This window comes from Procambarus clarkii, chromosome 15 (assembly GCF_040958095.1).
Source record: "Procambarus clarkii isolate CNS0578487 chromosome 15, FALCON_Pclarkii_2.0, whole genome shotgun sequence".
Classification (NCBI taxonomy): domain Eukaryota; kingdom Metazoa; phylum Arthropoda; class Malacostraca; order Decapoda; family Cambaridae; genus Procambarus; species Procambarus clarkii.
In genome coordinates, this window is record NC_091164.1 from 51,125,940 (window position 1) to 51,198,028 (window position 72,089).

The following is a 72,089-nucleotide window of genomic DNA, read 5'->3' on the forward strand; positions in this document are numbered from 1 at the left end:
TGCTGTTCTCCTACCGGGTTTCTCCCACCTTTGCTCTTAGCAAAGGTACTTCCCCCTTCCGTTTGCTGGAAGATTCTTAGATTTGTTAGCCCCCTTCATTGCTACAGTATAATTATTCGGATGCTCTTTATTCATCCAGGATTGTTAATTAAGGTTTCTCTTAATTCCTGCTGCCGGGCTCCCTCCCCCGTTTTTCGTCTCCGTATTGATTCAGCTAGGGTTTCCCTCTCGTCTGTGCTCTTGCCTGTCACGATAACACTGCACGCCGCTTCTGCCCACCCTTACTGCCTTATATCTTTCAGCCCGGGGGAGGTGAGCTACGCGACAAAAAATCGACGCACGCTCCGACTGGACCAGGTATCGCTTACATGGTCAGGAATCAACACTCTTCGGATCCTACAAGCACAGATCCTACAAGCGCTCCTGTCACCAGGCGAGATTTCTCCAGGATCCTACGCGCTGCCCTCTCGGCGCTAGGCTTGACTTCAGATGACTACGCTCCGCACCAGCTGTCTCGGGACGGGCTCGCCACATCAGAAATAATGGCAAACGGCAGGCGGAAGAGTAGTGCTCACATCCTACGTCAGACGGGACGTTGTTGCTCTGCTACATTGAGTGCCTCACGCGGCCAGCTGGCACTCGCCCTTCGGGGGGGGGGGTCCGGCCGCTGGCCTGCGGTGGGGGTGCAGCGCCGGTCCCCAAGTGTCCCGCTGTCCGCAGCTAATACTTTGCCCAGTCTAGGTGCTAGTAAGCCCTACTTGTAGTCACACCCCCTTCTCCTTATCCATTAGGTCTTTTACGGCCTCTTGGCCGGGTACATTACGTGTTATGTGGTCTCTCACTTATTAGTTATTCTTTGTGTCCTGCCTGTTATATCCTAGTGTTATATAATTACTACACATTTGCACTCGGCCTTAATTCTAGTCCAGTTAACCTTTAGGTTTCTGCAGAATTAGTTTCCATGTCACTATAGGCTAAGGTCTCATACTTACTACGGGTGTACCTTTTAAGTTAAATCTAGTCCTTGGAATTGTTACTGTTAATTCTTACTTTATATATTTACTTTATATATTTACTTTATATATTTTAATATAAACGTTATATATTTACTTAATTTATATTTGAAACTTTATATATTTACATGTTCAATATTAAGTTTTATATAATATCAACTTTGTTAACTCTATAATATAAACCGTGTTTAATATAAACTTTATATAATTACTTACTTTATGTGAACTTTATATATTTACATGTTCTGCAGAATTTAATCTTCAATAAACTTTAACGTCCCATACTGCCAGTATCTTTCTCCCCCTGGTCAGAAATATCTGATCTTAGAAAGAATGCCCACAGTTTTTGAAACTTTTTTTGATATGTTTAGAATGTGTCCCTGGAAATTCAGCTTGTGGTCAATGAGAATGCCAAGGAATTTGCCATCTAATTTGTTACAAATTTGGGTATTGTTTATTTTGAGATTTATTTGATTAGAGGATTTATTGCCAAACAGAATATAGAAAGTTTTGCCAATGTTAAGGGTGAGTTTGTTGGCAGTTAGCCACAGATGGACTTTATTTAGCTCAGTATTTACTGTGGCATTTAGAGCAAGGGGATCAGGACTGGAGTAAATGAAGGTTGTGTCGTCAGCAAATAGAATTGGTTTGAGGTGTTGGGAGGCATTTGGAAGGTCATTAAAGTAGATCAGAAAGAGGAGAGGGCCAAGTATGCTGCCCTGGGGAACACCAATGTTGATGGGTAGGGTGGGAGAAATTGTATTATTCACAGAAACACATTGGAGCCTGTCAGTAAGGTAGGATTTGAGGTATTGTAGGGAGTGTCCTCTGACACCATAATTATGTAATTTAAGAAGAAGGTTTTGGTGGTTGACAGTATCGAAAGCTTTTCGCAGGTCCACAAATAACCCAACAGGGAACTCATTTTTATCAAGAGCTGTATGAATCGAGTTAAGCATACTAATAAGTGCATCGTTAGTGCTTTTTTTGGGCCTGAAGCCATATTGGCAAGGGCTAAGTATATTGAGTTTGGCTAGATATGAGTAAAGCTGCTTATAGATTAGTTTTTCAAAAATTTTTGACAAGTTGGGCAGGATTGATATAGGTCTTTAGTTAACATCTGTGAGATCACCACATTTGTGGACAGGCGTTACTCTCGCTTTTTTTAGAATATCTGGAAAGGTTTGGAGTTCAAGTGACTTGTTGAAGAGCAAAGCAATAGCAGGGGCTATTGTATTTGCAGAATGTATTTCAATCCCAAGTCGTAAAGGAACTGAACTGGCAAATTCACTATGTTTGTCAGTGAAACTCCTTTTTAGAAAATCCCTGGACCATGGAAAAGTTGAAGGTGTTTATAAATCTTGTTTATCTGTATCTTTTGCTACCCAGTCTCCCAATCTTTATGTACCCATTCTGAACATCTTTACCATTGTGATCATTGCTGTCTTATATGTGCTGTCAATCTGCTGTATGGTGTCTATTAATCTTGTTTAAATTACTAATCAAGCTGTCAATGTAATCAATCAGAGCTTTATTATAACAATGTGCTTTAATATACTTACTTATCTCTCTCATCTCATTTTTCTCTTGTATTGTATCTTTATCATTTATCAATTCTGATTGAAATTACCTACTTAAAATTATCTGCTAGATTAAGGACCTGCCCGAAACGCTGCGCGTACTAGTGGCTTTACAAGAATGTAAATACTGTACTATCCAATGTATTCTCACAAACCCAATGTACCTTCTTGTATATATATAAATAAATAAATAAATAAGGTGATAATGAGACCTTACTAAGTGATCTAAATGAACTTCAAAAATGGTCAGATGACTGACAAATGCATTTTAATGTCGATAAATGCTAGCCCTTACATGTGGGTCACAACAATCCACTTCAGAACTACCAAATTGACAGCACTACCTCACAACAGATAGATGAAGGAAAGGGCGTTTGAGTCAGAATGCATCATTTCGCCTTCTCGCCATGCCCTGTGGCTGGGGGGATTGGTGCCCTGAAGCTACATCAACACCCTATACCCCCCCGAAGTGGCAAGGGGAGTTAGTGGACAATAATATTGCTCAACAAGTGGAAGAGGTAATTAAAAAAAATCATACCAGAGCTTCATCTCTCGTATCAGGAATGGATGAGGGCCACTAGGGTAACAACACTGCAGACCAGGCATGACAGGGCAGATCTCATAGAAACCCATAAAATACTAAATTTGTTGGATGTCAATCCGGACAGTTTTTTCAAAAGGTCAGACGTAACACGAACGAGGAGCAACGGGTTCAAGCTCAAGAAACCACAATGTAGGACAGAAAACCAAAGATGCTTTCACCCATAGGGTTGTAAACCCGTGGAATCGCCTACCCGCACATGGCATAACTCTGCTTGATATTAAAATGCTGTAGCGAGTAATCCTTATACTCGCTCCATTATCTCATTATCTTAATATCATAACTAATTAGCACTAATTACAGAAGCTACAATCCTTTCCCCAATTACAGGTAATACTCTTCTCAGCTTGTTGGAGGGAGCTGAGGTGTAATCACCATATAAGCAAGCGATATGAGGAATGGAGGACAGTACAATTCCCCATTCAACAATGTAGCACTCGGCGTGTACAGTTCTAATCGACCAAAGACGCTACAGCTTCGACACAGAGCAGACAGCAGACTACGACCGCATCGAGCCGCCACGCTCTCGCTCCCCGAGTTCAGACACTCACAATTTGCCATTAGCCATTATCTTAATTATTGTACATGTGCTTGGGGTTCTACTACCCAAAATCATGCATGTCCCCTAATTATGCCATACAAATCTGCTATTAGAACTTTTACCTGAATAAACATTTAATATTCTTTATGTAAAGTAGTACTGTTAATTTAGTACTTGTGACGTAGATTGTTATGGCCCATATACAAGATCTTGCATTTAATTATAATTTACATTATAATTTGATGATGTGGTTTGTAATATTTTCATCTATGTTATTGGTATATATGACAAAACCTCATGTAAATCAGGTAGGTAGGTAGGTGTGTGGCAGTCCGTCTAATTACCCAAAGCTTCTTAGTACAGTATACGTAAGTAATGAAACACTACGATATATTTACTCACTATATTGTTGGTGCTGAATGTAGAACATCATGAAAAAAAAACTTATTTTTACTCTAAACTAACATAATTTTATAGCAAAATTGGAATCATCTAATTACCCAAAGCCACAACATTCTCTCTTTAGCGCATTTATTATGCACCCTATACCCATCTTGTGAGCCGAAGTGGAAAGAGATACGTACAGAGGCTTATTTATTGTCATGTTCCTGCATGCCAATGTGAGAAGGAATCCACAACATTTTATTTACCCTCTTGCTAAGTATTCTTATATATCTATGTCTAGCTTCCAAGACAAGCACGTTATTACATGATTGCAAACTGTTTATTGCTCGTAGTGAAGAAAGGGAGTCAGAAATAATTAAGCTGTCTACTTCAGTGTTGTCAATAATTTCGAGTGCTACCAGGCTTAGAATGTAGACTTCCTGTCGGCCGCTGGCCTGCGGTGGGGGTGCAGCGCCGGTCCCCAAGTGTCCCGCTGTCCGCAGCTAATACTTTGCCCAGTCTAGGTGCTAGTAAGCCCTACTTGTAGTCACACCCCCTTCTCCTTATCCATTAGGTCTTTTACGGCCTCTTGGCCGGGTACATTACGTGTTATGTGGTCTCTCACTTATTAGTTATTCTTTGTGTCCTGCCTGTTATATCCTAGTGTTATATAATTACTACACATTTGCACTCGGCCTTAATTCTAGTACCAGTTAACCTTTAGGTTTCTGCAGAATTAGTTTCCATGTCACTATAGGCTAAGGTCTCATACTTACTACGGGTGTACCTTAAGTTAAATCTAGTCCTCGGACTTGGAATTGTTACTGTTAATTCTTACTTTATATATTTACTTTATATATTTTGATATAAACGTTATATTTATTTTATATATTTACATGTTCAATATTAAGTTTAATATAATATCAACTTTGTTATAAGTCTATAATATAAACCGTGTTTAATATAGACTTTATATAATTACTTACTTTATATTTGAACTTTATATATTTACATGTTCTGCAGAATTTAATCCTCAATAAACTTTAACGCCCCATACTGCCAGTATCTTTCTCCCCCTGGTCAGAAAATGGTCACTGCTTCACAAGCGGGGATTTTTCTGGCGGGGGAGAAAGAAACAATTGCGCAGCGCGTCCGGCGGCGTTGCGCGGGCAGTTTGGGGCCGTATAAATACGGGCGCACAATTGGGCTCTGCCTCACTCCGCCCGCCCTCGCCGCTGCCATCGCAAAACCCCACCCTCCCCCCCTTTGCAAGCGGCTGCTTTTGTACCCCCGTCATGCTTTGCACAGTTGTCCCGATTGTCTCCCCACTGCATGTGGGAAGGGGGGTGCAGCGCCGGTCCCCAAGTGTCCCGCTGTCCGCAGCTAATACTTTGCCCAGTCTAGGTGCTAGTAAGCCCTACTTGTAGTCACACCCCCTTCTCCTTATCCATTAGGTATTTTACGGCCTCTTGGCCGGGTACATTACGTGTTATGTGGTCTCTCACTTATTAGTTATTCTTTGTGTCCTGCCTGTTATATCCTAGTGTTATATAATTACTACACATTTGCACTCGGCCTTAATTCTAGTACCAGTTAACCTTTAGGTTTCTGCAGAATTAGTTTCCATGTCACTATAGGCTAAGGTCTCATACTTACTACGGGTGTACCTTAAGTTAAATCTAGTCCTCGGACTTGGAATTGTTACTGTTAATTCTTACTTTATATATTTTGATATAAACGTTATATTTACTTTATATATTTACATGTTCAATATTAAGTTTAATATAATATCAACTTTGTTATAAGTCTATAATATAAACCGTGTTTAATATAGACTTTATATAATTACTTACTTTATATTTGAACTTTATATATTTACATGTTCTGCAGAATTTAATCCTCAATAAACTTTAACGCCCCATACTGCCAGTATCTTTCTCCCCCTGGTCAGAAATGTAGACTTCCTGTGTTGAACTGCGAGTTAAGTTTCGTATAATTTCGTTATAAAATATGATTATTTCAGAGTAAAAATGTGTATTTCCATGTTATACATTCAGTACAAACATTATAGTGAGTAAATATATCATATTTCTTCATTACGTAATGCTAGGAAGAATCATCTCAAATGAAGTAGTTTCCTGAACCTACTGGGCCGTCATATCTACACTTGAAACTTTGTACGGAGTCTGCCTCCACAACATCACTTCCTGATGCATTTCATTTGTCAACTACTGATACTAAAAAAGTTTTCTGTATCTCATTTGGGCACTCATTTTTCATGCTTACCTTTTTTTTTTGTGTGTGTGTTTTTTGAAGGAAAGCAAAGAAATTGCACATAACTACAACTACAATTTATTTAATAAGCATTTCTAAACTAAACAAAACTTTGAGGGTAATTAATAAAAATAAAAACTAATTTGAAAACAAATCTTTCTTGAGCAACATAGGGATGCAAAATTAACATGACGATGATTTGGGCAAAGAACATTTGCCAACCCAGGGGTAGAGAATACTTGTTATTTTCTCTTTGCTTTGCTACTTAAAGCTACTCAAATCAAAGGGAAGAGTGTTTCTTCCATTGTCAGTCTGTGACTCAATACTGACTACACTGTTGTCACTGTCGGTCTCGGAATCCTCGGAATCTTGACTGTCTGTTTGAAATTTGTTGTACTCTACTTCCCTGTCTTCAGAAAACAGGTTAGTTGCCTCAATTAGTTTAATTTGATATAATTTTTTCATATTTAGCAAGAGGGCTGTAAGTCCACTGGTTACATGCTGGAATGATGACTTCTTTATTGAGTATTTACCCGGTTCCTGTAAAACAAACACATCATTATTTCAGGTATTTTTTAAATTAAATGTTTGTTTTCCTAACAAGTGTTTCATTTAAACTTTAACCAGTAAAAGTGATAATGAAAATATATTACAATTTGTGTCTACAAAGTGCTTTTACTAATTTTACTTAGCTTAGACACAAACAACAATGATTAAGCTACCTGTTAAAATAATTACCAAGTAGCTATAATGCAATAACATTTATTTCAGTGGAGTAATTAAGTTAATATTGTCTTCATTGTAGACCGCTATCAGTTCCCTCAACTTTTTCTTGTCTGCTTCAATCTTTGCACGGTATCGTGATCTCATTTTGCTAGAAACTGAAAGAAACACTTTGTTACTAGTAAATAAGATTATAGTTGATAAATTTGTTTTGTATATACTTAGTAGTGAATACCTACACAAAAGTAGCAGAACACACTACATAAATATTTGCTAACCACTTTTTTTTTAACAAGCTTAGGTATACACAGCAATGTGCTGCTATCCTATTATGTATGAAAGACCACAGTGTAGATCAAAAACCTCACAGGACAGCCAGTCATACATGGAATCTGGAGAGAATATGAAATGTAAGGCTGATCTATTAGCCTCCACTAACAAAATCGGGGTACAGCACAAGAATATCTTCCAATATTCCTGAGTGTATGAAGTAATAACAAAACTCAAAGTACATCATACCATTTGTTCTGAAGTCATTGATAACAGGGCAATCACATATATAGTGATAGACAGTATGTCCTAGCTTTTGTTCACATAGTTTACAACTGGAATGATTTCCATTGGCAGATTCATTACCTGCAGGCACCTGCCATAGATATTGATATCTCAACTTAATTTTGACAATTACCTATAATTACATAGGACAACACCTAAGTGAGATGGTATCCATACAAATCTACCTGAGAAATAAATGACATTAGATGTGTTTAGATAAAAAAAAGTCATTGTTTTCTTGAAGTATTTTACAAACACTAAAAGATTTCTGTTTGTTTTATCAGTCCCTAACTTATACATAAGCTTTAACATACCTGCTACACTGGATATGTGGGATTTCTTGGTTCTAATTGAGTCACATACTAACTCTATCCCCTTTTGAACATCATTTTGAGAAACTGATCTGTTGAGAATAGAGGATACTGTTTACTATAATGTTTACTAAATTCAAACATGTAAAGTCCCTGATTAATTAACAAAAAATTTAACTTAAATTTTTAGCCAATGGTCACAATGGCATTTTATGATGGCTGACAATTACTGTACAAGAACTAAACAATTAAAATAATAAAGAAATGTTTTGGCAATTTTATGATTTATGGTACTGCATTGATTTTACAGTACAATAACCTTGTTAAAATATATAAGAGTATTTCAAAACAGTGTTTCTTACTATATATTTTACAAGCAAACCTTTTATTTAAACTCTGGGCTAAGTTGGTTAACTCTGCAATCCAGATGAGAAGTTGTTTTTCATCAAGAGATAAGTCAGCTAACTCCTTTCCTATTAACTCTGCAGCTTCTTTTGCCTATCAACAGGAGGAAAAACTGCTCTGTTAGTATAATAAATGTTGCAATTTTTATTTAATATTTGATATTACAAAAAAAAACAATCCTTACGAGCCTAACTGCTGATGAAGGCTGTTTAATGGCAGTAAATGTTATTTTTATTTTTGAACTATCTATAATTTACTTGCTATATTAATCAAATCCAATTCATATACACAAAGTTGTAGGGTGACACCAGGTGTTGCTAGTTACTGAAGTCATCTTCATTACACATAATAAATATCACTAACAAGTTTTAATAGATTATACCTTCCTCATTGTAACAATGCACTATAAACTAACCGGCTTTCAACATGTTTTTGGTGGTACTGTTGTACCGCGACATATAGCTGAAAATTTGCTCGGTTTCTTCACCTGTGGTCAAACCACTTCCGTGCTGCCAGCGTCCTCCATACAAGACCTATAATTAAGATGTAACACACTGTAAAATAATTACAAGGAAAGAATATTAGTCGATTGCTCAAAAATTTAATTATGACTAAATACTTTATTCTGATTAATAGCTTTTTAACCCTAAAATAACTTTACAGTTATACCCGTTATTTTGACAAATGATAATTATTTACCTGGCAATACCATGCATGTGCTTTTGCATGCAAAACACCTAGGAACGGCTTTGTCTCCAGTAGGGTGAATTTCTTATTTTTTTCTTGAATTTTCAGGGCCCATGGCCAGTACTGACATATGATGTCCTGGCAGATGTACTTGGCACTTTTGAAGTAATTTATATGGAGATAAGTGTGCATAGCCAAAAACCTCACCACGAGTCATATTGCACATTTTGAGAATTACACCATGCCGGCATGATGCAAGGCTTATGCCAGTCTGGTCCAGGGATTTGTGTGTATACGGTTCGTTTCCACAACGAGACACCACAATTTTGGCTGTTCTGCAAATCAAATATAAATGATATATATTATATATATATATATATATATCATATATATTATATATTTATATCATATATATATATATATATATATATATATATATATATATATATATATATATATATATATATATATATATTTATATATATATATATATATATATATATATATATATATATATATATATATATATATATATATATATATATATATATATATATATATATATATATATTATATAAATACAGTATATATAAAATATATAATAAATAATGAAAAGAACCTAACCTGATGGGTTATATAAAAGTGATATAGACCAACAGAAATATAGCATCTTAATCAATATGGCTTCAGACCCCAAAAATCACCATTTATATGGTGCATGTAGCTCTTGACAAACGTTGAGTACTCTATGTTTTACTGGTTGACTTGCCTGTGGGTTAAAAAAACCTAACTACTTGTTATAATATATATTAACTCTGTAAACTGTAAGACATCATGACTGTCTTTTCCCAATGGTGTAGTGGGTTAAGACACTCGCCTGGCGTTTCGCGAGCGCTTTGTCCTGGGTTTGTATCCTGGCCTTGGAAGATTTACTGGGCATTAACCCTTAACTATGGCCCCCTCCCCCTGTTTACCCAACAGTAAAATGGGTACCTGGTTGTTAATGGATTTGATGGGGTCATATTCTGGGGAACATAGGATTAACGACTTGCTTGAAACACTATGCGTGCTAGTGGCTGTACAAGAATGTAAAAAGTCTTGTATATATAAATAAAAATATAAAATCTATGTACAGTTTACAAAGTCTGTATACATAATATTTACCTTTGTTTTTAAGCTCTCTATATGGTTAAGGTGATTAGTCACATCATTGTCAGCAGCAAAGACACTCTGAATAATATGATTCCCTCAATCCTCTGAAAGAAACAAAATGACAGTATTTACATTGATTTGTTTTCAATTTTGATGATTGTGTAAATATATATTACTTAATGTTGTAATACATGAATAACGCTATTATGTATTGCATGTAAGAATTTTTCAGATATTGATATATTTACATAACGAATAATGTGATCCAGGAATTACGTGCTAAGTTGAATTATTCAATCGAAGCAAGAGACATTAAGTCAGCTTATAGAGTGGGAACCAAATCATCTGGTGCAAACAACAGAAGGATACGCGTGAAGTTAGATAGCTGCTCCCGCAAGTCAGACCTTATCACTGCTGCAGTCGCTATGAAATCCAAGGTTTATGTGAACGAATGTCTTACCAGATTCAGACAAAATCTCTTATTTAAACTACGTGGAATTCGCAATAGATCCACTGCTATTAAACATTGTTTTGTGCGCGATGGTAAAATAATAGCTAGGAAGACTGACTCTGGAAAAACTTATGTCATAACCACTGAAGCACACCTCACTTCTTTCCTGGATGACAGTGGGATATCAGCTGAATAACCAGAACATAATCTGTAGTCTCACATACAACCAAAGTGTACTTAAGCTCTGCCTTTCCTTTCCAAAGGTGTTTATTTTTATTTTTATTTTAATTTTTACTTTATTTTTTGTTTGTCATCTTTGCCTGTTTTATACTCTTAATTATTTGTTCTTAGTTAATCCCCTTGTCACTAAACCTAGGGCTTTTTATTACCCTGTTAATTAACCATTACTAAGCTAATTATCTTCAAGATCATTTTTTTTTATGATTATTATTTTTCTTATTATTTTTTATTTTACATTTATATTGTCAGTCTCTACTGATTTTTTGTGTTTTATTTTATGTAACTTCTGTGTCCTCCCTGGCTATCTATTGGATCTTTATTTTACTTCTAAATTGTTACTATTTTATTGTATCTGCTCTTATTCTTGTGTTTTGCTTTATCGTGTATCTTGTATCGTGATCCCTCTGCATCTCTATGCACACTGATATTGATCCTGATCAAAATCTTCTGTCTCATATCTATACCAACCAGCACATTGATCATCATTATTGCAAGTATTTCACAGCACACCAGGCTAAAAACAAACTCCAAAATAGCACCTATCTATCAGTTTATAACCAAAATGTTAGATCACTTGGTAAACATTTTGACGATTTAAATGCACTACTCACAGCAATAGGTACTAACCTATCGTTCATTATTTTAACAGAAACTTGGCTAAATAAAGACTATACCCAACTCTACAACTTAGCTGGTTATAAAGCCATTCATAACTGTAGGCCTAATAAAAAAGGTGGTGGCACAGCTATATATTACCGAGATACATTTATCTGCAACAGTGTTATTAGTGACAGAGATGACTACTGTGAATATACTTTTGCTCAGTTTACAATTAAATCCCTTAAATCCTCTTTTGACTATTGGAGCCATCTATAGATTTCCTAATACTAACATAGCTTCTTTCTCAGACAACCTAAGGAATCTTATTATAAACAACAATCTCAACAAAAACCACATCATTCTGGGAGGAGACTTTAATATTGACCTGGGTCAACAAAATTGCTCTCAAGTTGACTATTTCCTTAACAGCATGAACTCCTGTATGCTAATCCCCACTATCACCAAACCTACCCGAGTCACTCAAACATCAGCCACTACCTTGGACCACATATGGACAAACATAACAGCTCCCCTTGTATCTGGTATAATCTACGACAGAACAACTGACCACTATCCTACCTTTCTCATAGCGAACATGGACATAACACCACCAAAAAGCAAGAAACTTTCATTTAGGCTACACAGTGAATCAGCTTTAGACAATCTTACAGAGGCACTTTACAATATTAACTGGGATTCTGAATTCAATAATACCCATGATATAAATTCATTAGCTAACCTCTTCCTCTCCAAAACTCTAAGCCTCTACAACCTTCATTGTCCCCTTCTTACAAAGCAAGTAACTGACAAAAGATTAAACAATCCATGGCTCACAAGTGGCATTCTCAACTCAATCAACAAGAAACATGAATATGAGAAGAAAGTTAGGATTGGCCTAGTTTCAAAGGAAGTAGCTAAAAGGTACTCATCAATGCTTACCAGTATCATAAGAAAGGCAAAACTTGCATATTATGTGAATAGATTCAATGAAGCAAAAGGCAACATGAAAAACACTTGGAAAACTATCTCTAGTATCCTAGGAACTAAGCAACACTCACATAACCAAATAAAACTCTACAAGGATGGGGATATACCGTCAACTGATTTAGAAATGGCAAATGAATTTAATAGTTTCTTTTCATCGGTTGGTGCTAATCTTGCCAGTAAAATCCCACAGACTCAGACACATATTAACACATATCTCTCAGGCAGCTATCCAAACTCTCTTCTCCTTTCACCAATCAGCCCGGCAGATGTTGTGTCCATCATACACTCTCTAAAAACCAAGGCAGGGAACACCAGTGAAATTCCGTCCATTGTGTACAAGAGGGCCTCCCATGCCCTTGCCCCACCCATAGCACTACTGTTCAACAAATCTATAGAGTGTCACACCTTCCCTGATATCCTCAAAAAAGCAAGAGTAACGCCAGTCCATAAAGGAGGCAATCCGGCGGACATAAACAATTATAGACCAATATCAAATCTAACCATTCTATCAAAAATATTTGAAAAAATTATTTACAAACAGCTCTATTCCTACCTCGTAAAATTCGACATACTCAGCCCCTGCCAGTTTGGCTTCCGGTCCCAAAAGAGCACCAACGATGCAATCATTAGTCTCCTTGACGTTATCTACTCAGCCCTTGACAAAAATGAGTTTCCGATTGGACTCTTCATTGACCTAAGAAAAGCCTTTGATACTGTTAATCACAACTACCTCTTACTTAAACTCCAGCATTATGGAATCCGAGGCCTTGCCCTTGACTACATCCGATCCTATCTTAGTGACAGACACCAATATGTAACCATCAATGATACAACTTCGTCCACTCTACCAATTACCGTTGGAGTGCCACAGGGCAGCATCTTAGGACCTCTTCTATTTCTTATATATATAAACGATCTGCCTAATGTCTCTAATATTCTCAAACCTATACTGTTTGCTGACGATACTACTCTTATCTATTCAAACCTCAACCCACATACACTAAATAATGTTGTGAATAATGAATTAAAAAAAGTCCACTTATGGATGTCAACGAACAAACTAACATTAAACATCGAAAAGACTTACTACATCTTATTTGGAAGCAAATCATCAAATGCAATTCAGCTACAGATAGACAACATTAACATCAGTAATAAAGATGATGGCAAGTTTCTTGGCCTATTCCTAGACAAGAGACTCAACTTCAGCACCCACATTCAACACATAACTAAGAAAGTCTCTAAGACAGTTGGTATACTCTCCAAAATCAGATATTATGTTCCTAACTCTGCTCTCCTCTCACTATATTATGCACTAATTTACCCCTATCTTAATTATGGTATCTGTGCATGGGGGTCTACCACTGCAAACCACCTTAAGCCCATCATCACACAGCAAAAATCTGCTATCAGAATGATAACTAACTCGGCTTTCAGACAACACTCAGCTCCCTTGTTTAAATCCCTAAACTTGCTAAATATTAACTCCCTCCACACATTCTCTTGTGTCAACTACATTTACAAAACCCTGTTCTTAAATGCAAACCATGCTCTGAAACTCTCCCTGGACAGATGTAATAGGACCCATTATCATCACACCAGAAATTAATTAATTACAGGCTTTACAAGACTGTAATTACCATATTTGTATCCTCACATTCCTTATGTACATTCTTGTATATGCATAAATAAATAAATAAATAAATAAATGTATTGTGATATATAAGTTGCCCTAATAGAAATGTATTAATTGTTGAAAATAAAAATTTATCTTACAAAAGGAAAATTATTTAAGAGCTGTACCTTCCAACTTTTTCATATGGGAATAACTTTTTGTTGCCATCAATATGTATGGCAAATGGGTTAGTATGACAAGCAGGGCACACGTTCTTATTGTAGCTTTGGACATTTGCAAGTTCATACTGCGTAAATCTCCACTCCTGGAATGTTCTTTTAGCAGCTTCAAAGTTGATGCAACCATCCTGAAATATATACTGAATATAGAATTTGCATGGATTAGCCCCATATATTGGGGGAGTGGGTAGCGCAAGTTATAGTGCAAGATTGAACAACTACGTTCCCAGCCTAGTACTGGGAACCTGGTTCCCAGCCTAATACTGGGAACCTGGTTCCCAGCCTAATACTGGGAACCTGGTTCCCAGCCTAATACTGGGAACCTTGTTCCCAGCGTAGTGCTGGGAACCTAGTTCCCAGCACTAGGCCCAGATGTGGCTAAGCCATGCAAGTTGCATGAGTCAGCCATATATATTGGGGGAGTGGGTAGCACAAGTAACAGTGCAAGTTTGAAGAACTACGTAGGAAACTATAAGGATGAAATTAATGCTTTTTAGTTTTACTTTTGAATAATGTTTTGAACAGCTGGACAGCTTTTAATTCAATAAAGAGTTTACCAATTAGGAGCAATAACCAATTACTTTATTTGCATAGAGAGTTTGCTCAGATTTAGTTTGACTCGGGGGATATCAGAGAGATATTGATTTCTGGTGTGGTGATTATGGGATCCTTTACATCTATCAAGGAAGAGTTTCAGATCAGGATGTGCATTTAGGAACAAGGTTTTGTACATGTAAGTGGCACAAGAGAATGTGTGGAGTGGGTTCATATTTTTATGTATTATTATATATACAGTTTAATGTATACAGGTACTTACATTACATATATAAAATTAATAAATACTTACTCTTCCATTACGAGAGCCAAGCGCTTGGAGCGCTATTAACAAGGATTTCATTGATAAACCTAGACTGTTCCTTTTAAGGAAATGCCAGTTGTTCAGGAGTTTGGTGCTGAAGAATGTGTTACTTTTCCTGGCTGATGAGCAGAAGTATCCACCATCATACATCATCTTAGCATCTGCAGGAAGGCTGTATCCACACTCTTGACACTCAAATATGGGCAGATAAAGGTCATACCTGCCTAGAAAGCTTAGTTTTAGTATTTATTCCTAAAATAAAGCAGCTTATTTTGAATCTTTTGTAAAACTCATCTCCATCACTGAATGGATATGTTTGTGTCTCAAAGATTGAAGTCCACATGCTTGGGTATGGGTATCGTCACTAGAACTTCAGTGATGCTACTATATTCAGTGATGCAAATACTCATAGACTTATGTGTTCAAACTTAGTATTAAATCAAATATACCTGAGAGCATTATGAAAGTACACATGATGTCAGAACTCTTTATGTTAAGGTTATAGTCTTTACAGTTACAGGAAATTTTTGGCACAGGAACTGGCACAACAGATTCTGAATAAGAAAATAATAATAAACTAAGCAGATTGCATATTTAAATAATATTCAGTAAGTCAAATGCCATAAAAATTGAATTGCTTATTGAGTAAAAAATTTATTTATTTTTTTCTTTCAATATTTTGGTACTTATATTGTAATAGCTTGGTAAAAAGAAAAGTTTTCATATGTAAAGAATTTTTTGGTATACATACGCCAGTCAGTAAATGTCCCATTAAGGTCAACAGTCACAGTTGGTGGCAATGCTTCATAATATCCACTGGCCCAGGAAAACCTATCATGGAATGGGTTTAAAAAATGTTTTTTTCATATCACAGTGGTAGCAGAATAGGCGATGACAATCTTCACATTTGATGCTGGCTTCAATCCTACATTTGAAGCATTTGGTGTCTGTCAAATGAAAATATTTGAAAACATATGTTCAAAAATATCGCATCTTTGTCAAAAAAGACTTCTGTACAGTTTCAGATCATGCAGAATTAGGAAAAAAATATGGTCTATAAGTATACATAAACATTTTTCATTAGTGATAAAATGCTTCAGGTATATTTAAAACGAATTATCCACTCTCTATTCAAAAAATATAACTAAAAAAAATGCAAATATAATAAGTTTAATGTAAACTGATATGCTGATGTAAATAGACAATATGCTTATAAGTATTGTGTATGTACCTTCAACTGGAACAGCGTGCCTACACACCTCCCGCTCAAATAGAACTGACCGACTTTCTTCCCAAGAAATTTCAGCCTTCATTCTTCTTTGCTGCCATTGAGAAATCTTCACTTGCGATTCTTGGATTTTTTTTTTATTTCTGCAGCAAGTTCGGCAGCGGCTGAAATTATTATACCTTAATTATAATCTTACACTGATTTTTAGACTATCTTCTTTAGCTATTTTAAATTTCACTCAAACTATAATTCAATATTTTGACCAAAAATATTTTTATATATAAATTTAAATAATTTTATATATATATATATACAGTATTTATAATTTATAATAATATTTTTACAAATGTGTTTATAATATTACCCCTTTATCCATTTATCTACAACCATATTTATTCATCTATCTATACACCCTTGACAGGACATTTGCATCAGGAATGACTATGAAAATGGCCTAAGGGTCTTTATAAGGCATTTAACTTAAGCCTACTATGATCCACCCTACATACATCAAGGACCCAAGTCCTTTCCCCTGCAATTTCAGAGAGGATAGCCATATATGATATTATATTATATATATATATATATATATATATATATATATATATATATATATATATATATATATATATATATATATATATATATATATATATATATTAGTATATTTTGGTAGCAGTCTTTCCTGTAGACATATTTTATTAAATATGACCGAAAAAGTAAGATTAATAATTCTAACACGAATTTTCTCAATCTTTCGTACATTATGCTTCACTGTTGGAGGTAAATCAAAAATCACTTCTCCAAAATTCATTTTTATTTCTAGTCTGACGCGACACGGGCGCGTTTCGTAAAACTTATTACATTTTCAAAGACTTCACAAATACACAACTGATTAGAACTTGCGTTTCCCTGATTTTATATCTACATTTGAGTGAGGTGGGAAGGGTGATGTGGCATTACATTTGAGTAAGGTGGGAAGGATGATGTGGCATTAGAGGATATTAATAGGGTATTAAAAGTATCAACACAAGACAGAACACGAAACAATGGATATTGAATAGAAGTGTTTGTAGAAAGCCTATTGGTCCATATTTCTTGATGCTTCTATATTGGAGCGGAGTCACCTCAAGACTCCGCTCCAATATAGAAGCATCAAGAAATATGGACCAATAGGCTTTCTACAAACACTTCTATTCAATATCCATTGTTTCGTGTTCTGTCTTGTGTTGATACTTTTAATACCCTATTAATATCCTCTAATGCCACATCATCCTTCCCACCTTACTCAAATGTAATGCCACATCACCCTTCCCACCTCACTCAAATGTAGATATAAAATCAGGGAAACGCAAGTTCTAATCAGTTGTGTATTTGTGAAGTCTTTGAAAATGTAATAAGTTTTACGAAACGCGCCCGTGTCGCGTCAGACTAGAAATAAAAATGAATTTTGGAGAAGTGATTTTTGATTTACCTCCAACAGTGAAGCATAATGTACGAAAGATTGAGAAAATTCGTGTTAGAATTATTAATCTTACTTTTTCGGTCATATTTAATAAAATATATATATATATATATATATATATATATATATATATATATATATATATATATTTTATTAAATATGACCGAAAAAGTAAGATTAATAATTCTAACACGAATTTTCTCAATCTTTCGTACATTATGCTTCACTGTTGGAGGTAAATCAAAAATCACTTCTCCAAAATTCATGTTTATTTCTAGTCTGACGCGACACGGGCGCGTTTCGTAAAACTTATTACATTTTCAAAGACTTCACAAATACACAACTGATTAGAACTTGCGTTTCCCTGATTTTATATCTACATTTGAGTGAGGTGGGAAGGGTGATGTGGCATTACATAATATCCTCTAATGCCACATCATCCTTCCCACCTTACTCAAATGTAATGCCACATCACCCTTCCCACCTCACTCAAATGTAGATATAAAATCAGGGAAACGCAAGTTCTAATCAGTTGTGTATTTGTGAAGTCTTTGAAAATGTAATAAGTTTTACGAAACGCGCCCGTGTCGCGTCAGACTAGAAATAAAAATGAATTTTGGAGAAGTGATTTTTGATTTACCTCCAACAGTGAAGCATAATGTACGAAAGATTGAGAAAATTCGTGTTAGAATTATTAATCTTACTTTTTCGGTCATATTTAATAAAATATATATATATATATATATATATATATATATATATATATATATATATATTTTATTAAATATGACCGAAAAAGTAAGATTAATAATTCTAACACGAATTTTCTCAATCTTTCGTACATTATGCTTCACTGTTGGAGGTAAATAAAAAATCACTTCTCCAAAATTCATGTTTATTTCTAGTCTGACGCGACACGGGCGCGTTTCGTAAAACTTATTACATTTTCAAAGACTTCACAAATACACAACTGATTAGAACTTGCGTTTCCCTGATTTTATATCTACATTTGAGTGAGGTGGGAAGGGTGATGTGGCATTACATTTGAGTAAGGTGGGAAGGATGATGTGGCATTTAGAGGATATTAATAGGGTATTAAAAGTATCAACACAAGACAGAACACGAAACAATGGATATTGAATAGAAGTGTTTGTAGAAAGCCTATTGGTCCATATTTCTTGATGCTTCTATATTGGAGCGGAGTCTTGAGGTGGGTAGAATATAGTTGTGCAATAATTGGCTGTTGATTGCTGGTGTTGACTTCTTGATGTGTAGTGCCTCGCAAACGTCGAGCCGCCTGCTATCGCTGTATCTATCGATGATTTCTGTGTTGTTTACTAGGATTTCTCTGGCGATGGTTTGGTTATGGGAAGAGATTATATGTTCCTTAATGGAGCCCTGTTGTTTATGCATCGTTAAACGCCTAGAAAGAGATGTTGTTGTCTTGCCTATATACTGGGTTTTTTGGAGCTTACAGTCCCCAAGTGGGCATTTGAAGGCATAGACGACGTTAGTCTCTTTTAAAGCGTTCTGTTTCGTGTCTGGAGAGTTTCTCATGAGTAGGCTGGCCGTTTTTCTGGTTTTATAGTAAATCGTCAGTTGTATCCTCTGATTTTTGTCTGTAGGGATAACGTTTCTATTAACAATATCTTTCAGGACCCTTTCCTCTGTTTTATGAGCTGTGGAAAAGAAGTTCCTGTAAAATAGTCTAATAGGGGGTAAAGGTGTTGTGTTAGTTGTCTCTTCGGAGGTTGCATGGCTTTTCACTTTCCTTCTTATGATGTCTTCGATGAAACCATTGGAGAAGCCGTTATTGACTAGAACCTGCCTTACCCTACAGAGTTCTTCGTCGACTTGCTTCCATTCTGAGCTGTGGCTGAGAGCACGGTCGACGTATGCGTTAACAACACTCCTCTTGTACCTGTCGGGGCAGTCGCTGTTGGCATTTAGGCACATTCCTATGTTTGTTTCCTTTGTGTAGACTGCAGTGTGGAAACCTCCGCCCTTTTCCATGACTGTTACATCTAGAAAAGGCAGCTTCCCATCCTTTTCCGTCTCGTAAGTGAAACGCAGCACGGAACTCTGCTCAAATGCCTCCTTCAGCTCCTGCAGATGTCTGACATCAGGTACCTGTGTAAAAATGTCGTCAACATACCTGCAGTATATGGCCGGTTTCAAGTTCATGTCGACTAAGACTTTTTGCTCGATGGTACCCATGTAGAAGTTTGCAAACAGGACACCTAGGGGAGAACCCATAGCGACCCCATCTACTTGCTTATACATGTGCCCATCCGGGCTCAAGAAGGGTGCCTCTTTAGTACAAGCTTGGAGTAGTTTCCTCAGAATACTTTCTGGCATGTCAAGAGGAGTACAGGCTGGATCACGATACACTCTGTCGGCTATCATTCCGATTGTCTCGTCCACAGGTACGTTGGTAAACAGCGATTCTACGTCCAACGAGGATCTTATCCCTGTGGCCCGTGCGCCCCGCAGTAAGTCCACAAATTCCTTTGGAGACTTCAGGCTGAAGGCGCAAGGAACATAAGGAGTCAGCAGGCCGTTGAGTCGCTTCGCCAATCTGTACCTGGGTGTGGGTATCTGGCTAATGATTGGCCGAAGTGGGTTTCCAGGCTTGTGCGTCTTGACATTTCCATACGCATATCCAGGTTTATATTCCCCAATGATCTTTGGCAGGTGGAGTCCCATAACCAAACCATCGCCAGAGAAATCCTAGTAAACAACACAGAAATCATCGATAGATACAGCGATAGCAGGCGGCTCGACGTTTGCGAGGCACTACACATCAAGAAGTCAACACCAGCAATCAACAGCCAATTATTGCACAACTATATTCTACCCACCTCAAGACTCCGCTCCAATATAGAAGCATCAAGAAATATGGACCAATAGGCTTTCTACAAACACTTCTATTCAATATCCATTGTTTCGTGTTCTGTCTTGTGTTGATACTTTTAATACCCTATTAATATCCTCTAAATGCCACATCATCCTTCCCACCTTACTCAAATGTAATGCCACATCACCCTTCCCACCTCACTCAAATGTAGATATAAAATCAGGGAAACGCAAGTTCTAATCAGTTGTGTATTTGTGAAGTCTTTGAAAATGTAATAAGTTTTACGAAACGCGCCCGTGTCGCGTCAGACTAGAAATAAAAATGAATTTTGGAGAAGTGATTTTTGATTTACCTCCAACAGTGAAGCATAATGTACGAAAGATTGAGAAAATTCGTGTTAGAATTATTAATCTTACTTTTTCGGTCATATTTAATAAAATATGTCTACAGGAAAGACTGCTACCAAAATATACTAATGTTAAAGTGCACGACCCAGCAGCAAGGAATCAAGCCTTCACGATAAAATATCGCCAGGATCTGATTCGTGATCAGATATACAAGGCAGAGAATGAAATCAAAGACAAAAAAACGCAACTACTTCATGCTACAAACGAGTGGAGAAATAGCAACATCGACCATAGTATCCGTACCCGCATTGAACAACACCTCGACATCCTCACAGACCAACATCACCTCAGCACTGAAACAAGGATTATCAAGAAACTAACAACATTATATGGAGGACCTATGGCAATTCCACGACCAAGAGATGGCTTCCTGAACCTTGCAGGAATTAACCTCACTGAGGACCAAGTCACTCTCCTAAATCTGGGCATAAACTGTCATGTTATGTCCAGACCGAGTGAAATGGCCCGGAAAGTGGAGTTGGAAATTCTGTTGGACGACATATTCGACCTCGAGACACAAAAGAAGGTCACTACCAAAGATACCTTACAAGCAGAACTTATTGCAGAAGGAGGAAAGAATCGAGGCAACTACAGAAGCACCATACTGTCCCCCGAGCTTAGAGCGGCAGCTAAAAGCCTTCGTGAGAACAAGGAGATAGTTGTCAGGAGAGGTGACAAGTCGCCAATATATGTCATTCTTAAAAAAGACGAATATCTGGCGAAAATGAACATCATACTCTCTGACCAAACTAAGTTCCAAAGGGTAACGAAGGACACTACAGCCGAATTAAAAGCAAAGGTCAACAAACTGATCGAAACTGTGAACGCCAAGAAATCCGGACTCCACCTGCCAAAGATCATTGGGGAATATAAACCTGGATATGCGTATGGAAATGTCAAGACGCACAAGCCTGGAAACCCACTTCGGCCAATCATTAGCCAGATACCCACACCCACGTACAGATTGGCGAAGCGACTCAACGGCCTGCTGACTCCTTATGTTCCTTGCGCCTTCAGCCTGAAGTCTCCAAAGGAATTTGTGGACTTACTGCGGGGCGCACGGGCCACAGGGATAAGAGCCTCGTTGGACGTAGAATCGCTGTTTACCAACGTACCTGTGGACGAGACAATCGGAATGATAGCCGACAGAGTGTATCGTGATCCAGCCTGTACTCCTCTTGACATGCCAGAAAGTATTCTGAGGAAACTACTCCAAGCTTGTACTAAAGAGGCACCCTTCTTGAGCCCGGATGGGCACATGTATAAGCAAGTAGATGGGGTCGCTATGGGTTCTCCCCTAGGTGTCCTGTTTGCAAACTTCTACATGGGTACCATCGAGCAAAAAGTCTTAGTCGACATGAACTTGAAACCGGCCATATACTGCAGGTATGTTGACGACATTTTTACACAGGTACCTGATGTCAGACATCTGCAGGAGCTGAAGGAGGCATTTGAGCAGAGTTCCGTGCTGCGTTTCACTTACGAGACGGAAAAGGATGGGAAGCTGCCTTTTCTAGATGTAACAGTCATGGAAAAGGGCGGAGGTTTCCACACTGCAGTCTACACAAAGGAAACAAACATAGGAATGTGCCTAAATGCCAACAGCGACTGCCCCGACAGGTACAAGAGGAGTGTTGTTAACGCATACGTCGACCGTGCTCTCAGCCACAGCTCAGAATGGAAGCAAGTCGACGAAGAACTCTGTAGGGTAAGGCAGGTTCTAGTCAATAACGGCTTCTCCAATGGTTTCATCGAAGACATCATAAGAAGGAAAGTGAAAAGCCATGCAACCTCCGAAGAGACAACTAACACAACACCTTTACCCCCTATTAGACTATTTTACAGGAACTTCTTTTCCACAGCTCATAAAACAGAGGAAAGGGTCCTGAAAGATATTGTTAATAGAAACGTTATCCCTACAGACAAAAATCAGAGGATACAACTGACGATTTACTATAAAACCAGAAAAACGGCCAGCCTACTCATGAGAAACTCTCCAGACACGAAACAGAACGCTTTAAAAGAGACTAACGTCGTCTATGCCTTCAAATGCCCACTTGGGGACTGTAAGCTCCAAAAAACCCAGTATATAGGCAAGACAACAACATCTCTTTCTAGGCGTTTAACGATGCATAAACAACAGGGCTCCATTAAGGAACATATAATCTCTTCCCATAACCAAACCATCGCCAGAGAAATCCTAGTAAACAACACAGAAATCATCGATAGATACAGCGATAGCAGGCGGCTCGACGTTTGCGAGGCACTACACATCAAGAAGTCAACACCAGCAATCAACAGCCAATTATTGCACAACTATATTCTACCCACCTCAAGACTCCGCTCCAATATAGAAGCATCAAGAAATATGGACCAATAGGCTTTCTACAAACACTTCTATTCAATATCCATTGTTTCGTGTTCTGTCTTGTGTTGATACTTTTAATACCCTATTAATATCCTCTAAATGCCACATCATCCTTCCCACCTTACTCAAATGTAATGCCACATCACCCTTCCCACCTCACTCAAATGTAGATATAAAATCAGGGAAACGCAAGTTCTAATCAGTTGTGTATTTGTGAAGTCTTTGAAAATGTAATAAGTTTTACGAAACGCGCCCGTGTCGCGTCAGACTAGAAATAAAAATGAATTTTGGAGAAGTGATTTTTGATTTACCTCCAACAGTGAAGCATAATGTACGAAAGATTGAGAAAATTCGTGTTAGAATTATTAATCTTACTTTTTCGGTCATATTTAATAAAATATGTCTACAGGAAAGACTGCTACCAAAATATACTAATGTTAAAGTGCACGACCCAGCAGCAAGGAATCAAGCCTTCACGATAAAATATCGCCAGGATCTGATTCGTGATCAGATATACAAGGCAGAGAATGAAATCAAAGACAAAAAAACGCAACTACTTCATGCTACAAACGAGTGGAGAAATAGCAACATCGACCATAGTATCCGTACCCGCATTGAACAACACCTCGACATCCTCACAGACCAACATCACCTCAGCACTGAAACAAGGATTATCAAGAAACTAACAACATTATATGGAGGACCTATGGCAATTCCACGACCAAGAGATGGCTTCCTGAACCTTGCAGGAATTAACCTCACTGAGGACCAAGTCACTCTCCTAAATCTGGGCATAAACTGTCATGTTATGTCCAGACCGAGTGAAATGGCCCGGAAAGTGGAGTTGGAAATTCTGTTGGACGACATATTCGACCTCGAGACACAAAAGAAGGTCACTACCAAAGATACCTTACAAGCAGAACTTATTGCAGAAGGAGGAAAGAATCGAGGCAACTACAGAAGCACCATACTGTCCCCCGAGCTTAGAGCGGCAGCTAAAAGCCTTCGTGAGAACAAGGAGATAGTTGTCAGGAGAGGTGACAAGTCGCCAATATATGTCATTCTTAAAAAAGACGAATATCTGGCGAAAATGAACATCATACTCTCTGACCAAACTAAGTTCCAAAGGGTAACGAAGGACACTACAGCCGAATTAAAAGCAAAGGTCAACAAACTGATCGAAACTGTGAACGCCAAGAAATCCGGACTCCACCTGCCAAAGATCATTGGGGAATATAAACCTGGATATGCGTATGGAAATGTCAAGACGCACAAGCCTGGAAACCCACTTCGGCCAATCATTAGCCAGATACCCACACCCACGTACAGATTGGCGAAGCGACTCAACGGCCTGCTGACTCCTTATGTTCCTTGCGCCTTCAGCCTGAAGTCTCCAAAGGAATTTGTGGACTTACTGCGGGGCGCACGGGCCACAGGGATAAGATCCTCGTTGGACGTAGAATCGCTGTTTACCAACGTACCTGTGGACGAGACAATCGGAATGATAGCCGACAGAGTGTATCGTGATCCAGCCTGTACTCCTCTTGACATGCCAGAAAGTATTCTGAGGAAACTACTCCAAGCTTGTACTAAAGAGGCACCCTTCTTGAGCCCGGATGGGCACATGTATAAGCAAGTAGATGGGGTCGCTATGGGTTCTCCCCTAGGTGTCCTGTTTGCAAACTTCTACATGGGTACCATCGAGCAAAAAGTCTTAGTCGACATGAACTTGAAACCGGCCATATACTGCAGGTATGTTGACGACATTTTTACACAGGTACCTGATGTCAGACATCTGCAGGAGCTGAAGGAGGCATTTGAGCAGAGTTCCGTGCTGCGTTTCACTTACGAGACGGAAAAGGATGGGAAGCTGCCTTTTCTAGATGTAACAGTCATGGAAAAGGGCGGAGGTTTCCACACTGCAGTCTACACAAAGGAAACAAACATAGGAATGTGCCTAAATGCCAACAGCGACTGCCCTGACAGGTACAAGAGGAGTGTTGTTAACGCATACGTCGACCGTGCTCTCAGCCACAGCTCAGAATGGAAGCAAGTCGACGAAGAACTCTGTAGGGTAAGGCAGGTTCTAGTCAATAACGGCTTCTCCAATGGTTTCATCGAAGACATCATAAGAAGGAAAGTGAAAAGCCATGCAACCTCCGAAGAGACAACTAACACAACACCTTACCCCCTATTAGACTATTTTACAGGAACTTCTTTTCCACAGCTCATAAAACAGAGGAAAGGGTCCTGAAAGATATTGTTAATAGAAACGTTATCCCTACAGACAAAAATCAGAGGATACAACTGACGATTTACTATAAAACCAGAAAAACGGCCAGCCTACTCATGAGAAACTCTCCAGACACGAAACAGAACGCTTTAAAAGAGACTAACGTCGTCTATGCCTTCAAATGCCCACTTGGGGACTGTAAGCTCCAAAAAACCCAGTATATAGGCAAGACAACAACATCTCTTTCTAGGCGTTTAACGATGCATAAACAACAGGGCTCCATTAAGGAACATATAATCTCTTCCCATAACCAAACCATCGCCAGAGAAATCCTAGTAAACAACACAGAAATCATCGATAGATACAGCGATAGCAGGCGGCTCGACGTTTGCGAGGCACTACACATCAAGAAGTCAACACCAGCAATCAACAGCCAATTATTGCACAACTATATTCTACCCACCTCAAGACTCCGCTCCAATATAGAAGCATCAAGAAATATGGACCAATAGGCTTTCTACAAACACTTCTATTCAATATCCATTGTTTCGTGTTCTGTCTTGTGTTGATACTTTTAATACCCTATTAATATCCTCTAAATGCCACATCATCCTTCCCACCTTACTCAAATGTAATGCCACATCACCCTTCCCACCTCACTCAAATGTAGATATAAAATCAGGGAAACGCAAGTTCTAATCAGTTGTGTATTTGTGAAGTCTTTGAAAATGTAATAAGTTTTACGAAACGCGCCCGTGTCGCGTCAGACTAGAAATAAAAATGAATTTTGGAGAAGTGATTTTTGATTTACCTCCAACAGTGAAGCATAATGTACGAAAGATTGAGAAAATTCGTGTTAGAATTATTAATCTTACTTTTTCGGTCATATTTAATAAAATATGTCTACAGGAAAGACTGCTACCAAAATATACTAATGTTAAAGTGCACGACCCAGCAGCAAGGAATCAAGCCTTCACGATAAAATATCGCCAGGATCTGATTCGTGATCAGATATACAAGGCAGAGAATGAAATCAAAGACAAAAAAACGCAACTACTTCATGCTACAAACGAGTGGAGAAATAGCAACATCGACCATAGTATCCGTACCCGCATTGAACAACACCTCGACATCCTCACAGACCAACATCACCTCAGCACTGAAACAAGGATTATCAAGAAACTAACAACATTATATGGAGGACCTATGGCAATTCCACGACCAAGAGATGGCTTCCTGAACCTTGCAGGAATTAACCTCACTGAGGACCAAGTCACTCTCCTAAATCTGGGCATAAACTGTCATGTTATGTCCAGACCGAGTGAAATGGCCCGGAAAGTGGAGTTGGAAATTCTGTTGGACGACATATTCGACCTCGAGACACAAAAGAAGGTCACTACCAAAGATACCTTACAAGCAGAACTTATTGCAGAAGGAGGAAAGAATCGAGGCAACTACAGAAGCACCATACTGTCCCCCGAGCTTAGAGCGGCAGCTAAAAGCCTTCGTGAGAACAAGGAGATAGTTGTCAGGAGAGGTGACAAGTCGCCAATATATGTCATTCTTAAAAAAGACGAATATCTGGCGAAAATGAACATCATACTCTCTGACCAAACTAAGTTCCAAAGGGTAACGAAGGACACTACAGCCGAATTAAAAGCAAAGGTCAACAAACTGATCGAAACTGTGAACGCCAAGAAATCCGGACTCCACCTGCCAAAGATCATTGGGGAATATAAACCTGGATATGCGTATGGAAATGTCAAGACGCACAAGCCTGGAAACCCACTTCGGCCAATCATTAGCCAGATACCCACACCCACGTACAGATTGGCGAAGCGACTCAACGGCCTGCTGACTCCTTATGTTCCTTGCGCCTTCAGCCTGAAGTCTCCAAAGGAATTTGTGGACTTACTGCGGGGCGCACGGGCCACAGGGATAAGAGCCTCGTTGGACGTAGAATCGCTGTTTACCAACGTACCTGTGGACGAGACAATCGGAATGATAGCCGACAGAGTGTATCGTGATCCAGCCTGTACTCCTCTTGACATGCCAGAAAGTATTCTGAGGAAACTACTCCAAGCTTGTACTAAAGAGGCACCCTTCTTGAGCCCGGATGGGCACATGTATAAGCAAGTAGATGGGGTCGCTATGGGTTCTCCCCTAGGTGTCCTGTTTGCAAACTTCTACATGGGTACCATCGAGCAAAAAGTCTTAGTCGACATGAACTTGAAACCGGCCATATACTGCAGGTATGTTGACGACATTTTTACACAGGTACCTGATGTCAGACATCTGCAGGAGCTGAAGGAGGCATTTGAGCAGAGTTCCGTGCTGCGTTTCACTTACGAGACGGAAAAGGATGGGAAGCTGCCTTTTCTAGATGTAACAGTCATGGAAAAGGGCGGAGGTTTCCACACTGCAGTCTACACAAAGGAAACAAACATAGGAATGTGCCTAAATGCCAACAGCGACTGCCCCGACAGGTACAAGAGGAGTGTTGTTAACGCATACGTCGACCGTGCTCTCAGCCACAGCTCAGAATGGAAGCAAGTCGACGAAGAACTCTGTAGGGTAAGGCAGGTTCTAGTCAATAACGGCTTCTCCAATGGTTTCATCGAAGACATCATAAGAAGGAAAGTGAAAAGCCATGCAACCTCCGAAGAGACAACTAACACAACACCTTTACCCCCTATTAGACTATTTTACAGGAACTTCTTTTCCACAGCTCATAAAACAGAGGAAAGGGTCCTGAAAGATATTGTTAATAGAAACGTTATCTATTAACTACAGACAAAAATCAGAGGATACAACTGACGATTTACTATAAAACCAGAAAAACGGCCAGCCTACTCATGAGAAACTCTCCAGACACGAAACAGAACGCTTTAAAAGAGACTAACGTCGTCTATGCCTTCAAATGCCCACTTGGGGACTGTAAGCTCCAAAAAACCCAGTATATAGGCAAGACAACAACATCTCTTTCTAGGCGTTTAACGATGCATAAACAACAGGGCTCCATTAAGGAACATATAATCTCTTCCCATAACCAAACCATCGCCAGAGAAATCCTAGTAAACAACACAGAAATCATCGATAGATACAGCGATAGCAGGCGGCTCGACGTTTGCGAGGCACTACACATCAAGAAGTCAACACCAGCAATCAACAGCCAATTATTGCACAACTATATTCTACCCACCTCAAGACTCCGCTCCAATATAGAAGCATCAAGAAATATGGACCAATAGGCTTTCTACAAACACTTCTATTCAATATCCATTGTTTCGTGTTCTGTCTTGTGTTGATACTTTTAATACCCTATTAATATCCTCTAAATGCCACATCATCCTTCCCACCTTACTCAAATGTAATGCCACATCACCCTTCCCACCTCACTCAAATGTAGATATAAAATCAGGGAAACGCAAGTTCTAATCAGTTGTGTATTTGTGAAGTCTTTGAAAATGTAATAAGTTTTACGAAACGCGCCCGTGTCGCGTCAGACTAGAAATAAAAATGAATTTTGGAGAAGTGATTTTTGATTTACCTCCAACAGTGAAGCATAATGTACGAAAGATTGAGAAAATTCGTGTTAGAATTATTAATCTTACTTTTTCGGTCATATTTAATAAAATATGTCTACAGGAAAGACTGCTACCAAAATATACTAATGTTAAAGTGCACGACCCAGCAGCAAGGAATCAAGCCTTCACGATAAAATATCGCCAGGATCTGATTCGTGATCAGATATACAAGGCAGAGAATGAAATCAAAGACAAAAAAACGCAACTACTTCATGCTACAAACGAGTGGAGAAATAGCAACATCGACCATAGTATCCGTACCCGCATTGAACAACACCTCGACATCCTCACAGACCAACATCACCTCAGCACTGAAACAAGGATTATCAAGAAACTAACAACATTATATGGAGGACCTATGGCAATTCCACGACCAAGAGATGGCTTCCTGAACCTTGCAGGAATTAACCTCACTGAGGACCAAGTCACTCTCCTAAATCTGGGCATAAACTGTCATGTTATGTCCAGACCGAGTGAAATGGCCCGGAAAGTGGAGTTGGAAATTCTGTTGGACGACATATTCGACCTCGAGACACAAAAGAAGGTCACTACCAAAGATACCTTACAAGCAGAACTTATTGCAGAAGGAGGAAAGAATCGAGGCAACTACAGAAGCACCATACTGTCCCCCGAGCTTAGAGCGGCAGCTAAAAGCCTTCGTGAGAACAAGGAGATAGTTGTCAGGAGAGGTGACAAGTCGTCAATATATGTCATTCTTAAAAAAGACGAATATCTGGCGAAAATGAACATCATACTCTCTGACCAAACTAAGTTCCAAAGGGTAACGAAGGACACTACAGCCGAATTAAAAGCAAAGGTCAACAAACTGATCGAAACTGTGAACGCCAAGAAATCCGGACTCCACCTGCCAAAGATCATTGGGGAATATAAACCTGGATATGCGTATGGAAATGTCAAGACGCACAAGCCTGGAAACCCACTTCGGCCAATCATTAGCCAGATACCCACACCCACGTACAGATTGGCGAAGCGACTCAACGGCCTGCTGACTCCTTATGTTCCTTGCGCCTTCAGCCTGAAGTCTCCAAAGGAATTTGTGGACTTACTGCGGGGCGCACGGGCCACAGGGATAAGAGCCTCGTTGGACGTAGAATCGCTGTTTACCAACGTACCTGTGGACGAGACAATCGGAATGATAGCCGACAGAGTGTATCGTGATCCAGCCTGTACTCCTCTTGACATGCCAGAAAGTATTCTGAGGAAACTACTCCAAGCTTGTACTAAAGAGGCACCCTTCTTGAGCCCGGATGGGCACATGTATAAGCAAGTAGATGGGGTCGCTATGGGTTCTCCCCTAGGTGTCCTGTTTGCAAACTTCTACATGGGTACCATCGAGCAAAAAGTCTTAGTCGACATGAACTTGAAACCGGCCATATACTGCAGGTATGTTGACGACATTTTTACACAGGTACCTGATGTCAGACATCTGCAGGAGCTGAAGGAGGCATTTGAGCAGAGTTCCGTGCTGCGTTTCACTTACGAGACGGAAAAGGATGGGAAGCTGCCTTTTCTAGATGTAACAGTCATGGAAAAGGGCGGAGGTTTCCACACTGCAGTCTACACAAAGGAAACAAACATAGGAATGTGCCTAAATGCCAACAGCGACTGCCCCGACAGGTACAAGAGGAGTGTTGTTAACGCATACGTCGACCGTGCTCTCAGCCACAGCTCAGAATGGAAGCAAGTCGACGAAGAACTCTGTAGGGTAAGGCAGGTTCTAGTCAATAACGGCTTCTCCAATGGTTTCATCGAAGACATCATAAGAAGGAAAGTGAAAAGCCATGCAACCTCCGAAGAGACAACTAACACAACACCTTTACCCCCTATTAGACTATTTTACAGGAACTTCTTTTCCACAGCTCATAAAACAGAGGAAAGGGTCCTGAAAGATATTGTTAATAGAAACGTTATCTATTAACTACAGACAAAAATCAGAGGATACAACTGACGATTTACTATAAAACCAGAAAAACGGCCAGCCTACTCATGAGAAACTCTCCAGACACGAAACAGAACGCTTTAAAAGAGACTAACGTCGTCTATGCCTTCAAATGCCCACTTGGGGACTGTAAGCTCCAAAAAACCCAGTATATAGGCAAGACAACAACATCTCTTTCTAGGCGTTTAACGATGCATAAACAACAGGGCTCCATTAAGGAACATATAATCTCTTCCCATAACCAAACCATCGCCAGAGAAATCCTAGTAAACAACACAGAAATCATCGATAGATACAGCGATAGCAGGCGGCTCGACGTTTGCGAGGCACTACACATCAAGAAGTCAACACCAGCAATCAACAGCCAATTATTGCACAACTATATTCTACCCACCTCAAGACTCCGCTCCAATATAGAAGCATCAAGAAATATGGACCAATAGGCTTTCTACAAACACTTCTATTCAATATCCATTGTTTCGTGTTCTGTCTTGTGTTGATACTTTTAATACCCTATTAATATCCTCTAAATGCCACATCATCCTTCCCACCTTACTCAAATGTAATGCCACATCACCCTTCCCACCTCACTCAAATGTAGATATAAAATCAGGGAAACGCAAGTTCTAATCAGTTGTGTATTTGTGAAGTCTTTGAAAATGTAATAAGTTTTACGAAACGCGCCCGTGTCGCGTCAGACTAGAAATAAAAATGAATTTTGGAGAAGTGATTTTTGATTTACCTCCAACAGTGAAGCATAATGTACGAAAGATTGAGAAAATTCGTGTTAGAATTATTAATCTTACTTTTTCGGTCATATTTAATAAAATATGTCTACAGGAAAGACTGCTACCAAAATATACTAATGTTAAAGTGCACGACCCAGCAGCAAGGAATCAAGCCTTCACGATAAAATATCGCCAGGATCTGATTCGTGATCAGATATACAAGGCAGAGAATGAAATCAAAGACAAAAAAACGCAACTACTTCATGCTACAAACGAGTGGAGAAATAGCAACATCGACCATAGTATCCGTACCCGCATTGAACAACACCTCGACATCCTCACAGACCAACATCACCTCAGCACTGAAACAAGGATTATCAAGAAACTAACAACATTATATGGAGGACCTATGGCAATTCCACGACCAAGAGATGGCTTCCTGAACCTTGCAGGAATTAACCTCACTGAGGACCAAGTCACTCTCCTAAATCTGGGCATAAACTGTCATGTTATGTCCAGACCGAGTGAAATGGCCCGGAAAGTGGAGTTGGAAATTCTGTTGGACGACATATTCGACCTCGAGACACAAAAGAAGGTCACTACCAAAGATACCTTACAAGCAGAACTTATTGCAGAAGGAGGAAAGAATCGAGGCAACTACAGAAGCACCATACTGTCCCCCGAGCTTAGAGCGGCAGCTAAAAGCCTTCGTGAGAACAAGGAGATAGTTGTCAGGAGAGGTGACAAGTCGTCAATATATGTCATTCTTAAAAAAGACGAATATCTGGCGAAAATGAACATCATACTCTCTGACCAAACTAAGTTCCAAAGGGTAACGAAGGACACTACAGCCGAATTAAAAGCAAAGGTCAACAAACTGATCGAAACTGTGAACGCCAAGAAATCCGGACTCCACCTGCCAAAGATCATTGGGGAATATAAACCTGGATATGCGTATGGAAATGTCAAGACGCACAAGCCTGGAAACCCACTTCGGCCAATCATTAGCCAGATACCCACACCCACGTACAGATTGGCGAAGCGACTCAACGGCCTGCTGACTCCTTATGTTCCTTGCGCCTTCAGCCTGAAGTCTCCAAAGGAATTTGTGGACTTACTGCGGGGCGCACGGGCCACAGGGATAAGAGCCTCGTTGGACGTAGAATCGCTGTTTACCAACGTACCTGTGGACGAGACAATCGGAATGATAGCCGACAGAGTGTATCGTGATCCAGCCTGTACTCCTCTTGACATGCCAGAAAGTATTCTGAGGAAACTACTCCAAGCTTGTACTAAAGAGGCACCCTTCTTGAGCCCGGATGGGCACATGTATAAGCAAGTAGATGGGGTCGCTATGGGTTCTCCCCTAGGTGTCCTGTTTGCAAACTTCTACATGGGTACCATCGAGCAAAAAGTCTTAGTCGACATGAACTTGAAACCGGCCATATACTGCAGGTATGTTGACGACATTTTTACACAGGTACCTGATGTCAGACATCTGCAGGAGCTGAAGGAGGCATTTGAGCAGAGTTCCGTGCTGCGTTTCACTTACGAGACGGAAAAGGATGGGAAGCTGCCTTTTCTAGATGTAACAGTCATGGAAAAGGGCGGAGGTTTCCACACTGCAGTCTACACAAAGGAAACAAACATAGGAATGTGCCTAAATGCCAACAGCGACTGCCCCGACAGGTACAAGAGGAGTGTTGTTAACGCATACGTCGACCGTGCTCTCAGCCACAGCTCAGAATGGAAGCAAGTCGACGAAGAACTCTGTAGGGTAAGGCAGGTTCTAGTCAATAACGGCTTCTCCAATGGTTTCATCGAAGACATCATAAGAAGGAAAGTGAAAAGCCATGCAACCTCCGAAGAGACAACTAACACAACACCTTTACCCCCTATTAGACTATTTTACAGGAACTTCTTTTCCACAGCTCATAAAACAGAGGAAAGGGTCCTGAAAGATATTGTTAATAGAAACGTTATCCCTACAGACAAAAATCAGAGGATACAACTGACGATTTACTATAAAACCAGAAAAACGGCCAGCCTACTCATGAGAAACTCTCCAGACACGAAACAGAACGCTTTAAAAGAGACTAACGTCGTCTATGCCTTCAAATGCCCACTTGGGGACTGTAAGCTCCAAAAAACCCAGTATATAGGCAAGACAACAACATCTCTTTCTAGGCGTTTAACGATGCATAAACAACAGGGCTCCATTAAGGAACATATAATCTCTTCCCATAACCAAACCATCGCCAGAGAAATCCTAGTAAACAACACAGAAATCATCGATAGATACAGCGATAGCAGGCGGCTCGACGTTTGCGAGGCACTACACATCAAGAAGTCAACACCAGCAATCAACAGCCAATTATTGCACAACTATATTCTACCCACCTCAAGACTCCGCTCCAATATAGAAGCATCAAGAAATATGGACCAATAGGCTTTCTACAAACACTTCTATTCAATATCCATTGTTTCGTGTTCTGTCTTGTGTTGATACTTTTAATACCCTATTAATATCCTCTAAATGCCACATCATCCTTCCCACCTTACTCAAATGTAATGCCACATCACCCTTCCCACCTCACTCAAATGTAGATATAAAATCAGGGAAACGCAAGTTCTAATCAGTTGTGTATTTGTGAAGTCTTTGAAAATGTAATAAGTTTTACGAAACGCGCCCGTGTCGCGTCAGACTAGAAATAAAAATGAATTTTGGAGAAGTGATTTTTGATTTACCTCCAACAGTGAAGCATAATGTACGAAAGATTGAGAAAATTCGTGTTAGAATTATTAATCTTACTTTTTCGGTCATATTTAATAAAATATGTCTACAGGAAAGACTGCTACCAAAATATACTAATATATATATATATATATATATATATATATATATATATATTTTATGAGTTTCTCATGAGTAGGCTGGCCGTTTTTCTGGTTTTATAGTAAATCGTCAGTTGTATCCTGATGTATTGTTATATTTTAGATTTAGTGTTAACTAACAGGGAAACGCAAATTAATGACATCGAAATAGGGAGTGAGCTAGGGAGCAGTGATCACAAAGAAATCAGATTTAGCATAGAATGGAATAGACCAGTAGGAGAAAATTCTGTTAAAGTGCCAGATTTTCGAAAAGCTGATTTTAATAGCCTAAGAAATTTTTTGGGTCAAATTGATTGGAAAGGCTTGGGTATGGGGTGTGGGCCGGTCTTGGAGCGAGACATGAACCCAGCGATAGGTGACTTAAATGGGGATTTCGATGTGGATTCAATATATAACTTATTTAAGAATATTCTAAACAAAGCACAGGAACGTAGTATACCATACAAATTGAATAGATCGTATACTAATGACCCAAAGTGGATAACAAAGAATTTGAAGAACCTTATAGGTAAAAAGAGAGCTTGGTACAAAAGGATTAAAAATGGGGAGGTCACTTTAGAACAGGAATTCGTACAACTGGTTAGAAATGTTAAAAAAGAGATAAGGAAAGCAAAAAGAAACTATGAAGTTCGCATAGCAGGGCAAGCAAAGACAAATCCTAAAGGATTTTTTCAGTTTTATCGTACTAAGACTAGGGAAAGGATAGGTCCATTAAAAACTGAGACAGGTCAAATAACAGATAGTGATGAAGAGATGAGTAGTATTTTTAATAAATATTTTGTATCTGTATTTACTAAAGAAGAACTTAACAATATGCCTTCAGCCGAACAAGTCTATGTGGGTGGGGACGAGGACAGGTTGACGAGTTTAGTAGTTACCAGGGAGGATGTTCTTAAACAAATAGTAAAACTCAAACCAAACAAATCCCCAGGGCCGGATGAAGTGTTTGCTAGGGTGCTTAAAGAATGCAAAGAGGAGCTTTGTGACCCACTGTCAACCATATTTAATAAATCAATAGAGTCAGGCAGAGTGCCAGAGTTTTGGAAAGTTGCTAATGTGATACCAGTTTTTAAGAAAGGAGATAGATCACTTGCGTCTAACTATCGACCAATTAGCCTAACGTCTATTGTGGGAAAGTTACTCGAATCTATAATAGCAAATAAAATTCGTCTTCATCTTGAAAAACATAAATTAATAATTGAGTCGCAACATGGTTTTATAAATGGCCGTTCATGTTTAACAAATTTGTTATCTTTTTATTCTAGCATTGTTGAGGCAGTTGATAGTGGTAAGGATTGCGATGTTGTATACCTTGACTTTAGCAAAGCTTTTGATACAGTGCCACATGAAAGACTGATTAAAAAAATAGAGTCTCATGGTATTGGGGGTGCTATATTAAGCTGGATTAGGGCATGGCTATACCAAAGGAAACAGAGAGTTAGTATAAATGGAATCAAGTCAGAGTGGGAAAATGTTGTAAGTGGAGTGCCTCAAGGCTCTGTCCTGGGACCTCTGTTGTTTATAATATATATAAATGATTTAGATTCAGGTTTGAGTAGCAACATTTGCAAATTTGCCGATGATACGAAAATCGGTAGGGAAATTAATTCGGAGGAGGACTCACTATCACTTCAAGTTGATCTAGATAGGGTTTTGAAATGGTCAAAGGATTGGCAGATGCAGTTTAATGCTGATAAATGTAAAGTTCTGAGGTTAGGTAATGATGATAGAGTTACAAGATACGAGCTAGATGGTGTTGTGATTGCGAAGTCGGATTGCGAAAGGGATCTGGGAGTTATGATTAGTAAGAATTTAAAACAAAAGGATCAATGCATAAATGTTCGTAATAAGGCAAATCGGACACTTGGATTTATTAATCGCAGCGTTAGTAACAAGACACCTGGTGTGGTTCTCAAGCTATATCTTGCTCTAGTTAGGCCCCATTTAGATTATGCAGTTCAGTTTTGGTCGCCATATTATAGAATGGATATAAATTCACTTGAACGTGTCCAGCGTAGGATGACTAAGTTAATTCCCCAAATTAGAAATCTTTCATATGAAGAAAGATTAACAAAGCTTAAGTTGCATTCACTGGAAAGGCGAAGAGTTAGGGGTGACATGATAGAGGTTTACAAGTGGATGAATGGACATAACCGGGGGGATATTAATAGGGTATTAAAAGTATCAACACAGGACAGAACACGAAACAATGGATATAAATTGGATAAGTTTAGATTTAGGAAAGACTTGGGTAAATACTGGTTCAGTAACAGGGTTGTTGATTTGTGGAACCAATTGCCGCGTAACATTGTGGAGGTGGGGTCCCTCGATTGTTTCAAGCACGGGTTGGACAAGTATATGAGTGGGATTGGGTGGTTATAGAATAGGAGCTGCCTCGTATGGGCCAATAGGCCTTCTGCAGTTACCTTTGTTCTTATGTTCTTATGTTCTTATCCTCTGATTTTTGTCTGTAGGGATAACGTTTCTATTAACAATATCTTTCAGGACCCTTTCCTCTGTTTTATGAGCTGTGGAAAAGAAGTTCCTGTAAAATAGTCTAATAGGGGGTATAGGTGTTGTGTTAGTTGTCTCTTCGGAGGTTGCATGGCTTTTCACTTTCCTTCTTATGATGTCTTCGATGAAACCATTGGAGAAGCCGTTATTGACTAGAACCTGCCTTACCCTACAGAGTTCTTCGTCGACTTGCTTCCATTCTGAGCTGTGGCTGAGAGCACGGTCGACGTATGCGTTAACAACACTCCTCTTGTACCTGTCAGGGCAGTCGCTGTTGGCATTTAGGCACATTCCTATGTTTGTTAACAACAAACATAGGAATGTGCCTAAATGCCAACAGCGACTGCCCTGACAGGTACAAGAGGAGTGTTGTTAACGCATACGTCGACCGTGCTCTCAGCCACAGCTCAGAATGGAAGCAAGTCGACGAAGAACTCTGTAGGGTAAGGCAGGTTCTAGTCAATAACGGCTTCTCCAATGGTTTCATCGAAGACATCATAAGAAGGAAAGTGAAAAGCCATGCAACCTCCGAAGAGACAACTAACACAACACCTATACCCCCTATTAGACTATTTTACAGGAACTTCTTTTCCACAGCTCATAAAACAGAGGAAAGGGTCCTGAAAGATATTGTTAATAGAAACGTTATCCCTACAGACAAAAATCAGAGGATACAACTGACGATTTACTATAAAACCAGAAAAACGGCCAGCCTACTCATGAGAAACTCTCCAGACACGAAACAGAACGCTTTAAAAGAGACTAACGTCGTCTATGCCTTCAAATGCCCACTTGGGGACTGTAAGCTCCAAAAAACCCAGTATATAGGCAAGACAACAACATCTCTTTCTAGGCGTTTAACGATGCATAAACAACAGGGCTCCATTAAGGAACATATAATCTCTTCCCATAACCAAACCATCGCCAGAGAAATCCTAGTAAACAACACAGAAATCATCGATAGATACAGCGATAGCAGGCGGCTAGACGTTTGCGAGGCACTACACATCAAGAAGTCAACACCAGCAATCAACAGCCAATTATTGCACAACTATATTCTACCCACCTCAAGACTCCGCTCCAATATAGAAGCATCAAGAAATATGGACCAATAGGCTTTCTACAAACACTTCTATTCAATATCCATTGTTTCGTGTTCTGTCTTGTGTTGATACTTTTAATACCCTATTAATATCCTCTAATGCCACATCATCCTTCCCACCTTACTCAAATGTAATGCCACATCACCCTTCCCACCTCACTCAAATGTAGATATAAAATCAGGGAAACGCAAGTTCTAATCAGTTGTGTATTTGTGAAGTCTTTGAAAATGTAATAAGTTTTACGAAACGCGCCCGTGTCGCGTCAGACTAGAAATAAAAATGAATTTTGGAGAAGTGATTTTTGATTTACCTCCAACAGTGAAGCATAATGTACGAAAGATTGAGAAAATTCGTGTTAGAATTATTAATCTTACTTTTTCGGTCATATTTAATAAAATATGTCTACAGGAAAGACTGCTACCAAAATATACTAATATATATATATATATATATGGATTTTTTTTTAAATAATAACAAATGTGACATACCATCAAAGTTTTCAGGTAACACTTCAACAGCAGCAGCACCGGGAGACTCTGCAATTACAGAATTGCCAGGCAATAAATTAAGGTATATATATATATATATATATATATATATATATATATATATATATATATATATATATATATATATATATATATATATGTGTGTGTCGTACCTAGTAGCCAGAACAAACTTCTCAGCCTACTATGCAAGGCCCAATTTGCCTAATAAGCCAAGTTTTCATGAATTGTTTTTCGACTACCTAACCTAACCAAACTTTTTCGGCTACCTAACCTAACCTAACCTATAAAGATAGGTTAGGTTAGGTTAGGTAGGGTTGGTTAGGTTCGGTCAAATATCTACGTTAATTTTAACTCCAATAAAAAAAAATTGACCTCATACATAATGAAATGGGTAGCTTTATTATTTCGTAAGAAAAAAATTAGAGAATATATATTAATTCAGGAAAACTTGGCTTATTAGGCAAATCGGGCCTTGCATAGTAGGCCGAGTACGACGTTCTGGCTACTAGGTACAACATATATATATATATATATATATATATATATATATATATATATATATATATATATATATATATATATATATATATATATATATATATATATATATATATATATATATATATGTCGTACCTAGTAGCCAGAACTCACTTCTCAGCCTACTATACAAGGCCCGATTTGCCTAATAAGCCTAGTTTTCATGAATTAATGTTTTTTCGACCACCTAACCTACCTAACCTAACCTAACCTAACGTTTTCGGCTACCTAACCTAACCTAACCTATAAAGATAGGTTAGGTTAGGTTAGGTAGGGTTGGTTAGGTTCGGTCATATATCTACGTTAACTTTAACTCCAATAAAAAAAAATTGACCTCATACATAATGAAATGGGTAGCTTTATCATTTCATAAGAAAAAAATTAGAGAAAATATATTAATTCAGTAAAACTTGGCTTATTAGGCAAATCGGGCCTTGCATAATAGGCTGAGAAGTGAGTTCTGGCTACTAGGTACGACATATATATATATATATATATATATATATATATATATATATATATATATATATATATATATATATATATATAGCTAGCCAGAATGGAGTTCTTGGCCCTACTATGCAAGGCCAGATTTGCCTAATAAGCCAAGTTTTCCAGAATTTCAATATTTTTTCAAATGTTTTTCTTGTGAAATGATAAAGTTATTCATTTCATTATGTATGAGCTAAATTTTTTTAAATTTGAGTTAAAATTAATGTAGATATATGATCGAACCTAACCAATCCTACCTAACCTAACCTAACTTATCTTAACCTAATCTAAACTAACATAACTAAATCAATAATTTATGTTCTTAATATAATATAATAATAATATTAAAAAAAAAGGAAACAATTTATTGAAAATAAAAAGTCACTTGGCCTATTAGGCCAATCGGTACTTGCATACTAGGCCAAGAGGTGCGTTCTGACTACTAGGTACGACATATATATATATAATATATATATATATATAATATATATATACACACACATATATATATATATATATATATATATATATATATATATATATATATATATATATATATATATATATATACACACACAAACACACACACACACACACTGTATTTGCAACTTAGTCCTTGGTTACTATGGCAATGCATTTATATTTGTAACTCTCTAAAATAATTAGATAACATACCATTGATATTTTGGGGTATAACGTCTACAACAGAAACTGGAGGCTTCATTACTTCATGACTGCAAGGGAAAGGATTTGATGGTGTGCCTAGTAATAGAAAAAAAACGGTAAAAAATATATTACTATAACAAGTTATTTATAATTACATTTAAGAGCAGTTAGTGATTATATTTAACTGTTGACAATAATACTAATACCTAAAGCTCTGCTTTTTCTAGACGAAGTGCCAGTGTACATAATTGTCCGCCTTTTTGGGTTGTTATTTTGGGAATCATAAATTGCTCGAAGCCTTGTTATCTCCTCTTCAATCTCCTTCAATTTCTTTTGGTGTTGTAAATCTTGTACACTTTTATGCAACTCATCTGAACATAGATAAAGAACACAAAGTATTCTATGTAAAGCTGAAAAATGATATTATCCAACACAAATACGTGAAGTGTGGGAAAGCTGTATTTTAAATGCAGATGACATAAATTGCTCATTTGACAATATATGTTGGTAATCTTTACAACAATATGAAAGGGAGTAAAATATTTCCTTTAAATAAAATTAAATTAATCAATTATATGTTATTTATTTCCATATTAAACATTGTGAATAAAAATATAAGTGAGCTTACCATGTACAACAGGTATATGTTTTTTTTCTGATCTCTTGATATTTGCCCGAGCCTGGCTTTCCGGCTGAGCTTTACGTTTGACATCAAAAAGCCTATAGCCACACTTGCAGACATGTTGATTAATGTTCACGATAATATTACATGAGGGACATAATCGCTGTAAAGCGTTTCTCAGGACTGAAAAATAAAGATAATTTGGGTTATGATAAACTGTGCAGTACAGTATAATTACATTATAATGTAGAACTACCTAAGCTCACCAGAAGTCACACACAATATGGGAAATCATTCATATTTGAATGATCAAATAAATGAGCAAATGATGAATGAATGATTTGAATGAGCAAATCATTCAACACAAAAGACCACATGGATAGTGAAATCTGGATCCAAAATTATAATTTACATAGATGTGACAGAGTAATAAGGTCAGGTGGAAGAGTAGGTCTGTATATTAAAGAGGAACTGGCATGAACAGTGCTCCTGAACTCAACTAATGAGGTGGTAGAGGTACTTGGAATCAGGGTTGAAAATATAAATCTAATTATTATTTTAATATACAAACTGCAAGATGCAACAGTTGAGAAATTAACTGAGCAAATCCACAAAATAGAGAATATCCTTGATAACTTAACAAACCCAGTACCAAATATTATCTTCTTTGCAGACTTCAATCTGCCCATTTTAAAATGGAGAATAGTAAAAATAACATTATAGCAGGAAATCAACCTGGAAATAACAAACTACAGGTCAGAGAACTACTGACATTCTGTGACAAATTCTCGCACAGTCAGCAGATTACAGAACCAACTAGGAACGAAAACACGCTGCACTTGATATTTACAAACAATGATGAGCTAATGAGCGACATTACTGTCTCAAACACTACGTACTCGGACAACATTGAAGTGAAAACTAACATTAATAATGGTAGTAGGCCTAAGAGAAACAACAAGTGAGAAGGGTTATTCAATAAATCCAATTTTAATAATAATAATAAAAGGATAGACTGGGCAAAAATAAATGGGGAACTTACAAACGTTCAATGGGAATGTGTTCTAAGTAATAAACATCATACACAAAGAATAGAAAAACAGACTTCTGAAGCCTATGAAGTCTGTCTGAAACATGTTCCTTTGAGGAAAGCCAGAAAGAGGTCCAACGTAGAAAGAAAACGCAGGCGACACTACAAAAAAAGACAAAAAACAACGGAAATGATTAAGCAGACAACTTTTCATACAAAGAAGGAATAATTTAAACAGGGAGATTGTAGAAATAAAACAGAGACTGAAGCATTCATATCAGATTGAAGAGAGGCAACTAGACAAAAAAGCAATTCAAGAAATAAAGGAAAACCCAAAATATTTCCTCATTTATGCTAAATCATAAGAAAATATCAATGCCAATATTGGACCTATTTGTATTAGTGAAGGTTCATACATTGAGGATGACAAATTTCTAATTTGTCATAACACTAATTTTACAATTAGTGAAATCCTAAAGAAGCTGTATGAGGATATGTTTAGCACTCAGATACACAGCATGAAAGTAAAAAATCCGGACAACTTCTTTATGCGTGATATCCAAACCCCTGTAAATATAACCAATATCAACACGAGCATGGAACATTTTGAAAGAGAATTTTACAATATGCCCATGCACTCAGCCCCGGGTCCAGACTCATGGAATTTAATATTTATAAAGAAATGCAAAGTGACATTAGCACAGGCACTCAGTATAGTGAGTAGGAAGAGATTGGACACGGGGGAAATACCAGATGCGCTTAAAGCAGCAGACATAGCCCCTCTACACAAGAGAGGGAGCAAAGCACTGGCAAAGAATTATAGACCAGTTGCACTAACGTCCCACAAAATAAAAGTATTTGAGATATTGATCAGGAGTCAGGTCACTACTTTCATGGAAACAAATGATCTCCACAATCCAGGCGAACATGGATTTACAACGGGAAGATCATGCCTCTCACAGCTATTTGACCATTACGACAAAATCACTGAGGCATTAGAAGAAAAAGGGAATGCAGATGTGGTATACAGTACACGGATTTCACAAACGCATACGACAAATTTGACCATGGAGTGATAGCACACAAAATGAGGTCAATGGGAATAACTGGTAAAATAGGACGCTGGATACTCAGTTTTCTGTGAAACAGAACACAAAGAGTAACAGTCAACCATATAAAATCGAGTCCAAGAACAGTTAAAAGCTCTGTACCTCAAGATACAGTAATTGCACCATTGCTTTCCCTTATTCTCATATCAGATATAGACTCATATACAAGGCACAGCATTGGATCATCCTTGGCAGATGACACAAAAATCAGCTTAAAAATGACCTCTGCTGAAGATATTGAAAAACTACAAGTAGATACAGTATTAATAAAGTTTACGACTGGGCAGCAGAAAATAACATGATGTTTAAAAGCGACAAACTCCAGGTACTCAGATATGGTAAAAATGAGAACCTTAAACATAATACAGGGTACAAGACACAATCAAATTTGTCCATAGTAGGAAAGTAACATGTAAAGGACTTGGGAATAATAATGTCTGACGAACTAAAGTTTAGGGAGCATAACCAAGCAAATATTGTGGCAGCCAGAAAAATGAGAGGATGGATTACGAGAACTTTCAAATCCAGGGATCCCATCACAATGGTTGTACTCTTCAAGTCAATTGTGTTGTCCCGTCTTGAGTACTGCTCAGTACTCACTTTCCCCTTCAGAGCAGGTGAAGATTGCTGAAATAGAGGGAATACAGAGAACATATACAGCATGCATAGACTCGATAAAGCACCTAAATCATTGGGATCGTCTCAAAGCTCTCCAAATGTACTCACTAGAAAGGAGACAAGAGAGATACCAAATAATATACACATGGAAAATACTGGAGGCCCAGGTCCCAAATCTACACAGTAAAATAACAACATACTGAAGTGAACAATATGGAAGAAAATGAAGAATATAACCAGTGAAGAGCAGGGGTGCCATAGACACACAATCAGAGAGTACTGAATAAACATCAGAGGTCTGCGGTTTTTCAACATACTCCTAGCGAGCATAAGAAATATTGCCGGAACAACCGTGGACTTCTTCAAGAGAAAACTAGATAGTTTTCTCAAAGGAGTGCCGGACCAACCAGGCTGTGGTGGGTATGTGCGCCTGCAGGCCACTCCAAGCAACAGCCTGGTGGACCCAACTCTCACAAGTCAAGCCTGGCCTACTGCCAGTCTTGCTGAGTAAAAGAACTCCCAGAACCCCATCAAGCAGGTATTGATTGCACTTTAAATACTTAGTATAAGCAAAGATGTTTAATGTCTGGTGAAGGATGGAGGGTAGGCAATCCAAGAGATGAGGTGCATACTCTAGATGAAAGCAAACTAAGTAATACTTAATAAATATTCTAAATTGGAATTTTAGGTAATAATGTACAATCTTTGGGTGACAAAACAACACATCAGAAAACGAAGATGCAATGATCTTTACGTCAGTCTGGGACAATTATCAAATTGTGTAATTAATATTTTTTGTGAATCATTTGCTAATTATACTCTTAGCTAAATGGATAAATGTAGCATGAAAGACTGCTTCATACACTTTTCTGTCCTGAAAATTATGATAATTTGGGCTATCATAAAGTATGCAATATGATTAAAATCTACTACCGCGATAAAGGAAATCTAATCCTAATTACTGTATAATGAAACTTACTTGGATTTTTGGAATCCATTGTTGCAATGAGCTCCCAGATATTCGACTGCATGAGAAACAATATCACCGATTGAAATTGATGTTGGGCTGCTGTAAAATTTACCCAAAAGGTACAAAACTATTTAAAACCAGGCATAAAATAGAATCAGTTTAGATTAATTATATAAAACTACAAGAACAAGGTAGGATGCATACTTGCACTACCATCCAAAAACTGCAAATGAGAGTTGTGACATGCAAATCTCATAAGCACTTTTTGTTTACATATTAACTTCTTGGCATCTATTCAGTAATTAAACCGAGATAAAAATAAAATTAATACATGTGAAAATACAAGCAAAATATAACTGAAATTTGAACAATGAAACTTTACAGATGATACAGAAGACACAAGTAAATTGGCACTGTAGGAGATATTGAAAAAACAGAAATAACATGATTTTAATAGTGATAAGTTACAGGTGCTGAAGTATGGTAGAAACGAGGAAATTAAATGAAACAAGGAACACAGGACACAATCAGACCTACTCTAAGAAGGAAAAAACATGCAAGAGATCTGAGAATTACGACGTCTGACGACCTCACACTTTGTGAACATAACCGAGCAAATATAGTGGCGGCCAGAAAAATAATGGGATGGTTTATGAGAATGTTAAAATTCAAAGACCCCACCCACAGTAATGCTAATACTATTCAAATAACTGGTGCTGTCCCATCTTGAGTATTGCTCGGTACTGACTCCCCCTTTCTGAACAGGAGAAATCTCTGAATTAGAGGAAATAAAGAGACCATAAACAGCAAACATATAAATGATAAAACATCTAAATAATTGAGACCGTCTCAAAGCTCTCAAAATGTACTCTCTGGACAGGAGACAAGAATGGTATCAAATAATACATATATGTAAGATACTAGAGGGCCAGGTCCCAAATTTGCACAGCATAATATAACAACATACTGGAGCTAAAGATACAGAAGGAAATTAATAATAGGTGTCATAGGTACAATCAGAGAGCAGAGTCTTAACAGTAGGGGGTTCAAGGGCTGTTTGCTAGGCTAGGCAAGGGTAGACTAGGCTTGGCTAGTGTTGGCTAGGTTATTCTAGGAAGAAGTAGGCTAGGCTGATTTACTCCACCAGTAATTGGCGGTCTATCTAATTACAAGCTACCACAAGCTACACAAGCTTCACATAGCTTCCTGGCAATATGTTAGTAATGAATAAATAAGATATATTTACTCATTATAATGTTGGTACTGAATGTACAACACAAAAAAACAATTTTAATCTGAAAAAGTATCTTTTTATAAAGAAATTAGACGAAAATAAAGAAATGGTGACACCAAATCAAGTCGACGATCCAAGCATCGGTTAGGTTAGGTTAGGTTAGGTTAGGTTTGGTTTGGTTAAGTTAGGTTAAGTTAGGTTAGATTCCGATCACGCTCGAACGCGGTCGCTCCTGACGACCCTGCTGCCCCTCCAACTTTATCAGATCAGATTCAGATTCAGATGTTTATTCAGGTAAGGTATATACATACATGTGATGTTACATTAATGGATTGATATATAGATAGAGCTAGTACATACAATGCCTAAAGCCACTATTACGCAATGCGTTTCGGGCAAGAAAAACATTAATATCTAGAACTTAATACTAATTGAGCATAAAGAATAAAAAGTGTTGAGAACAAATACAAATAAAGATAAAAAAAGGGGGAACATGACTGAAAAAGCAGCACAAATACAATAGGTTGACAAACAGTGTTGATTAAAAAAAAAAAAAAAAAAAAAAAAAAAAAAAAAAAAAAAAAAAAAATAACAGACATGGGTTGACAATAGAGGAGTGAGGTAGATTACAAGGAATTTATTAGGTAGTGTTTAGTTTTTATCTTAAACTGGTTGAGAGAGGTACAGTCTTTAACATGGTTGGGAAGGTAATTCCAGCTGCTCCTTGAGCCCACAACATCCCTAACATGATGTAACAACCCCAGAAGGCAGCTAAGTACCCAGTGACCTAAATGTGATCGAAATATTCGACAAAACCTAACCTACTAGCTCATCTCGACCTCATTAGTGTTGCTCCCTGGAGAAAGCTAACCTGACGTTTGCTGCTGCCATATCAACGAGTCTACCCCATCTGCTGCATACATCTCTGCTGCTACCATGCCAAACAATTCTAAGCTCGGCAAGGCCGTAAAGAATGATAGCACACCTATCAGGATGAACCCAACCAGCCAAGCTAGCAACAGGAATAATGCGGCTGTCTCCCCCTTAGGGGCTACCGGGGGGAGTACCGACCCTCCCTGCGTCAACAATAACAAACCTTCCCAGCTGATTGAAGCGTCGTCACTGACTCGAGCCTTACAACAGTTATGTAACCATATGGAGCAACTTAAACGAGCTGCCTCCCCATGTACTGACTTTAAGCGTCTCGCTGATAATCCATGGCTCAGATTATTGACTCAAATACATGACGACCAAAAGTCTATAATCCGAGAGCAGTCGGACCTGATAATGAAGCTTCAGAGTGATGCTTTGGCCATGCACAAGATTAACCAAGATCTGTCTGCCAGAGTCGGCCACCTCGAACAGGAATTAAGCTCTCTTCAGATCTCGGTTACTAACTTTAAACCAGCAGAAACCTCTAAGAAGCAAGAAGAGATGCTACAAAAGTTAGAGAACCATTTTAACTCCCTACAACAGCAACACACTGCAACCCAAGACGAATCAGACCAGCTTAAGCTCCTTGATTCTGTCATCATCTCATCACAGGATTTTCCCCATGAAACTGACAGAGAAGACTGTACTGCCATCGTGATCCAGGAATTGCGTACTAAGTTGAATTATTCAATTGAAGCAAGAGACATTAAGTCAGCTTATAGAGTGGGTGCCAAATCATCTGGTACAAACAACAGAAAGATAAGGGTGAAGTTAGATAGCTGCTCCCGCAAGTCAGACCTTATCACTACTGCAGTCGCTATGAAATCCAAGGTTTATGTGAACGAATGTCTTACCAGATTCAGACAAAATCTCTTATTTAAACTACGTGGAATTTGCAATAGATCCACTGCTATTAAACATTTGTGCGCGATGGTAAAATAATAGCTAGGAAGACTGACTCTGGAAAAACTTATGTCATAACCACTGAAGCACACCTCACTTCTTTCCTGGATGACTGTGGGATATAAGCTGAATAACCAGAACATAATTTGTAGTCTCACATACAACCAAAGTGTACTTAAGCTCTGCCTTTCCTTTCCAAAGGTGTTTATTTTTATTTTTATTTTTTTATTTTTTTTTTGTTTGTCATCTTTGCCTGTTTTATACTCTTAATTATTTGTTCTTAGTTAATCCCCTTGTCACTAAACCTAGGGCTTTTTATTACCCTGTTAATTAACCATTACTAAGCTAATTATCTTCAAGATCATTTTTTTTATGATTATCATTTTTCTTATTATTTTTTATTTTACATTTATATTGTCAGTCTCTACTATTTTTTGTTTTTTTATTTTATGTAACTTCTGTGTCCTCCCTGGCTAACTATTGGATCTTTATTTTACTTCTAAATTGTTACTATTTTATTGTATTTGCTTTTATTCTTGTGTTTTGCTTTATCGTGTATCTTGTATCGTGATCCCTCTGCATCCTATGCACACTGATATTGATCCTGATCAAAATCTTCTGTCTCATATCTACACCAACCAGCACATTGATCATCATTATTGCAAGTATTTCACAGCACACCAGGCTAAAAACAAACTTCAAAATAGCACCTGTCTATCAGTTTATAACCAAAATGTTAGATCACTTGGTAAACATTTTGACGATTTAAATGCATTACTCACAGCAATAGGTACTAACCTATCGTTCATTATTTTAACAGAAACTTGGCTAAATAAAGACTATACCCAACTCTACAACTTAGCTGGTTATAAAGCCATTCATAACTGTAGGCCTAATAAAAAAGGTGGTGGCACAGCTATATATTACCGAGATACATTTATCTGCAACAGTGTTATTAGTGACAGAGATGACTACTGTGAATATACTTTTGCTCAGTTTTCAATTAAATCCCTTAAATCTTCTTTGACTATTGGAGCCATCTATAGATTTCCCAATACTAACATAGCTTCTTTCTCAGACAACCTAAGGAATCTTATTATAAACAACAATCTCAACAAAAACCACTTCATTCTGGGAGGAGATTTTAATATTGACCTGGGTCAACAAAATTGCTCTCAAGTTGACTATTTCCTTAACAGCATGAACTCCTGTATGCTAATCCCCACTATCACCAAACCTACCCGAGTCACTCAAACATCAGCCACTACCTTGGACCACATATGGACAAACATAACAGCTCCCCTTGTATCTGGTATAATCTACGACAGAACAACTGACCACTATCCTACCTTTCTCATAGCGAACATGGACATAACACCACCAAAAAGCAAGAAACTTTCATTTAGGCTACACAGTGAATCAGCTTTAGACAATCTTACAGAGGCACTTTACAATATTAACTGGGATTCTGAATTCAATAATACCCATGATATAAATTCATTAGCTAACCTCTTCATCTCCAAAACTCTAAGCCTCTACAACATTCATTGTCCCCTTCTTACCAAGCAAGTAACTGACAAAAGATTAAACAATCCATGGCTCACAAGTGGCATTCTCAACTCAATCAACAAGAAACATGAATATGAAAAGAAAGTTAGGATTGGCCTAGTTTCAAAGGAAGTAGCTAAAAGGTACTCATCAATGCTTACCAGTATCATAAGAAAGGCAAAACTTGCATATTATGTGAATAGATTCAATGAAGCAAAAGGCAACATGAAAAGCACTTGGAAAACTATCTCTAGTATCCTAGGAACTAAACAACACTCACATAACCAAATAAAACTCTACAAGGATGGGGGTATACCGTCAACTGACTTAGAAATGGCAAATGAATTTAATAGTTTCTTTTCATCGGTTGGTGCTAATCTTGCCAGTAAAATCCCACAGACTCAGACACATATTAACACATATCTCTCAGGCAGCTATCCAAACTCTCTTCTCCTTTCACCAATCAGCCCGGCAGATGTTGTGTCCATCATACATTCTCTAAAAACCAAGGCAGGGAACACCAGTGAAATTCCGTCCATTGTGTACAAGAGAGCCTCCCATGCCCTTGCCCCACCCATAGCACTACTGTTCAACAAATCTATAGAGTATCACACCTTCCCTGATATCCTCAAAAAAGCAAGAGTAACGCCAGTCCATAAAGGAGGCAATCCGGCGGACATAAACAATTATAGACCAATATCAAATCTACCCATTCTATCAAAAATATTTGAAAAAATTATTTACAAACAGCTCTATTCCTACCTCGTAAAATTCGAGATACTCAGCCCCTGCCAGTTTGGCTTCCGGTCCCAAAAGAGCACCAATGATGCAATCATTAGTCTCCTTGACATTATCTACTCAGCCCTTGACAAAAATGAGTTTCCGATTGGACTCTTCATTGACCTAAGAAAAGCCTTTGATACTGTTAATCACAACTACCTCTTACTTAAACTCCAGCATTATGGAATCCGAGGCCTTGCCCTTGACTACATCCGGTCCTATCTTAGTGACAGACACCAATATGTAACCATCAATGATACAACTTCTTCCACTCTACCAATTACCGTTGGAGTGCCACAGGGCAGCATCTTAGGACCTCTTCTATTTCTTATATATATAAACGATCTGCCTAATGTCTCTAATATTCTCAAACCTATATTGTTTGCTGACGATACTACCCTTATCTACTCAAACCTCAACCCACATACACTAAATAATGTTGTGAATAATGAATTAAAAAAAGTCCACTTATGGATGTCAACGAACAAACTAACATTAAACATCGAAAAGACTTACTACATCTTATTTGGAAGCAAATCATCAAATGCAATTCAGCTACAGATAGACAACATTAACATCAGTAATAAAAATGATGGCAAGTTTCTTGGCCTATTCCTAGACAAGAGACTCAACTTCAGCACCCACATTCAACACATAACTAAGAAAGGCTCTAAGACAGTTGGTATACTCTCCAAAATCAGATATTATGTTCCTAACTCTGCTCTCCTCTCACTATATTATGCACTAATCTACCCCTATCTTAATTATGGTATCTGTGCATGGGGTCTACCACTGCAAACCACCTTAAGCCCATCATCACACAGCAAAAATCTGCTATCAGAATAATAACTAACTCTGCTTTCAGACAACACTCAGCTCCCTTGTTTAAATCCCTAAACTTGCTAAATATTAACTCCCTCCACACATTCTCTTGTGTCAACTACATTTACAAAACCCTGTTCTTAAATGCAAACCATGCTCTGAAACTCTCCCTGGACAGATGTAATAGGACCCATTATCACCACACCAGAAATAAATATCTCTTTGATATCCCCAGGGTCAAACTTAATCTGTGTAAACACTCTATGCAAATTAAGGGACCTAGTCTATGGAACTCACTCCCTAGTGAATTGAAAAACTGTAAAACTTTTGCCTTATTTAAAAGCAAAACCAAAAAGTACCTAACTTCATCTATTTAGTTTCCTACACTGAGCTTTAAATTTGCTCTGTACCTAGTGTTACCCAATCTCCTAATTTTTATGTAATATCAAACAACCTTATCATTGTGTTCATTGCTGTCTTCTTTTATGTGCTAGCCATATGCTGTATTGTGACTACCAATTTTTGTCAACTACCATTCAAGCTGTCATTGCAATCAATCTTATATTGTTTCTGCTGTATTGTGCCTACCAATTTGTTGTCAACTACCATTTTAAGCTGTCATTGCAATCAATCATAGTTACCTATGTGCTTTAATATACTGTACCTATAATTTTCTCTCATCTTTTTTTTCATTCCATGTAATCTGTTATCATTTTTTTGTCTATAAATTTTGCAAGTATTTACCTCCTTAAAATTTTCTTAGATTAAGGACCTGCCCGAAACGCTGCGCATGCTAGTGGCTTTACAAGACTGTAATTACCATATTTGTATCCTCACATTTCTTATGTACATTCTTGTATATGCATAAATAAATAAATAAAAAAAATAAATAAATAAAATAAATTTGGTTAGGTTAGATTTGGTTAGGTTAGATTTGGTTAGGTTTGATTAGGTTAGGTTAGGTTAGGTCAGCCTAACATATCATATTTATTCATTACTAACGTATTGCCAGGAAGCTTTGTGAAGCTTGTGTAGCTTGTGGTAGCTTGTGGTAATTAGACAGACCTGTAATTGGGGGGAAAGGGGGGAGGGGGGAACCTCAATATAAGCCTAATTTGTAGCTTCCTGTTCTCCGACACAATGATTTATTTTACGTCAGGCTTTCAGCACAGCCGCATAAAAAACCTGGTTATTTATTTATTAATATACGAGAAGGTACACTGGGGGTTAAGAGAGAAAATAGGAATAATGATGATTTTACAATCTTGCCAGAAACGCTATGCGTACTAGTGGCTTTAGGTATTGTATGTACTACCTCTATCTATAAATCAAACAGAATGTTTGTACTGTAACTCTGCATCTATGTATATATTTTTCCTAAATAAATTATTATTATTATTGTAAAGCCACTAGCACGCATAGCGTTTCGGGCAAAGATCCCGTACCCAGAAGCTAGGTATCTTTAGGTGCCCTGTGACTACTCTTATGACATTCCCTAACAGTATTGTTAAACTAATAACAATGAACAGTAGTTCAATATTACCGGAATAATCCAACTCATGTGGTTATGTTTTTGTTGTGAAGCCCGGTCGTTCAGTTCGTATACATCATACCTTCTTACAAAGGTTAGAGTCTTAAAAATGTCTTACCATTGCTAAGAAATCATAAGATATAATTATTTACAATAATACACTGGTTGTTTTTGTTGATTTAGGGGCGATGACATGAGTAAACTGGTTATGTTGTGATGATTTAGGGGCAACGAACTGTGGTTATTAGACTATGTTTTGTACATAAGCAAAAAACAAGATGTAATTCTTTTAATTATAACAATAATAACGACAAAAAGTTAATAATTAATGTACTTGTTAAGCAAAATTCGCAATATCTTAGTTTTCTTTAGGAAAAAAAAATAAAAGACATCTGGAAAAAGATCTGCAGACTATGTCTTACATTTTATTCCGTTATTTACACTAAAAGAACAATTAAACGTACACTATCGCCCGTGCCTGGTGCACGAGCACCAGGCACGGGCACCGGGAGCATCCCAGACACTGCCTTAATCGACTGAGATTAAGGCAGTGTTATTTTCATTCCTTTAGAACAAGGAAATCTCATTCTTAAACTGTATAATATGAGCTGCGCAATAATTTTTTGCTGATCTTCAATAAAGAAATTCTGGAGGACTTGTGCAAGGATTAGGATGAGTTAGCCTAGTTTTTACTGTATATCCGTTTCTGGTTACTCAAGGGTGACACTGGCGGGCAACACGAGAATAAATATTTGTATAAATTCCAATTTCGATCCGATCTACTTGGGGATAGTTTACAAATGTTCGCCATGAAATTTACGTTTTCTCTAATAGCCGAAGAGCTTATTTAAGAAAACAGTATGGCATTGAATCAGCGTGGTAAAACAATTGTATTATTGACACGACGAGTATAATCGACGTAGTTTTTATATATGTTGCCGGTCGAACACATCCTTATGTGACGTTTTATACTTATGTTCTTCTAGAACATTCTATTGCGAACACATTGGTACAAAAATGAAATACGTACATCGAAAACTAATGTCAGAACTGACAAGAGTATACTGTAGAGGTGACCCACGTGTTACAACAATAGTACAGTAATTCACCTGGAACTGTCGTCGTAGGGAGAGGAAGGGTTGGTAGGGTAGGTGGAGCAAGTCTAGGCTCCTCCGGAAGGGTAGGACAGAGGGAATCAATGCCTCTTAGGGGTCCTATGGGCACATATCCTAAGTGCCAGTGGTGCCGGGCAGGCGTCGTCCGCGTTGGGTCACATGCAGTTCAAATCTGGCCCACTCGGCCTGCGCGGGCTGCCGCGCGGGTAGGCCGTGCGCCGTCGTCGTCCACCAATCAGGGCACAGCCCTGCCTATACTGTAAAATGTCTCCTTGGCGGGCACTTTGAATGTGGTTCCCTCTACACTCCTCCCGTCCCTATAGAACAACGGGTATGTTGGAGGGAAAACGTTTCACTATATACAACATGTCTTTTTTGTAAAAAAGTCTATTTTCATGAATGGGTCCTATTACAATTATTACCCGTATTGTCTTTGCACTATACACGAACTGTTTCAACATTGCATACACTACACTATTCCCTTTCCTTTTTTCTTTTTTTTTTTTCTTTTTTTTTTTTCTTTTTCTGCTCTTATGGCTCACACCGAGGACATGCATACTCTGGTTTTGACCGTACACTCGCCAGAGTCACTCCCACGCAGACCCCATGGAACCACTCCGCGCACATATCGCATTGCACCATAAACTTTCCATCGTATGGTTGCCGACACACACAGTAAAGGTCCTTATATGGCCCTCCCACTGGGTCCTGAACCTGTGACATATGATGTTTAAACTTCTCAATCCAGCCCGGGCATGTACGGTCCTTGCACTTCTTTAGTTTATCATGATTTGCTGTGATGTTGTCATTCTGGAGCTTGACCCTAAATAAACAAGATGAGAACTTGTGGATGATGACGCCTGGGCCCTTCCACTGCGGTGATAGCTTCCGGCACTGCCCCTTCACCTGTGCCGTGTCTAGCAGGTAAACCAGGTCCCCTTTCTCATAGACCTGTAGCCGTGCCCGTAGGTCATAATCTCTCTTCATTCGTTCCTGGTTCGTGGATAGAGACTTTCGTGCCAGTCCATGCGCCTTCTCAATTTCCTTCTGCAAATTTGCTAGGTAAGGTACTGCATCTGATTGAAGTTGCACCTCCCGGGGGTACATTAAATCTATTGGCTGGTTGGTTTCCCAACCGAGCATTAACTTGTTGGGCGTGAACCCCGTCTGTCGGTTCACACTAGACCTGATGGCCCCTGCTATGTGTTGGATATAGGTGTCCCAGCTGTCATGTTGGGAACTGGCATAACACCGCAATGCATCCATGATGGTTCTGTTATACCTTTCCACCTGCCCATTCGCCGACGGCCTGTAGGCGGTAGTACGGGCCTTGTGGATGTGCATCAATTCGCAGAGCTTCGTAAACAAGTCACTTTCAAAATTCCTGCCCTGATCGGTGAAGATTTCAAACGGATACCCGAACCTGGTGAAGAACCCATCGAGTGCTGCTCGGGCGGTGTTCTCTGCCGTCTGGGACGGTAGTGGCACACACTCAATCCATTTAGTGAACTGATCTACCATTACCAGGAGATATTCGTTGCCTTTCGGAGTCTTAGGCAATGGTCCCAGAATGTCCAAGTGTACCCTTTCCATTGGTGCACCCGCCTGGTACTTAAGCAGCTCATGCCTGCTGGTCTTGGATGCTTTTTTGTTCATACTACAGTGGTGGCATGATGCCACGTAATTTGCGACATCCGTTGATAGCCCGTACCAGAAGTACCTTGCTTTGACCCGCTCCATTGTGCGATTCCGGCCCTGGTGGCCCATATCAGGTATATCATGGCACAGATTCAGTACCTCCTGCCTCAGGCTGCTGGGTACATACAAAAGCTTCTGGGCGGCTCCCCCCTGATCTACTTTGTGCCACCACCAAAGCCCATTTTCCATGAGGAGTGCTTCTTTGTTTAACCAGTAGTATTTTGTTGCAGGGCTGGCCCCGAACAGGTCCCCTTCTGTTGGCTGACGGCCTCCCACCCATTCTCTTACCATTCTCATGTCCGGGTCTCTCTCCGTCCGCTCCTGTAACTCGAGTAAATGCAACCCTAGCCTGTCCGCCGTTGTTCTGGTGATGATCCTAATGTCTACTACTTCTGGGGCCACTGCGTCTTCTTCCTTATACAGCGTCTCGGCAGGCTTTTTTCGGCCATCTTCACCAGGGTCCCATGGGAAGACAGCCAAGTTGGAATCCTCCGACCACCAGTCTTGAATAGGGGCTATAGTGCTCACGCGTCTAATCGTCCCCCGGATCTGAACGTTACATGCACATCTGAACGACCCCGTAGCCAGTGGGACGACGTCATCTACCGTCTCCTGGAAGGTTGCCCAGTTCTGATGTGCCCTGCGACAGTATGAGCATCCTCCACACGGCAGGTCCTGCACTGGCACGTCCTGGCGAAAGTGGGTACATGCCTGTTGAGTGCCTCCCTCCCTGGATAAAGAGTCTGCATTGTTGTGTTTTTTACCTGCTCTATGCTGGATTTTTAGATCAAATTGGCTCAGCTCCTCCAGCCAACGTGCTAGTTGGCCCTGGGGGTTCTTAAACCTAACCAGCCAGACCAGGCTGCCATGGTCAGTGCGTATGGTAAAAGGCCGCCCCAAGAGATAGTGCCGGAACAGCCTGGTAAACCTGACTACTGCCAATAGCTCTTTCCTCGTGGTGCAATACCTTCTCTGTTCTGGGGTCAATGCGAAGCTGGCATAAGCAATTACCTTTTCTTTCTTCTCTTGAACCTGTAGCAGCTCCGCTCCTATCGCCCAGTCGGAGGCGTCGGTGTCCAGGATGAAGGGGTCATGTCCATTAGGTAATCCCAGCACCGGAGCTGTAGTTAAGGCCATTTTGATAGCTGCAAAAGCCTCCTGATGCTTGTCTCCCCATTCGAATCTGTTTCCGCCGGTCAGTGCGTATAGGGGTGCGGCTAACTCTGCAAATCCCTTTATGAAGGTCCGATGGTAGTTGGCCAGTCCCAGAAATCTTTCCACGTCTTTGGATGATCCCGGCTTCTGCCATTTCACCACTGTGTCTATCGCCTCTTTTCCCAGTTCTAGTCCTGCCCTGCTGACCATCCTGCCTAAGAACTCAACCCGTTTCTTAAAGAGGGCGCATTTTTGTGGTTTCAGGCGTAAACCATAGGTTCTGAATCTCGCAAATACCTGTGCTAGGTTGGAGAGGTGGCTTTGGAATGAATCGCCCAGCACCAGGATGTCATCCAAGAATGCTAGCACAGTTTCCCAATTTAGCTCCCGCAACACCAAGTTCATAACCCTGGCGTAGGTAGCCGGGGCATTACAAAGACCAAAGGCCATTTTCTTAAATTCAAACAGTCCGTATTTCGTTATGAATGCCGTCTTCTTCCGATCTTCTTCTGCTATGTTGATCTGATAATATGCCGAGTTGGCATCTAGCTTGCTAAACCATTCGTTTCCCGCCAAGGTGTCCAGGCACTCATCGACTAGAGGGAGTGGGTACACGTCCTTTATGGTGCGAGAGTTCAACCCTCGATAGTCTACACACCACCGAACTGACGCATCCCTTTTCCTTACCAGAACTGGTGCCGATGCCCACTCAGACACTGACGGTTGGATGATGCCCGCATCGAGCATGCGCTGAAGGTGTCCTTTCTCCTCCTGTGCGAAGCATGCGGGTGTTCGTCGTATTTTTTGCTTCACAGGTCTTGCATTACCCGTGTCGATGCGGTGAGATACCTCCTTGAATGATCCCAGGTCAAATTCACTTGCGGCAAAGATGTCCTGGAAGTTCCATAACAGGTGGGTCAGTTGGCTTGCCTGCTCTGCTGACAGCGTTTCCTCGACGTCCTGTACCATGGTCATCATATGGGGAGGTAATTTGACTTGAGTTTCACTTCGTACCCTCCCCACTGCCCTTGCTGCTACCGCTGGGCCCGGCCCCGGTAAAATTTCCCATACTGCCTCTGCATTGGCCACATGCATCCGCCTCTTTAATGTGATATTCTGCCCTGTTACGTTGAGTACACATACCTTCAGGAATTCTCCCTCCTGATGGAGTGTGCGAACCACTGGCACCTGCCCATCCTCCAGGGGCTCCACTATACACTGGGGCATACTTTTGTCCATTTCACATTTGACCCTGGCCACTGAATGTGGTGGGATAACAGTGTATTGGGACACTGCTACCTTAGCGATGCACGGAGCTAGGTTAGGGTCAGGCTCCTCTTTCGTCTCTAGCTTCATAGGAATCACCTGTCCCTGTAATATCATTTGAGACTTGTCTAGGGCTATACTAACACCGTATCTTTTCATGAAATCGAGCCCAAGCAACATGTCGTCTGCAATAGGCGCCACATACACTCCCACAGTGTATTCCCGTCCCGCAACCAGCAAGGAGATGGGGCCCACCAGTGTTCCCGTAAGGTGCATTTGTTTCCCCGCCGTGCTTAAGGTTATGTGTTGTATCACCTGGGGTGGTGTGTTGTATCACCTGGGGTGGTGGGTTCAACCGTTGATGGATCTCCTGGGAGATAATGGTGACCTCGGCCGCTGTATCCACAATCGCCTTGACCTCCACGTCCCCGATCTGGACTGGGATCCAAAACATAGAGCCGGATCTGAGCTGTCTGATGGTTATGTGATCTCTTCCCCCGTCCTGCTCTTCCGTGCCCGACGTCCCTTGGCCCGCCCCTATCGTGCTCTCCCTTTCTAGGCCTGTTGTACATTGGGTCGGAGTTAGGCCGACTGGACCGACCCATCCGTGTTTAAAGACTCTTTCTCGTCCTCAAATGAAACGCGCAGCTTGTTGCCCAGGGGGTCCCTGAGCCGGCGGCTTCCCTCCCCATCACTTCCCGGTTCCAGACATTCCCGAGCCACGTGACCCTCTTTCCTACATCTGAAACACTGCAGCGATCGCCTGGGAGATGGGGAACGACGAATATGCGGCGATATGATGGCCATTGTGAGACGCCTCAAACTCTCACACACCTGATCCAATTTCCCGCTGAGTTCTGAGACACCTGCTACCAAGACGTCCAATTTCGCCTCCGTGTCCATGGAAGATGAAGGACCCGAGCCTGCACTCGACGGGTGGTGAGTACCGGTTCCACGGCCTGCGGGACTGGTAGCCGGCGAGGCACCTGGTGTCGAGCGCCGAGAAGCGTCCTTACTCCTGGGTGGTTGCTCATACCGGGAGTACCTGCCCACTGCATTCACTCTTACTGCTGGCCCCTGGGACCCGCGGCGGTGGGAGTCGTGCCTGCTTGAACTTGCGGAGCCGTGGATTGCTACGGCATTGTGCTGGAAGGTTTGGGCCCGGTCGATGGCCTCTTCCATTGACGAATTCCTTGCATTGGCAATGTATTCTGCCAGAGTCTTGTCCTGTAATCCCTGGCCGAATCTCATTACTGCGATTTGTTCCACTTCCCATCGTGGCACATGTTTGTAGGCCCGATGAGCCAAGTGGTGGGCCCTATCTGCCCAATCAGCAATATCTTCTTCTGGTTCCTGCTGGGCCTGGTTAAACTTCATCATAGCTACATCCAGAACTTCCCTATCGCCAAATCGCTTGATCATCTTATGCATCATGCGAATATAATCGATCGACGGTTCTCTGTCCAGTAAGCGATTGTAAAAATCACTTGCCTTACCCTTGAGGCACCATCCTAACTGTGTCAATGACGTAGGCCCGCTCCAGTCCTTTTCCGAGGCATAAGACGTGAAGCGGCGGTAGAAGGTGGCCCAATCTGACTTCCCATCATAGTCCAACGCTCGAGGTGGTGTGCGGAAGGTCTCTTTCTGTTGGCGATAACCTGTCTGCCTGCTGCGGGATAGAGAGGCATCCGAATCGGAAGTCAGAGAGCTGTGTGACGAGTGTCGAGCTGTCCGTCTCCTTGATCGAGCCGATCGATGGTGGGAGGGGCTCCCCTGCCGAGTACCTTGCTGGCCACTAGCCCTGGAGTAAGCTGGTGACTGAGGTCGACGTCCACGTTGGCTGCTGCTGGCGGCACCCCTAGAGGAGTGGCGGGTTCCCGTTTCGCTGGACGAGGACGATGAACGACTTCCTGCCCCCTGACCTAAGGGCCCGGGGCCCTGTTGGGACGGGTCCACCTCAAACGATATAGCAGCCATCAACTCGGGTTTGGCCCGAAGGCGGTTGATATCATAAATGTTGTCCTCCGTGATCACATGGTGACGCCGAAACTTGATAATGCGAGCGGCCAATTTATCTCCTACACCCGGTAGCAGCTGCAGCTCAGCAGCCGAAGCAGAGTTTATCTTGATTAGAGCCATTGTGCTGGTGTCGAAAGTTAAAGCTCCGATATCGTGCCACACCTGGTAATAAGCCTTAGATCTGGGGCCAGGCACCTCACATGTATACCACCCCAAACAGAAAAACAAAACAAAAAAAACACAGACACCAATAGCCACACTTAAGGTTCCAATGTTCAGAGATATAGATAAATGTTCCACAAGGAAAAATAAGCACTGCACAGTCAATAATGTAAATGATGGGGCCAGGTGGGTTTCAAGCAACATAAAACACTGCACACTTAATTGGTACCTAAATCACTTGAGGCTTAGACAAAAACTGGGCACTTACTGCACTTGCAAAGCTGGAAAATCTGATATGGCAGGCACTTTGAGGAACTTTGACAAGCAATGTGCCTGATTTTCATAAGCACTGGGCTGAGGGTTCTCAAAAACACTTTTTTCAGGTGAACGTGTGGAACTGTGTGCAGGGCGGATCACCATCCACCTTAAATCTGGTATGAACACAAACTCACTGGCTCACTTAATGTATCTCTTTCCCTTGAGCCGTTACTTCTGTAGAAAGCCTAGAACAGGTTACGTCTAGCTAACAGTAGAAATGAGAAAATAACAGACCTGTAGCAAGCACCCTGCAGAGCTGGGACCAGCGTCGCTGTAGTAAACACACTGGAGACGGATGCGCTCGGGAACGACAGCCTGAAATCCTCCGCGAGCGGATTCGTAAACAATACAGGTCGGGTATGCTCATGAACGGTGGCCCGTATTCCGTGTGAATGGTGGTACTCGTCTCCCCTTCTTCAAAGAACTTGGGGACCGCGGGAATCGGTGCTTGGGGGACAAGACAATAAAATGCAACAAATCCGGAGAAATAATCCGTATAAAACACTGATAACTGGAACTTATGGAGAATCTTGGGGGATTGCACGAGATGTGGAATAAAACATATGCACAAAAAAGACAGGGGTTGAAATATCTTGGGCACCGCTATTGAACAACGAACCGAAGAACATCTATGGTGCAACCAAAGCCAGTAATTCGAGACTGGAACCGTTGAACACTATCTAAGACGTCTTGACTGAAGTCGGCAGAACGATGATGCAGATATCTTGGCGAGGTCCTGTTGATCACCGCGTGGGAACGTTTACTCACTGCGCCAATGTAGAGGTGACCCACGTGTTACAACAATAGTACAGTAATTCACCTGGAACTGTCGTCGTAGGGAGAGGAAGGGCTGGTAGGGTAGGTGGAGCAAGTCTAGGCTCCTCCGGAAGGGTAGGACAGAGGGAATCAATGCCTCTTAGGGGTCCTATGGGCACATATCCTAAGTGCCAGTGGTGCCGGGCAGGCGTCGTCCGCGTTGGGTCACATGCAGTTCAAATCTGGCCAACTCGGCCTGCGCGGGCTGCCGCGCGGGTAGGCCGTGCGCCGTCGTCGTCCACCAATCAGGGCACAGCCCTGCCTATACTGTAAAATGTCTCCTTGGCGGGCACTTTGAATGTGGTTCCCTCTACAATACACTGTTAAATATGGCCGCTCGATCGCCGATACACTAATTTCATTTGGGGAAATTTATTTTTTCATACGCCGTTTCGCGACAATTATTTATAACTGATATAAATGTTGCAAAAGACGTTTATATTACACATTAAAAAAAATGAATACAATAATACCTAAACAGTTTGTAAATACAGTGATAAATTGTGCCAAACATTACACAATATTATTTACTAAGAAGCGTATGACAACTCAAAACGGCATGATTTCAACAGGATTTTTTATAGTTGTCAAAAAACTCTGATTTTAATTATCAAGTATTTGTCACAGTGTATTTTATATAATTATGAGGCAGTGGAACGACCAAATTGTTCTGTATTATAAATGCATAATGCTAAATTTCTATATACATAACAGTAAAATAATGACCACCTACATTTAAGGATAACTAGGAAATAGTAACTGGAAACTTTATTTGAACGAAAATTCAATACCAAATTTCTTAGATGTTTTTCTTACTATAAAGATCAACAGTAACGAATCTTATTCATTATGGACAAATTAACAAAAAAAAACTTAATTTTCATTGAGGACCATGTATTAGAGCATACTTAGTCACTTATATATTAAAAGTATTGTGTTTTTTGAAACATTGGGGTTGTAAGCAAACAGAACGGCCTACCCGAAAAGTCGTAACATAAGAAGTTGTACATGTTTGCTAATTTATTATTTGATAAATGATTATTACTAATTTACGACGACTATAAAGGTTTCCCATTAGTTAAATTACTGTAGTGTGACTAAATGCTACTACAAAACATATATAAATCCTGGGAAAGTCACAATGACCAGCGACATTAAAGCATAAAAGACTAAATAGTAACAGGAAACTGTCGGCGAACGAAAAATTCATTTCATAATTTATTAGATGTTTTCCTAAATATAAAGATCGATGGGCTGGAATTTTCTGGATTATGGCCTAATTAAGGCAAAAATATATGTATTTTTACTTGAAGAACATATATCAGAGCATAGTCAGTGAGTTATAGAATAATAAGAGTGTGGGATTTCATTGTATAACAAGAGTAAGTCCATGGAAGCGAAAATAGACGTAGTTTAAGACAAAATAACGTCCAAAAATAGCCGTAGAGTTGTAACAAACTAGGCTGTTGTAAGAATTATTCCAGAAGGTTCCAGAAGTTAGAGTAGGGACCTGACCTCTCAACAACGCCCAGTCCCCTGGGAATTAGCAGGTCTGAGTCACAAATGGCGGGCATCTTTGTTCATAGTTTTGTATAATGAACCATCCTATAGTATTCAGTAATTTAGAGAAACTAGCCTTTATTCATTTTGCATTAAAATTGTATTGTATAATAGTACTGGATACAATATCAAGAGTATTCTAATTATTGAGTTTAAGTCACCATCAGTGACGTCACGAATCAGATCTAACTTGTAAGGCGGAGTGACCGGCGGTCATAGGTCATCTGGGTTGACAGGTCTACTATTTCTCAAAGTTTTAATAACCATTTTTGTGATCGGGAACAGCTCTGCCGTTAGAGGCTTGTGTAATTTAATTTCAGTAAAATAATTCAACCAGTCTGGATCAATTCAGTACAAACAGAGGTTAATTGTTTTAACTTAAACCTGGCTAAGTAACTGGTAAGCGAGGCGGAAGGATACAATGTTCTAGTCTGGGCTAGATCAGACGAGGACAATCAGTGTGGTCTCCAGAGCAGCTGGGAGAGGTCAAACATCTTACCTCTCCCCAAGACCAGCCCAACATCTTTAGCTGGTCGCCCAAGGTATAGTTGCTATTGTTAATTATAGGGATAGTCTTCTCATTTGCCACTCAGGTCAAGTAGGGAGTGTTAAAGTGACAGGGAGTGAACATATTTAGATTTTGTTTTAGTTTTTCTTTTAATAAATTAATTAAGTTAATAATTTGCATTTTTATTGTTTCCATTTGGTTATGTGTATACTTGTCCTGGTCACGTGGTCAACACGAGGCAGAGTTGGATTGGGCGCCGATTCTAACATCGATTCTAACATCGAATCATTCCCGGGTAATTAATTTCACACTCTTAAGTTCCACGGTCATCGGTTATAGTGGGGATCAAGCCCCAAGGTTGATTAATTAGCGTGATCGATCCAGACCTCGATCATTGCTCGGTGTTGCTGGTCTGGTGGTGGCAGCGTAGAGGCGACTCTAGAGTTTTGCTCAAAGCCTAGGTCACGTCATACTGGGTGTAGAATCCTAAGTCGGTCAATCGTCTTAGGACCACGTGGCGTGGAGTTGGTTTTGGTAAAAGTTTTGGAGTCCCTTGGTAGAGAATAAAAAGTAAGAATACGGGTAGAGGGAAAAGAAGGAAGATAAGTAGAGGGTGGAACACAAAACCCGTGTTACAATGGTGCACAGCGGTGGTTTCAACAATTTTGTTTGAAATTGTTGAAAGGCTCACGCGTCTAGCCGTTCGAACACGTGTGCGGATGCTAAGGAGACAGCCGCGGGCCAGGATTAGCAGTGCGCCTCACAACAGTGCGTTTGAGTGGGGATTGGCGAATCTTGGGTCATGCGGGCTGATATGATTAAGGTTTAGTTAGTAAGATTAGGCTGTTAAAATAGATTTATTGAAAAGGAGACCGCTCTGAGTTGATTGGACTGGGTACCATACTCGACCCATTGCAATTAATTCAGAGGTGTTGGGAGCCGCCATACTCTCAACAGCAGTTCCTTGTTGGCTGTCGGGGGCGGATATATCTGTGGGACGCCAGTAGATAGTCCGAGGGCGTTATTAGACGACCCAAAACGCTAGGAAAAACGGAAATCCGTGAAGGGCGTTGCGGCCTCCGAGGGACGGACTAGTAACCTACCTAGCAGCGATTCAACAACTAAGTGATCGCACACTTAGTGGAGGTTGAGTCGTCCCTAGTCATAATTGTTGCTGAAAGCTGCGTGTCGCTCTGTTGGAACCTAGATGGTCGTGGCCCCTAGGCTAGGTGTGGGGCCACGTTAAAAAAAATTAAGGAATCTAATTTATATAAAACAATTTAAATGATAACGCAACTAACGCGCAGCACTCGTGATGGATTAATAAAGAATATTTACTGTACTTGAATACTAAACGCGCTTGAAGTGAGCAGCGTGGCCCCTGATGACTGATGGAGCGGGACCAGCTGCGCTGAAAAAACTAAGTCCCGCGCTTTTTCGCTTAAACGGTGAAAAATCTAAATTTTTGTTCTGAAGGAAAATGACTAGTTTTACGTTAATAAACCGCTCTAGCGATTAATATAGACACCCAGGACATATATTTGCTTACTAAAGATTGAATTCTATCAAAAAACTGCGTTTTTACTCAATTGCTGGACTCTGCCAATTTTCCTGACTCCGAGGGAAAAATATTCTATCACCCCAAATATCACAAAACTCCTTTAATTCACAAAAATTTGGGTTTCTCGTTCCCAGATATAAATACGTTATTATTTACTACTGACGTTGTATGCAGAACAATACTGACACTTCGGGCGGTTTCAACACTCACTAATTCGAATTTTCGTCAAAATCAGAGATTTTCACCTTAAATGGACTCTGACAAAATTACGACACGATTTTCTCGAAAAATAACTAAATTTGGCAAAAATGTAATTATCACTGTTTAATGCTTTACGGACAGAATTACGTCCCTTGCGCGCACTAGAGAGTAATACTGACCCTAGGATATACACGAAACCTGAAAATTAGAATTTCCGCCAAAAAGTCAGATTCTAGCCCAAGCTGGACTTAGAAAATTTTTCACCTACGTTTCTACTGAAAACAGAATTCTAAGTCTACAAACACAATTTTACCGTCTTACTGGTAGAAACTAGAAAATATCACTCGCATCGACTGGAGAATCCTAATGACGCCCAGAACATACACGTGACCCACGAATACAAATTAATTACAGTTAACGACTTTCCGACATTGACTTAGCCGAAAACTTATCCCAAAATACTTAGAAATATTCCACGGACAAATAACATTTACACGCAACTTACTATCCCTTAAACTCCTTCACTTACTATAGTGACCGACCAATAGCCCTAAGTCCAGAGGATTAACTACACTCTAGCAACAACGCCTCTGACTTAGACTAATACAACAGGGAATAGCAAAGCTTAATGTACGCACTTAGCCTAATATGCAAGAAAATGCTAAACACTTTGATAAAAAAAAAAAAATTTTAACCGGGGATTGAATGTAAGGGGAAAAAAATTAATCTCTAGAACAACGAAAATAAACGGAAATTACTTTATAAATTGAAGTATACTTAATTCAAAAATGCACTCGACTTAATCTTATAATTGTTCCTACCGGCTCGCCGTACCACACCTAGCCTAGGGGCCACGACCATCTAGGTTCCAACAGAGCGACACGCAGCTTTCAGCAACAATTATGACTAGGGACGACTCAACCTCCACTAAGTGTGCGATCACTTAGTTGTTGAATCGCTGCTAGGTAGGTTACTAGTCCGTCCCTCGGAGGCCGCAACGCCCTTCACGGATTTCCGTTTTTCCTAGCGTTTTGGGTCGTCTAATAACGCCCTCGGACTATCTACTGGCGTCCCACAGATATATCCGCCCCCGACAGCCAACAAGGAACTGCTGTTGAGAGTATGGCGGCTCCCAACACCTCTGAATTAATTGCAATGGGTCGAGTATGGTACCCAGTCCAATCAACTCAGAGCGGTCTCCTTTTCAATAAATCTATTTTAACAGCCTAATCTTACTAACTAAACCTTAATCATATCAGCCCGCATGACCCAAGATTCGCCAATCCCCACTCAAACGCACTGTTGTGAGGCGCACTGCTAATCCTGGCCCGCGGCTGTCTCCTTAGCATCCGCACACGTGTTCGAACGGCTAGACGCGTGAGCCTTTCAACAATTTCAAACAAAATTGTTGAAACCACCGCTGTGCACCATTGTAACACGGGTTTTGTGTTCCACCCTCTACTTATCTTCCTTCTTTTCCCTCTACCCGTATTCTTACTTTTTATTCTCTACCAAGGGACTCCAAAACTTTTACCAAAACCAACTCCACGCCACGTGGTCCTAAGACGATTGACCGACTTAGGATTCTACACCCAGTATGACGTGACCTAGGCCCAGTATGACCACTAGCACGCGCAGCGTTTCGGGTAGGTCCTTAATCTAAGAAAATTTTATGGAGGTAAATACTTGCAAAATTTATAGACAAAAAAATGATAACAGATTACATGAAATGAAAAAAAAAGATGAGAGAAAATTGTAGGTACAGTATTTTAAAGCACATAGGTAGCTAAGATTGATTGCAATGACAGCTTGAATGGTAGTTGACAAAAAATAGGTAGGCACAATACAGCAGAAACAATATAAGATTGATTGCAATGACAGCTTGAATGGTAGTTGACAAAAATTGGTAATCACAATACAGCATATGGCTAGCACATAAAAGAAGACAGCAATGAACACAATGAAAAGGTTGTTTGATATTACATAAAAATTAGGAGATTGGGTAACACTAGGTACAGAGCAAATTTAAAGCTCAGTGTAGGAAACTAAGAAGATGAAGTTAGGTACTTTTTGGTTTTGCTTTTAAATAAGGCAAAAGTTTTGCAGTTTTTCAATTCACTAGGGAGTGAGTTCCATAGACTAGGTCCCTTAATTTGCATAGTGTTTACACAGATTAAGTTTGACCCTGGGGATATCAAAGAGATATTTATTTCTGGTGTGGTGATAATGGGTCCTATTACATCTGTCCAGGGAGAGTTTCAGAGCATGGTTTGCATTTAAGAACAGGGTTTTGTAAATGTAGTTGACACAAGAGAATGTGTGGAGGGAGTTAATATTTAGCAAGTTTAGAGATTTAAACAAGGGAGCTGAGTGTTGTCTGAAAGCAGAGTTAGTTATTATTCTGATAGCAGATTTTTGCTGTGTGATGATGAGCTAAAGGTGGTTTGCAGTGGTAGATCCCCATGCACAGATACCATAATTAAGATAGGGGTAGATTAGTGCATACTATAGTGAGAGGAGAGCAGAGTTAGGAACATAATATCTGATTTTGGAGAGTATACCAACTGTCTTAGAGACTTTCTTAGTTATGTGTTGAATGTGGGTGCTGAAGTTGAGTCTCTTGTCTAGGAATAGGCCAAGAAACTTGCCATCATTTTTATTACTGATGTTAATGTTGTCTATCTGTAGCTGAATTGCATTTGATGATTTGCTTCCAAATAAGATGTAGTAAGTCTTTTCGATGTTTAATGTTAGTTTGTTCGTTGACATCCATAAGTGGACTTTTTTTAATTCATTATTCACAACATTATTTAGTGTATGTGGGTTGAGGTTTGAATAGATAAGGGTAGTATCGTCAGCAAACAATATAGGATTGAGAATATTAAAGACATTAGGCAGATCGTTTATATATATAAGAAATAGAAGAGGTCCTAAGATGCTGCCCTGTGGCACTCCAACGGCAATTGGTAGAGTGGAAGAAGTTGTATCATTGATGGTTACATATTGGTGTCTGTCACTAAGATAGGATCGGATGTAGTCAAGGGCAAGGCCTCGGATTCCATAATGCTGGAGTTTAAGTAAGAGGTAGTTGTGATTAACAGTATCAAAGGCTTTTCTTAGGTCAATGAAGAGTCCAATCGGAAACTCATTTTTGTCAAGGGCTGAGTAGATAACGTCAAGGAGACTAATGATTGCATCGTTGGTGCTCTTTTGTGACCGTCGAATTTTACGAGGTAGGAATAGAGCTGTTTGTAAATAATTTTTTCAAATATTTTTTTATAGAATGGGTAGATTTGATATTGGTCTATAATTGTTTATGTCCGCCGGATTGCCTCCTTTATGGACTGGCGTTACTCTTGCTTTTTTGAGGATATCAGGGAAGGTGTGACACTCTATAGATTTGTTGAACAGTAGTGCTATGGGTGGGGCAAGGGAGGCTCTCTTGTACACAATGGACGGAATTTCACTGGTGTTCCCTGCCTTGGTTTTTAGAGAGTGTATGATGGACACAACATCTGCCGGGCTGATTGGTGAAAGGAGAAGAGAGTTTGGATAGCTGCCTGAGAGATATGTGTTAATATGTGTCTGAGTCTGTGGGATTTTACTGGCAAGATTAGCACCAACCGATGAAAAGAAACTATTAAATTCATTTGCCATTTCTAAATCAGTTGACGGTATATCCCCATCCTTGTAGAGTTTTATTTGGTTATGTGAGTGTTCTTTAGTTCCTAGGATACTAGAGATAGTTTTCCAAGTGCTCTTCATGTTCCCTTTTGCTTCATTGAATCTATTCACATAATATGCAAGTTTTGCCTTTCTTATGATACTGGTAAGCATTGATGAGTACCTTTTAGCTACTTCCTTTGAAACTAGGCCAATCCTAACTTTTTTTTTTCATATTCATGTTTCTTGTTGATTGAGTTGAGAATGCCACTTGTGAGCCATGGATTGTTTAATCTTTTGTCAGTTACTTGCTTGGTAAGAAGGGGACAATGAAGGTTGTAGAGGCTTAGAGTTTTGGAGAGGAAGAGGTTAGCTAATGAATTTATATCATGGGTATTATTGAATTCAGAATCCCAGTTAATATTGTGAAGTGCCTCTGTAAGATTGTCTAAAGCTGATTCACTGTGTAGCCTAAATGAAAGTTTCTTGCTTTTTGGTGGTGTTATGTCCATGTTCGCTATGAGAAAGGTAGGATAGTGGTCAGTTGTTCTGTCGTAGATTATACCAGATACAAGGGGAGCTGTTATGTTTGTCCATATGTGGTCCAAGGTAGTGGCTGATGTTTGAGTGACTCGGGTAGGTTTGGTGATTGTGGGGATTAGCATACAGGAGTTCATGCTGTTAAGGAAATAGTCAACTTGAGAGCAATTTTGTTGACCCAGGTCAATATTAAAGTCTCCTCCGAGAATGATGTGGTTTTTGTTGAGATTGTTGTTTATAATAAGATTCCTTAGGTTGTCTGAGAAAGAAGCTATGTTAGTATTGGGAAATCTATAGATGGCTCCAATAGTCAAAGAGGATTTAAGGGATTTAATTGTAAACTGAGCAAAAGTATATTCACAGTAGTCATCTCTGTCACTAATAACACTGTTGCAGATAAATGTATCTCGGTAATATATAGCTGTGACACCACCTTTTTTATTAGGCCTACAGTTATGAATGGCTTTATAACCAGCTAAGTTGTAGAGTTGGGTATAGTCTTTATTTAGCCAAGTTTCTGTTAAAATAATGAACGATAGGTTAGTACCTAGTGCTGTGAGTAATGCATTTAAATCGTCAAAATGTTTACCAAGTGATCTAACATTTTCGATGAAGTCGATGAAGAACTCTGTAGGGTAAGGCAGGTCCTAGTCAACAACGGCTTCTCCAATGGTTTCGTTGAAGACATCATAAGAAGGAAAGTGAAACGCCATGCAACCTCTGAAGAGACAACTAACACAACACCTGTACCCCCTATTAGACTATTTTATAGGAACTTCTTTTCCACAGCTCATAAAACGGAGGAAAGGGTCCTGAAAGATATTGTTAATAGAAATGTTATCCCTACAGACAAAAATCAGAAGATACAATTGACGATTTACTATAAAACCAAGAAAACTGCCAACCTTCTCATGAGAAACTCTCCAGACACAAAGCAGAACGCTTTGAAAGAGACCAATGTCGTCTATGCCTGCAAATGCCCACTTGGGGACTGTAAGCCTCAAAGAACTCAGTATATAGGCAAGACAACAACATCTCTATCCAGGCAATTAACGATGCATAAGCAACAGGGCTCCATTAAGGAACATAATCTCTTCCCACAACCAGACCATCACCAGAGAAGTCTTAATAAAAAACACGAAAATCATCGATAGATACAGTGATAGCAGGCGGCTTGATATCTGCGAGGCACTACACATTAAGAAGTCAACACCAGCAATCAACAGCCAATTAATGCACAACTATATTCTACCCACTTCAAGACTCCGCACCAATATAGAAGCATCAAGAAATATGGGTCAATAGGCCCTTTGCATTTACTTCCATTCTTCCCCTTTAACTTTACCCAATATTACCCCATATTTCGTGTTCTATCTTGTGTTGAAAGTTTGTTTTCACCTCATCCAAAACTGTTGTAACATATCACCTCACCCAAATGCAGATATATAATATGAAAAGCCGTTTGAATTATAGCATAGTAAGAAATCTGTTTTAGTGTTTGTAGGTTATAGTTGTGTTTGTGTGTAAACTAAAGTCTTTGAAAATGTAATAAGTTATTACGAAATGCGTTCAAGTGTCGCGTCAGACTAGAAATAAAAATGAATTTTGGAGAACTGATTTTTCAATTACCATCGACAGTGAAAAGAACCATAAGAAATATTGGGAAAATTCGTGTTAGAATTATTAATCCTACTTTTTTGGTCATATTTAATAATATATGTCTACAGGAAAGACTGCTACCAATATATATATATATATATATATATATATATATATATATATATATATATATATATATATATATATATATATATATATATATATATATATATATATATATATATATATATATATATATATATATTGGGTACATAGGAGTAATATATGTAACCAATCATCAGTATTACTCTGCACAATGTAGATATTACCCGTGGATATTTATTTATTAAAAACCTAATTAATAATAACCCGTACTGTGGCTCAAAGGTAATACACTCGCCTCGTGATTCGCCAGCGATTTGGCCTGGGTTCGTATCCTGGGAGGATTGACGAGGCGCCAGTCCTGAATTACACGCCCATGTTCACCTAGCAGTTAATGGGTGCAAATAGCAGTTGGTTGCTAAACGATTTGGCAGGTCGTACTCCACAGGAAACTGAGATTAACGACCCGTCAGAAATGCGTGTTAATGGCTGTACAAAAACGAACTCATTTACTTACAAATAAAAAATTTCAATTTGAGAGCAATTTTCGTGAATAAAAATTGTCATAAAATGTTTTTGCAACTCAGTAATTTAATGATTTTGGTTGTTATTGGCAACTTATTATTTATAGGTTTAAATAAGGTTAATTGACTTGTGGGAAGACTGAATTATTTGACGTTATTGAAGGAGTATTTTTTATGTTAGGAACATGTCCAGGTTGAAGTCTTTTATGCTTTTGATAAATTACAAAAAAGAGAGGAGCTAGTATAATAAAAAGTTTTTATGGAAATATTTTAGTAATATTTCATGAAAATAGGTCCTTTTTGACGGGTACGATAGCAAGGACTCCACGCCGGGGCGGCAACACACACAACAAAACCCAAAAGCCAAACTGCATGCAACAAACAAAAGATTTTTCCCTTAATGCCGGTGTTACGAC

The 72,089-nt window shown here is 39.5% G+C and overlaps 1 protein-coding gene across 1 annotated transcript; it reads right to left on the reverse strand.

Annotated features, from left to right (window-relative positions):
- Nucleotides 1-10,238: 10,238 nt before the first annotated feature.
- Nucleotides 10,239-45,143, reverse strand: LOC123774198 (uncharacterized). The gene is made up of 10 exons (XM_069325212.1): nt 45,125-45,143; nt 41,395-41,571; nt 40,973-41,137; nt 40,776-40,862; nt 39,051-39,098; nt 16,449-16,609; nt 15,969-16,164; nt 15,206-15,441; nt 14,308-14,486; nt 10,239-10,330 (listed from the first exon to the last, which is right to left on the reverse strand). Exons 1-6 carry the CDS (start codon nt 45,141-45,143, stop codon nt 16,557-16,559), a joined length of 549 nt encoding a protein of 182 aa, XP_069181313.1. The 3' UTR covers nt 10,239-10,330; nt 14,308-14,486; nt 15,206-15,441; nt 15,969-16,164; nt 16,449-16,556.
- Between the last annotated feature and the right edge of the window lie 26,946 nt (nt 45,144-72,089).

Excerpts from the sequence above, each read along its gene's own strand:
- LOC123774198 (XM_069325212.1), bottom strand. Across the intron at positions 40,863-40,972 it reads TAGAAAAAGCAGAGCTTTAG|GCACACCATCAAATCCTTTC; the intron begins GTATTAGTATTA and ends TTCTATTACTAG. Across the intron at positions 39,099-40,775 it reads TATACCCCAAAATATCAATG|AGTCTCCCGGTGCTGCTGCT; the intron begins GTATGTTATCTA and ends CTGTAATTGCAG.